The sequence below is a fragment of the Euprymna scolopes genome, chromosome 1 (genome assembly GCF_053919585.1).
Source record: "Euprymna scolopes isolate OS-2025 chromosome 1, ASM5391958v1, whole genome shotgun sequence".
Lineage (NCBI taxonomy): Eukaryota > Metazoa > Mollusca > Cephalopoda > Sepiida > Sepiolidae > Euprymna > Euprymna scolopes.
Window position 1 is genome coordinate 131,426,820 of NC_136482.1, and position 72,089 is coordinate 131,498,908.

Consider the following 72,089-nt stretch of genomic DNA (forward strand, 5'->3'; position numbering starts at 1 on the left):
TTTAAGTAAAAGAGACATTACACTAAGTTTTGCCGATCATCTGAAGCTGATGTTATTGCAGCTAATATCGTAGCAACCGCAACCTTGAACGTTATTAGCGGAAGCAAGTAAATGCTGTAGAAAATGATGGTCTGTTTATATGGGAAACTCTGGGTGCACTTTTAGCTTTTATATTGCAAGAAAACGCATTTCAGACGACACATTGAAATAATCAGGTGGCTATAGCTAACATATTTCGTCGGTGAGAGGGTACATAATGACTGGTCCTGAATTGAATCAATTGCACTAACACCAAACTCTTTTTTCGTGTTTCCCTTTGCGTAAATCTTACTGAAACGATAATCCGGTAATCCAGTGAACACCAAATCTTAAAAATACCCGATGATTAATGAAAGAAAAAATCACGAGGTAAAACGATTTTCATTTTTTTTTTACTTATGAATCGCCACTTATCAAGGCCCGGAGGCCACTCGAGGCTAAGTGTTACTGGGTATACATTAGTCAATGTGATTATAGCGTAGTAAACATAAGCAGTGGGAATTTTGCAAATTGGATTACTTAGGGGGACGCTTCATCAAGAACTTGTTTATGTTGGACTTGAAGATAATCAGATTGAGGTCAGCTGGAAAACAAGCAACCGGAAGAGAGTTCCACAGACGTGCAGTTCTAAGAAAGAAACTTTGTTCATGGAATCTACATTTAGGTTTAGGCATAGATAAAGAGTGGGGGAAACTATTGATAGTGGTTTTGGCTAGACGAGTGTTTTTATGAAAGTTTGGCGAGGGGGCGACCATAGATTAAAGCTCAGATGAGCACTTGCCATGAAAATAACGATAAAGCAGAGACATGCTTGCAACGTCTCTTATGTGGGAAAGAGGTCGCAGGGAAGAGAAAAGGTCATCCCACACTAAACTACGAAGTCTATTTTGAACTCAATGCAGGATAAGCAGCTTCTAGCAGCTCCTGTCCAGATGTGGTAACAGTACTCCATCATTGGTCGTGCCTAGCTCTTATATAGATAGAGAATTGCATCGGGAGTGAGATATCTACTGAAGCGGTAGAAGGATCCGGCCATTTTTTCATCGACTTTGGCAATGGATTTGATATACGTGTTCCATTTCAGGTCAGGAATAAAGGTCAATCCCAGAAGCCTGTCAAAATATGAAGCCTCCCCAAGACGAGAGCCATTCATTTCAATTGATGCCAGAATCGATTTTCTATAATAATAACAACATTCTATAATAATGATAATAACCAACAGGACACGTGGAAATTCCACAGAATGAGAAATATATTTAATTAACAAACATATTTTTTATAAAGGCAGAATTTTTTCTAAATAGCACAAAAAATGTTTTTTTTTATTAAAAATAGATCTCAACCTTCATAAATACTCAGAAAGTAATATTGTGTTACATAGTTCAATAAAAATAATAAAACCATATTGCAAGAAACAATCATTAATTTACTTCTTCAGTTCAGAATCTTTTGGAAAACAATGTTCTTTTTTGGTCCCGGTTCTCTCGAATTCTCTTTTTTACGTAACATTTCATTGACTTCTTTCTTCGGTGAAGAACTGTTGCAGGTCGAAATTACTACGAGTTCCTTTACCACATCATAACAACAATACTACATCAAAAAGAAGTCAGTTTTATATTCTTTTCCAACTTTGCCAGATTTGCCGTTTTAAAAATCAATTTCGGGAAGTTGATCCTTTTCGAAGTTTGGTCTTCCAAAATCGTGTTTGGCCTTTTTCAAATCGTAACGTTCGGAATAACTAAGGCAGGAACAAACAATATTTATACTAAGAAAATGCCGAACCGGATACAAGTTCACAAATACAGACGAAAGAATGAACAACCTAATGCACATGGATGATCTGAAACTGTTTGAGAAAACAACGAAGGAATTAGAGACGCTAATAAACACAACCAGAATCTTCAGCCGTGATATCCGAATGGAATTCAAGATTAAAAAGTGCTTACTGCTGATCAAAAGAAGAAAAATACTGGAGATAACCGAAAACATGGAACTATCTAAGCAAACGGAGATGAGGGCGCTAGATAAACACTATGGCTACAAATATTTGGAAGTTCTAGAAGCAGGCACAATCAAAGAAACAGAAATAAAAGATAAATTGGAAAAGAATACCGCAGAAGCACAATAAACCTCCTAGAAACCAAACTATATAGGAGTTACCTAATAAAAGGTGTAAACCCATGGACAATGTCACTAGTAAGATACTCTGGACCGTTTATAGTTTGGACCAAAGAAGAACTACGGCGTCTCGACCAAAAGATCAGATAACTCATGGCAATGCACTCAAAGGATGATACTGGTCGACTCTATGTGAAAAGAAAAGACGAAGGAAGAGGACTGGTTTATATAGAAGACTGTGTAAATGACACAAAAAAATAATTAGAAAAATACATAATATAGAACACCGAAAGAACAATTACTGTTGCAATAGATATTGAGAAAACAAACAAGACAGAAAAGAAAAGACAAGAAATAAGACGAGAAAATACAAATGTGAAGAGAAACAGCTACACGTACAATTCATAAGGATAACAAAAGATGTGACTAACGAAAACACTCGGAAATGGCCACAAAAAGGAAACCTAAACAAGGAAACTGAATCATTAATAACAACTATACAAGACAACGCAATTAGAACCACTTCAAAGCAAGAATTGACAAGACACAAGGAAACAGCTAAATGCAGACTATGCGGACAAAGAGACGAAATAATAACCACATAATAAGCGAATGCAGCAAAATAGCTCAAAACGAACTTAAACATCAACGATCAAGAGGGGAAAGCAGTACATTGGCAATTACGCAGACAACTGAATCTTGAATACCTAGACAAATGGTATAAGCACAAAACGGCTGCAGTAATTGAAAATGAAAGTCAGAAAATCATACGGGACATGGACATACAAACAGATAAACCTATCCAAGCAAGAAGACCGGATGTCAAAATTGTTCGCAAGAAGGAAAAGTCCTGCCAGATTGTAGATGTTGCGTTCCAGCAGACTGCAGAGTGAAGATCACGGAGACAAAAAAGAGGAGCAAATACACGGAACTGGCCAGGGAACTCCAAAGGGATCTGGAATATGAAGAAAATCAAGATAACACCACTAATTATAGGAGCACTGGGAACAATACCGAAAATCTTTGCAGAAAAGAATGGGAAAGATTGAAAACAGGGAGATGGCTGAGAAGATACAACGTATGACAATAATAAAAACGGCTGTAATATTAAGGAAAATCTTGATAACTGAGACTAACAGAGATGAGTTACAGGCACAAGCCGGACATACACAAACTGCTACAAAGGTAAAACACAAAGGGACATCACATGGAATCATGAAATTCGGAACTGTATAATTGTAAAAATACCTTACGCCCTTGCCTCCTTTTTTGTGTGTATGATATCATAAACTGCCTCCACATCAAATAAGTGAGGATAGTCAAGAAAGACAGAGGAGAGAAAGCACGACAGACTTTTGCTGGGTGAGTGCAAAGAGGTCTGTGACCTTGGAGAGGCTTATTGCCATTCAAATTCCAGAGAGGACCAATGGTCGCTGCAAACGAGAAATAATTGGTGAGCGGCTGGTGCTATAAAGGTTATTGAAAGAGGTGGAGAGCACTGAAAAACTGCATAGAGTTGTTGTCACTCAGACTCCAGAGAACACCACAAAGAGATCTTTAATGATAGCCTGTTTGGCTACTCCTAGTGAGTAAAAAAAAAAAAAAAAAATAATAATAATAATAATAAAAAAAAATCAATAACAAATATTTTTTTGCCTCACTCTTTCTTTTTTTCCACAACCCTCTCTCTCTCTTTCAGTCTGTCTCTCTCTTTCTTTCTCTCTGTCTCTCCCCCTTTCTCTCTCACACACACACACATACACACAGATTTGATGTTGCTACGTTTCTGAATTTTTAAGACGAGGATTAATTATTTGTATTATTTTGGTTCTTCGAAATACTTTCTAATTTTAAGTGTTATTTTCACAATGTTTCCCCTGACTTTGTCCAGATATATCTAGTCGAATTAAGGAATCTTTCTGTCCATCTCGAGAATCCTTCTATCAAATTTGATAATCTACACGAAATTTCGAACGGAAACTTTGTGTAATCCATGGGTCGTAGCATGTAATCATTCAGTCAGCCATGACTGGGTAGAAATGTTAAAAAATTCACAACAGTATTTTGAATATCGTCCGCACTGAGGATTGAACTTTCAACTTCCAGAAGTGTATCGTTTACAACTGAATTTTTGACCAAGTACTCTATACAGTGTGCACGTGAACAACTATTAGATCTATAATGCCACGTTTAAGTAGCGGCTAATATGCAATACCGGTAGCCACGCACATTGTAACCTTTGATTGTTTGTATTTAAATAATAGTTTGAATTTAATTGGCTTAATTTTTTATTTTTTTGTATTTTATTCTCTTCATACACGCACACATATATACATAAATATCCTTCTACACACATAAATATATATTACACACACATACATATACATATCCTTTTACACATATATAAACATATATATATACACACGTATTTATAAATATATATCTATCTATAAATCTACAAAAGTGAAAATGTGTGTGTGTGTGTATGTATGTACCTGTGTACATTTCCCTACCAAACTACTCTGTCAATTTTAGGTCTAGAGACTCGGGGTTTGACATAAGGATTAGTGAGATTTAGAAAAATCTTTTTAATCGGTTTACGGACAGATATTTGGCTATCAAGGGGTCAAAGTTCAACGATTTGACTTTTGAAAACTCTACCAAACTCCTCTGCCAATTTTGGGTCTAAACACTTGAAATTTTTAATGTAAGTTACTTGGACATGGATCAAACTTTTTCATTTGATTTGAGCCCCCCAAAATGAAGGTTAAGAGGTCGAAATTGGGGTCAAAGTTTTAAAACAATTCACCTCTGCGGTCTCTACCAAATTACTCAGACAATTTCTGGTCTAAACATTTGAAATCTTACATAAATGGCATTCAGAGATAGGGCAAGCTTTTTAATCGATTTAGGTAGAAAATTTGAGCTGCCAATGGATCAAATTTCAAAAGATTTGACCTTTGTGGCAAACTATTATTTTGGGTCTAAAAATTTGAAATTTATACATAACGGGTATTTAAACATGCGGCAAACATTTTAATCAGTTTTGGGGTGAAAAAGTCAATTTTGAAAGATTTGACCTCTGCGGATTCTATTAAATTCCTCCGCCTAGTTTGGGTCTAAAGACTTGAAATTTTAGACGTAGGTAACTTAGACATGGGTAAAACATTTTATTTTGATTTGAGACCAAAATAATAAATGTTAAGGGGTCGAATATGAGATTAAATTAAAAACAAAATTGACCTCTGCGGTCTCTACGAAATTTTTGTCTAAACATTTGAAATCTTACATAAAGTGTATTCACACATAGGACCCGAACAAAGCCGTGCTGAACTGCTAGTATATCTATAAAAGTGAAATTGTCAATGTGTGTGTGCACATTTTCCTACCAAACTACTCTGTCAATTTTCAGTCTACAGACTCGAAATTTGACATAAGGCGTATTGATACTTGGAAAAATCTTTTTAATTGGTTTTCGGCCAGAAATTTGGTTGTCAAGGAGTCAAAGTTCAACAATTTAACCTTTATCAAACTCCTCTTCCGCCAATTTTATGTTTGAAGACTTGAAAGTTTGGATGTCGGTTACTTGGACATGGATAAAATATTTTAACTTAATTTGAGACCAAAACAATAAACCTTAAGGGGTCAAAATTGGGGTCAAAGTTTAAAAAATTGACCTCTGCGGTCTCTACCAAATTACTTAGTCAGTTTTTGGTTTAAGCATTTCAAATTTTACATAAAGTGTATATATATAGATATAAATATAAATATATATATATTATATATATATATATATAAATACACATGTATAAATATACATCTATGCACATATAAATATATATACACATATATATGCATATCAATATATATATGTATCCACATATATACACATATATATACATATATATATACATATATATACACATATACATGCACATATAGAGAAATATGCACACTTATGCATAAACTTATATAAATATATATGCAGATATAAAAACATGTACATTTTTACCTATATATATACATATAAATATGCATATATACATATAAATACATATAAATACGTATATATATATATAATCTTGGCTTGACGTAGTTATGAAAACATCGTTAATTCACGACTCGCACAGCAGCTGCCGATAGTATAGCGGTTAGGAGCCTTGACTGTCGTACAGACGGTCGGGTTTCAATACTGGCTTGAGGTAATTGCCTGTCTAGCCGCACTGATAAGCTGTGAAACAGCGAAACAGTACTGTATGTGGATGACTATATATTTATATATATATATATTTATATATATATATATATATACATATATATATAGTGGGTAGCAAAAGTATTTAGTTGATTGGTTTTGTCGTATTTCTCAAACGTATCAAGTTAATTTTAATAAATGAATATTCAATCTTTAAACAGATATCATATGTCTAGAAAAAAAAAACGGAAATGAAGTTGACAAATATTTATTAACAAAAAATTGCTTCCAACGTAATAGATGTACTGAGACGAAAACCACTGTAAAAAAGTAGTAAAGAACGGAAGAGAGGTGTATGCTCAGTTCGTCAAGTCCAAAGTAGTTGAGCAGTTGCTTGGTTCCCACCAGTTTTGGCACATAGCAAATAGAATCCTGAAATGAAGCGTGTGCTCTATCCCAACTATCATCAATGGACCTGAGGTAATCTCGTCAGCATCAGACAAAGCTAAACTCTTTGCCAAGAAGTTTGCAGCTAACTCTACCAAGGCCGCCAACCTCCAATATTTCCTCCAGTATCAGAAAACACTATGTGATATACAGATTTCTGTATGTGATGTTTCCAAGCTAATTAAAAACCTTGATTCCAGTAAAGCAACCGGCGCTGACGGTATTCCAATTATAGTACTCAAAAGACTTCAACCAGAACTAGCGCTCATCCTTACAAAACTGTTTAAACGTTGTCTTAAGGAGAATTGCTTCCCATCACCTTGGAAAATCTCATCAGTATGCCCTGTATTTAAGAATTCAGGTGATCGGTCATCTCCCTCTCAGTACAGGCCAATAAGTCTCCTGTGCGTCATGAGTAAGTTGCTGGAATCTGTGTTAAACAGAGAAGTAATCAGCCATCTCAGCAAAAATAACCTTCTTAGTGACATACAATATGGTTTCCGTTCTGCTAGATCTACAGCAGATGTGCTTACAGTTATATCTCATAGGATTAGTGAATCTCTCGACGGAGGCTACCTTTCTAGGGCAATATCTCTTGACATATCAAAGGCCTTTGATAGAGTATAGCATAAAGGTTTACTTCACAAGATCTCTAGCTAATGTATAGCTGGAAAAGTTTTCTCAATTATTAAATCATTTCTCTCTGATAGGTTCATAAGAGTAATGGTTGATGGGCAGAAATCAGAAGCTCTCAGTATTAATGCTGGAGTCTCTAAGGGGTCCATCCTGGGCCCAACTCTCTTCCTGATCTACATTAATGATCTTCCAAATCACATCCTTACATCATTCGTAGACATTTATGCTTATGGCACAACTATCTATGGTAGCACATCTGACCGTAAACGACCATGTTCTGTTTGAGTCTCTCTCCTCTTATTTTGAGCATGTAGTTCAATAGGGAAAGAGGTGGCTGGTTACTTTTAATGCATCTAAAACCAAGCTTCTATCTTTACATCATCAACGCTCTGCTCCCCATCTGGCATCAATTGAAATGAATGGCTCTCATCTTGGGGAGGCGTCATGTTTTGACAAGCTTCTGGACTTGACCTTTACTCCTGATCTTAAATGGAACACATACATTAAATCCGTTGCCAAGCCACTGGAAAAATGGTGGGATCTTTCTCTCGATCCAGTGATGGATGTCACTGCTAATGCAATTCTCTATCTATATAAGAGCCAGGTACGTCCAAGGATGGAATACTGTTGCCACATTTGGGCAGGAGCTGCTAGAAAGGACATCCTGCCTTTATAGAGTTCAAATAGACTTCGTAGCCTCGCTGCAACCTCTTTCTCGCAGAATAGATGTTGCGAGTTTGTCTCTGCTTTATCGTTATTTTCATGACAAGTGCTCGGCTGAGCTCCAATCTATGGTCCCCCCTCGCCAAACTATCACAAAAGAAACACCCGTCTAGCAGAAAACACTATCACCAATTTCCTCTACTCTTTATCTGTGCCTAAACCTAAACGTAGATTCCATGAGCAAAGCTTCTTTCTTAGAACTGCACGCCTGTGGAATTGTTTTCCTTTTTCCTGTTTTCCAGCTGACTACAATATGGTTGTGTTCTATTCTAACGTAAACAAGTTTTTGATGAGCCATTCTGTATAAGATAACAAATTTACCGCATTTCCATTACTAACGATTTCTATATTGTCCAATTTCTACTGTACACTCTTTAACCCTTATCCTCGAGTGGCCTCTTGGCCTTGATAAGTGGTGAATAATAATAAGTAAGTGAAAAAATTGCCCATATGCATTTAAAACACTGTCCAATTCTTTGCGTTCTTTGTTTTTTTTTTCGGCCACAGGAAAGGTTAGTTATACATTATAACGTACATTATTAATTTTTATGATACACTATCATTTCACAGTTAAATATGGTGTTATGTGCGGAAAAGACAGTGTCACATTAACTAACGATGGATATTTTGAGTAAATCAGAATTTAAATTGGAAATATTAGATCAAAACGAAAATTAGATGTACTTCTTGTCCCCCATCTTTATCACAAATGATAGTTCGCATCAAATTGAGTGACAGCTGTTTAATATGAATATTGATTAAATGTTTCTTACGATTATATCAGCTGACGTCAAATTTTAGCAGCCATGTTGAAATTTTAAATAACTTTTGAATTGGCAATTAAAGTTCCCGCTGTTTTTAAAATGTAAATGTAAAAAAGTTTAATAAATAAAATAACAACTTCCTACTTACATTCAACAAGGATTTCATGAACACAGTAAATTAGTGTTATATCATTTTGTGATTTGATGGCAATTTCAAAACAATTTTGTTCCAAAATTGTCCTTAAATAATAGAATACATTGGGTTCACACTTTATTAACAGTTCTATTCAAATTTAAAAGTGAGTTCTATTCAAATTTAAAAAGTGAACATTAAATACTAAGCTTCATCTTTGCTTTGGAAATTGATTCTTATTCGGGTAGATCTGAGGTATATATATATATATATATATATATATATATATATATATATATATATATATATATATATATATATATAGAAGTGAAAAATAAATTCACAAATACTATTTATTGGTAAATATAGAATGAATCATTTATTTAATAAGGGTATACATACATTTAGTTGGGGATAAAGAGGACTCTTTATACCAAGGTATTTCGAAACCTAATGCTTCTCATCAGAAGAGTAGAGACGGTGCTAGGTAACATAATGGGGATGTGACGTCTAGAGATGGATTCATCAGGAACGTAATAAATAAAATTATTGATGTTGTCAGGGGAAACTATATTGAATTCTAAGATAAAGAAGGATCGTACTATATAAAGTGTAAGTAGTGGTTTCTATCATAGTTTTAAATAATATAAGTAGTTTATGTGTTTAAGACTCAAGGGGAGGTATAGGGGTGGTGGGGTGGTGGTTCTATTTCAGCCGTATGTAAGACGTATAGTATCTATGCAGGGATTTACGCTAAAATGTTTTTATCGACAGAAGTAACCAAGACAACAACAGCACGTATAGACGGTGTATGTTTTCAGGTGAAATGTTATGAAGAAGAATTAAAGCAAAAGGGTGTATACTAAGTAGGATTAATCAAAGTAACGGTTATTGTAGCATTACTTATAAGGCTGCATCGTGATGTTATGAGATTAATGAAAGTTATGGTGTGGATTACGTGGGGTACATACTAAGGTTTTAATTTAGTAGGGTAGGGGGAGTTCCGAAGGTGAGTTAAAGGAGTAAGTTATGAGGTAGGTATGGGTGGGTATTTGTCAGAGTATAATAATAATAATTTTCAGAAGATAACATATAGTGGATAATATGTAGTAATAATCCTAGGTTTGCCCTGTTATTTGGTGTAAATGGGGGGGGGGAATATAAGGCAACGGTATGGAGATCGGGAGTAAAGTTGATAGAAGTGGATAAAGAGACAAAAATAATTAGGGTTTGGACGAATGGCGCGTTGTAATAATAGTAATAATAATTATAAATCGATAAAAAAATAAATAAACTAAAATTTAGTTAATTAGGGGAGAAATAGAGTACATGCATACAAAAGTGAGGCACAAAGGTCTAAAGAATATATAGGTTTATCCAGCAAGATAATATCCCTTTAGGTACAAATCTCTGCGCTAGGACAATGTTTTCAGATGTCAATATTATAGTCCGATGTTTCTCGGATGCAAAGGCCAGTGACATGAGTTATTTATGAACAAGCAAGATATAAACAACAAATTACATTTAGTCTCGTGTTTGATGAGGGTGATTTTTCCCTGTATGGAAATTCGATGAAGTGACTTATTAATGGTAGTGCAAAAGATTTGCAAATTGAAATTGAAAGTTTGTCTTATCAGGAGACATGAAGGATAATAACATTACCTCTGTCCGAAATAAGGATGATGAAGATTGGGTAGTCGGTATTTCCAATGTTAGGGTTAGTGTTTCCGAGTTTGTCGTATATTTTCCTTATTATATGATGTCGTAGGTGTTCCTTGGTGTAACGCTGTTAGATTAAATTCTTTATTCATCCTTGGCGCATGAGGAATACGAAATTATTTACGTAGCGGTTTCAAGCCGAACGGGGAAATTGGATCTAATTGGCTAGTTAGAGAAAGTTCAGAAGCTTACAGTGAAAATGAAGGTCAGAGTCTAGTGAGTAGTAGAGACACAATTGCTGGGTGGAAGCGTAGTTGATGGTATGGGCTAGGGTGCGTGGGGAACTGGGTTGGTTGGCCTTAACGGGCAGTACTGACTTTTAGACAGGAGATGGGGGTATGGGGTATGCGTGTAAGGGGGCGAATTTTATGGAGATGTGAGTCAATTGCCATTGTCGTTAAAGTTTTAGTTAATTTAAATATGAATATTTCTGGGTTGAATGGGTTAGGAGTATTTTTTCTTATTGCATAATTTTATATGTGTTTAAGTATATATTATGAAGTGGTTTAAATTAGTTCTATTTTTGGAGAGGTTTAGTAGGTGGAAGGAACGGAGGAAGTAATCTTCGAATTCTTATTCTTGGTTTGAGGGTTGAGGTCCGGGAAAGGGATGAGAGGGGTTGAAGTTATTTTTTATAATTAAGATTTGGCTTTGAATTGAGGAGGACACAAGTTTGGGTATAATTAGCGCGAATTGCTTATAGGGGTGCTATTTAATATATGATGTTACATGTTAGAGGTGGGTTTAGATTGAAATTTGGTTACAGATAACTGTTTGCAATAATACGAACAACATATTTGTGGCGTGAGTTAAATCCTGCAAGGGGGATAACGTGGGTTTGATGTAAGGTTATATTTATGTTCTATATTTAGAAATTGTATTAATAATTTATATTTAAAAATTAAAGTCTATGTGGCGAGAGCAGGAAAAATGGGGGTGGGGGTACCCGTTTGCTAGGGACAAGGATTCGCAAGTGAGAGTGTTAAGTGACTGCATGGTTAGTCTTCTTCGAGGTAATAGATGTTAGTCCTTGTCTGTGGTGTTTTCCGGTGTTTTTTTTTTTTTTTTTTTTTTGTATTTCCGTATTTGAATTTTCTTTTGTGCCTGCAACTGAAAATTATCTCTGGTTTAGAGTTGAGGATGTTTAATTTATTCAGTGCCGTTATAATCTCAGTTGCCTCTGCGTTGCAAAGCAGGCAGTATTTTGAACCTGGACTGTATGATTTAGCTTTTCTTAAAATTTTTCCATTATATTAGAAGTCTCTGTTATCTTCTTTCAAGCTTCTTACTAAGTTGGATAGGGTTGTTTAAGTCTTAAGGGTATCTCTGTAAAACGATTGCAAGTGGCCTGAGATTGACCTTGGTGTAAAGAGTCCCCTTTATCCCCCCTTATTAAATAATTGATTCATATTTTCCACCCCTATTGTCTCCTATATAAGCTCTATTGAAATTTGTTGAGCTTTATATTATTCCAATAAGTTTCCTTTTATAGAATTGAATTTACTCTCTTCTATCCTTGTTATATATATATATATATATATATATATATATATATATATATATATATATATATATATATAAGCACTAGACTAGACTAGCTGTCGATCCATTGGCTCTTGAAGTGTAAAAGAAAAGATTTTCCAAATAAAAAGTGATTTTGAGATAATATTGTCTTTTATTGTCTTGTAAGTGATGAGTGAAAAAGTAAAACATAGCAGGGTACTAAAGGACTAATGCAAGCACTAATTAAAATTAAGGAGACCCCTAAGAGTACTACTAAAACCAAGTTTCTTACCTTCCCCAAAAGAGAAAATATTTTTTGAAATGAAGACTAAAAATAAGACTCAAGAAGCAACAGAAGCGCTACTAAAAGCAAGCAATGTAGTTATAAACATAATTATAGTCATGAAAAAGTAATTTATTCTTGCATTCGATTATAGTTATATGTTGTGTATTTATGTTTAAATCAGTCCTTTTATCTCGACGAGATTAATTTGAAAGAAAAACAGGTCAAAATAAGTTAAAATGCAAAAACTCACCCATTTAAGTAGAAAAGTAAAAACATATCCCTATACCAAAACAAAAGAACCTTTTTTTGACTGAACTTTTTTGATAAATGATGGTGTTATTAATTTTGAATTAGTTATTATTTTTTAAATAATAATAGGATGTAGTCTTCGTTCGGATGCCATGAACAGAAAGTCACCCTAGGATAAAGTTTAATGAGATGACTAAATTGTCAGTTGAATACAGAAGAATATAAAAAGGTAGAAAGTGATAAATGGAATAAACAAAATTGTATTACACATAAGTAGAGTTTATGACGAATATTTTCAGAGGACATGCTCTAGCTTTCAGGGAAGCTGTCTCATGGGATCTGTTTCACAGGTGGAAGATCTGGAAATACCGTATATACTTGTGTGTAAGTTGATCTTGTGTATATGTCGATGTGCAGTTTAAGACAAAAAAAAAGTATTACCTGTGCATGAGTCGACTGTAGATTCTAAACAAGTTAAATGACCCATCTCATGGCTCTTTCTTGCATAGATAATTTCCGTTTTTGTGAGTTTTTTTTTTTTTGCCAAGGCATATTATAAATTTTTCTCGGCATCCGCGAGCGATAATACGTGCATTTGCGCAAGTGTGGTCTATTCGATTTCTATATATAGAACCAACCCGCTGCACACTTACATGCACCGAACGTAAATGTTACTAACCAGACATTCTGATCAATGACATGCTGCATATTCTAAGCGCAGTTACTGTTTTAAGACAAGATTTGTGTCACGTACCATAATAACGTAAACGCATACATTGCACGAGCCGTAATATACCGTAATAAAGTGAAAGCATGCGTTTCATTAAAATGGTTCATTAAATAGTTTTCATTAAATTGTTCCTATTAACTCTGCCTTTTCACGAAGGCAGAGTTGGGCACCAAGGTCGTTTTTAATGTGGAGAAAGGAATAAAAATTAAGAATTGTCTCAATCGTAAAGGATTCTTATCCACTAACTGAGAACAAAAAATTGAAGAATCAGAACAGGTACTAAACTTTGATCTTAGCACGAAATAAATAGCCAATATTGTCGTTTATAATATTTTTAATAATGAACTTAGAGGAGAGCGACATATCGTAAACACTGCATTTCCTAACCTACTAAAAAGAAACGTCATATCATCACTGAATACATCATATCGAACTTAGTCCTATAGCCACGTCTAGAGCGTAAACATTAGAGAGATATTCCAATTATTATTAAGCCTCCCATTGAAAAACATGAGTACACAAACAAAATGGCGTTTTCGCACTTTAACAACATTTCCAAAGCATTACCTATGTATAAGTCGACACTCCCCCCCCAAAAAAAAATCGGTTTCCAGAAATTCGACTTATATACAAGTATAAACGGTAAGTCCTTTCCTGAAAATTCCGTTTGATGTTAGATACATGGACGAAGAAAGGAAAGATCTTTACAACTGCGATTAATTAAAAAGTAGTTGTTACAAATTTTTCGCACTGTCCGACACACACACACACACACACACACACACACACACACACACACACACACATACATATATACATAGTCAATGTTTGCATAGTTAATATATATATATAGTTAATGTTTGTTTGTTTGTGTGTAATAGAACTGATAATAGTAATAGCATACAAACAAGTTTTAAAAAAGCGGTAAATTTTTCACTAGCGAAATTTTCCTTGGATCCCATTTGAGAAGCAATTATTGATTAGGTCCATAAAATGACTGAAATGGATACAAACATAAAGAAACGAAAGGAAAAAGCGTTCCGATAATCACGAGTGTTAATAAATATATCATCAGATTGTATACACCTATCGAAACCCATAAAACGCGATAGGTCCTGAACTATCATCTAAGCTTCAACTTCTGCCCCATCGACGAAATGTCGCATCCCTTTGCCTGTTCTATAAGTATTTTAATGGTGGATGTTCCGACGAACTACAAGCCCTTGTATCCGCTCTACGTAAATGCCCCTTACGAACCTGACAAGCATTTAAATCCCACCCCTACAAGTAGAGATCCCTAGATGTAAGAAAGCCTTTTACTCTAATAGGTTCTTTCCCGGAACTGCTAGACTTTGGAACTCCCTTTCGGGTTCCTGCTTTTCCCAATTGCACTGACATGCAAAAGTTCAAGTGTAATGTCAACGGATACCTAGCTACTCTTTTTTTTTTTTACACGGTGGTCACCACTTATCAAGGCCCGGAAGCCACTCAGGGATAAGTGTTTACTTAAGGGGGCGGTTCATTAGGAATTTGTTAACGTTGGACTTGAAGACATCCAATTTGTAGGCAGGTGGGAAGCAGGCAGACGGAACAGAGTTCCACAGGCGTGCAGTTCTAAGAAAGAAGCTTTGTTCATGGAATCCACGTTTTGATTTAGGCACAGATAAAGAGTGGGGGAAATTTTTTCACAGTGGATTCAGCTAGACGGATGTTTTTCGTGAAAGATTGGCGAGGGGGGGACCAGAGATTGGAGTTCAGACGAGCACCTGCCATGGAAATAACGATAAAACAAGGATAGGCTCTTCTGTGGGAGAGAGGTTGCAGGGTAGAGAAAAGGGCATCCCCCACTAAGCCACGAAGTCTATTTTGTACTCTGTCAAGGCAGGATAGGCTGTTTTTAGCAGCTCCTGCCCAGATATGGCAACAGTATCCCATCCTTGGACGTACTTGACTTTTATATAGATAGAGAATTGCATCAGTAGTAAGATATCTTCTGGAGCGGTAGAAGGATCCCACCATTTTTCCAGCGACCTTGGCAACAGACTTGATGTACGTGTTCCATTTCAGATCAGGAGTAAAGGACAAACCCAGAAGCTTGTCAAAACACGGGGCTTCTCCTAGACGAGAGCCATCCATTTCAATTGATGCCAGATGGGGATCAGAGCGTTGATGATGTAAAGATAGGAGTTTGGTTTTAGATGCATTAAAGGTAACCAGACACGACTTCCCTCACTGAAGCACGCGCTCGAGACCAGAGGAGAGAGATTCAGAGAGAATTTTGTCATTTACAGCCTTTGATGTGTTGCCGTAGATGGTCGTGTCATCAGCATAGATGTCAAAACTTTCTACATAGTACCCCTGCAACTTATGTCCCCGATAATAGCCTCTTACATCAAAGTGGCATTGTGCCTTGTTTGAGGTGAAATTGTAATAAGAAAGAGCAGGTATTTTCATAAAACGTAAGGTAATTCTGTTTAAATTACAAAACTATGAACATAGTTAAGGGCGTCGTCAACAGAAGAATCGAACTCTGCAATCTGAACTCAAATAAACGGTGGCTATAGACGAAAAATGAAAGCAAAGAAAGCGTCGAAAATATAAAAACAACTGTCCATGTTTTAAGTGTCAAATACCATAAAACATATACGGAATCAGTGGAGTGTACGATACCAACAATTAAACTACCAAACCTAATCCGATGTTTCAACAGTTAGAAAACGTCTAGATCAAACTGCACTAAACAATCCAACTATTGGAAATAAAGACAAAGGGAAACCGAAATATCAGCTTGCCAAATGTTCGATGCGTCTTTTCTAGAAATTGGAATTCTTCCTCTCTCTCTCTCTCTCTCTCTCTCTCTCTCTCTCTCTCTCTTTCTCTCTCTCTCTCAGACACACACACACACACACACATATATTATGTTTTCCTTGTTGTGTTGGCTATATGTTTATTTACGGAGATCATTCACTTGAATGATGGGGTTGATTATCTCATACTCTGTCGTCCCACATCAATATAATTGTCTAAATATTTCTTTATTCTTGAAACAATTACCTATATACGCACATGCGTTTCACCACTTTTGCGCCTCTTCAACGTTACTAAGCCGAGATGCTTTTAAATCTAATCACTGCCATGCTGAAGAGTCATGGAGATAACCAAACGCATGTGCGTCCATGGGTAGCTATATAAAAATATCTATCTATCTATCTATCTATCTATCTCTCTCTCTCTCTCTCTCTCTCTCTCTATATATATATATATATATATATATATATATATATATATATATATATATATATATGTGTGTGTGTGTGTGTGTGTGTGTTTGTGTGTGTGAAGGGGGTGTTATTTAAGTATCCATAAGCATGTTTCGTCATTTACGACACATCAGAGTGATTTAACAATGTAATATACGAAACCAGAATCCGACCCCAGAAACTCTATTGCTGAGCCAATACCTGCTGGTGCTGGAATATATCGCATTTATACAGATGTAATTTGTTGTTTATTTTGTTTGCGATACTTTGAAACTAATTATTTATACGTAGAAGTATTTTACCTTAATGCTAGTTAGAAATAATTTTTTTTATTGATTAATGATGCTACCAGATTGAGAATGCCATATATATTTTTTTAATTTAATTATTTTATTAAAACTGAATGCACCATCGTTTATTTCGCTATGCTTTATTATATATTTTTTATTTATATTTTTGATAAGGAAGTTATCACTTACCAAAGCCGAAAAGCCAATTGAAGATAAGAGTTAACGAGTGTGAGGTTGTCACTAAGGTAACACCGTGATGATAAGTAATGGTGGAAGTTGGGCATGATTTGACTTGAAAACGAACATGTTATATTAAACCTGTAAACATCTTCGCGGTATTTTATTACGCAGAAGTGTAGTTCTAGGAATGAAACTTTGTTCGTGGAAATTTCGCTTACTTTTATGCACAGATAGAGAGGAGAAGACATCACAGTGGTTGTAATTAGACGAGTTCTTGTTGTAAATGTTTTACTGGTGCGAGCATTCCTTAGTTTTATGCTCGAATTATGTTCAAGCAAAATCCTTAAAATGAACAAATGAAAGCCAACTCGTAATGACCTATAAGATGAATATTGCCATAGTATAAAACACAATGAAAAAAACTGACGCTAAAAAGAAATTTGAGAATGTAAAGAGTATGACCAATAGCTTCTTAACCTTTTAGCTGAAATCCAAGTGTAAAAACACAATCACATTTCTTGTTTATCTCTCTTCGATCCCACTCTAATGTAAAGATCAATTTGATAGTTTTTAAGTCTGAACAAACCGAAAAACAGTGGGCGGTCTATTATTTAGAAAGAGCTAAAAGGATCTTGGCTATCATATTTGTTATCCAACACCCACTGCCAATGATTTTATATACATAAATATATGAAAAATTAACATTTATAAAGTTTCAAATAACTTTGTAAACATTGCTAAGTATAACAGCCCTATATTAAGTGTGATATTGTGTTGACTTCAAGATCGAGGTGTGGTGTCTGTTCTTCAGATGCTGCACTTCATTTTCTTGTTCTCTTTCGGTTGAGGAGGGGTCCTTCACGACTGAGACAATTTTTATTTTTGTACCTTTTCTCCACGTTAAAAAACGACCCTGGTGTCTAACTCTGTCCCGTGGGGAGGCATAGTAAATAGGTATATTATTATAGCGAAGAGTAGGATTTGTATTAATTTAGATCAAGGATGATCAAAGACTCCCACTTTCCATCCAAACTTTTGATGGCTTTGTGCATGATTTGAACTAAATATAAATGTTATTAAAAAAATTCAAAGTGTAGTATCTGTTCTGATAATATGCTTAACCTGTTTTGTCCTCGGAAACTGAAGCAGAGATCCTTTTAAACTGAAGCAATTTTAAATTTTACTCCAATCATAGAATTCTTTAAGAAGTGCGGTTTTCTCCATATTAGAACCCGATCTTGTGTTACCATAAATGTTTTGCTGTCCTGTTTATTATTTACTATTTATTTAATATTCATTATTTACTTATTATTTACTATTTATTTATTATTTATTTATTATTTACTATTTAAGTTTTACTATTTATTTATTATTTACTATTTATTTATTATTTACTATTTATTTATCATTTACTATTTATTTATTATTTATTTATTATTTACTATTTATTATTTACTATTTATTTATTATTTACTATTTATTTATTATTTACTATTTATTTATCATTTACTATTTATTTATTATTTAGTATTTATTTACTATTTATTTATTATTTATTTATCATTTACTATTTATTTACTATTTATTTATTATTTATTTATTATTTACTATTTATTTATTATTTATTTATTATTTATTATTTACTATTTATTTATTATTTATTTATCATTTACTATTTATTTATTATTTATTTATAATTTACTATTTATTTACTATTTATTTATTATGTATTTATCATTTACTATTTATTTATTATTTATTAATTATTTACTATTTATTAACTATTTATTATTTATTTATTATTTATTTATTATTTATTTATTATTTACTATTTATTTACTATTTATTTATTTACTATTTATTTGTTATTTATTATTTACTATTTATTTACTATTTATTTTTTATTTATTTATCATTTACTATTTATTTACTATTTATTTATTATTTACTATTTATTTATTATTTACTATTAATTATTTACTATTTATTTATTATTTATTTATTATTTATTTTTTATTTATTTATTATTTACTATTTATTTACTATTTATTTATTATATATTTATTATTTACTATTTATTTGTTATTTCTTTATTATTTATTTGTTATTTATTTATTATTTATTTATTATTTACTATTTATTTATTATTTATTTATTATTTATTTATTATTTACTATTTATTTGTTATTTATTATTTATTTATTATTTATTTATTATTTACTATTTATTATTTACTATTTATTTATTATTTACTATTAATTTATTATTTATTTATTACTTATTTATTATTTACTATTTATTTATTATTTATTTATTATTTATTTATTATTTACTATTTATTTATTATTTACTATTTATTTATTATTTACTATTTATTTATTATTTATTTATTATTTATTTATTTTTTACTATTTATTTATTATTTACTATTTATTTATTATTTATTTATTATGTATTTATAATTTACTATTTGTTTATTATTTATTTATTATTTATTTATAATTTACTATTTATTAATTATTTATTATTTATTTATTTATTATTAACTATTTATTTACTATTTATTTATTATTTACTATTTATTTATTTATTATTTATTTATTATTTACTATTTATTTATTTTTTACTATTTATTTATTATTTATGTATTATTTATTTATTTATTTTTTACTATTTAGTTATTATTTACTATTTATTTATTATTTATTTATTATTTATTTATTATTTACTATTTATTATATACTATTTATTTATTATTTATTTATTATTTATTTATTATTTATTTATTATTTACTATTTATTTATTATTTATTTATTATTTACTATTTATTTCTTATTTATTTATTATTTATTTATTATTTACTATTTATTTATTTATTATCTATTTATTATTTACTATTTATTTATTATTTATTTATTTTTTACTATTTATTTATTATTTATCATTTATTTATTATTTACTATTTATTTATTATTTACTATTTATTTATTATTTAATTATTATTTATTTATTATTTACTATTTATTATTTACTATTTATTTATTATTTATTTACTATTTATTTATTATTTATTTATTATTTATTTACTACTTATTTATTATTTACTATTTATTTACTAATTATTTATTATTTACTATTTATTTATTATTTATTATTTATTTACTATTTATTATTTATTATTTATGATTTATTTACTATTTATTTATTATTTACTATTGTTTTTTTATTCATTATTTACTATTTATTTATTATTTACTATTCATTTATTATTTATTATTTATTATTTATTTATTATTTATTTGTTATTTACTATTTATTTATTATTTATTTATTATTTATTTATTATTTACTATTTATTTATTATTTATTTATTATTTACTATTTATTTACTATTTATTATTTATTTACTATTTATTTATTATTTATTTATTATTTATTTATTAGTTATTTATTATTTACTATGTATTTACTATTTATTATTTACCATTTATTTATTATTTATTTATTATTTACTATTTATTTATTATTTATTTAATGTTTATTTATTATTTACTATTTATTTATTATTTATTTTTTATTTATTTATTATTTACTTTTTATTATTTACTTATTATTTATTTTTATTTATTATTTATTATTTATTTATTATTTATTCATTATTCATTATTTAATTATTATTTATTATTTATTTATTATTTATTTATTATTTATTATTTATTTATTATTTACTATATATTTACTATTTATTTGTTATTTACTATTTATTTATTATTTACTATTTATATACTATTTATTTGTTATTTACTATTTATTTATTATTTATTTATTATTTATTATTTATTTATTATTTATTTATTATTTATAATTTATTTGTTATTTACTATTTATTTATTATTTATTATGTATTTGTTATTTATTATTTATTTGTTATTTACTATTTATTGGTTATTTATTATTTATTTGTTATTTACTATTTATTATTTATTTATTATGTACTATTTATTATTTATTTGTTATTTACTAAACGTTTCTGTTACGTTTGCTTTTACTTGTTTCTATCTTTTTACGATTGCTTTTACTTTAACGTGTCTGTGTGTTCTTATCAATGTTCCTACTTATGTGTGTGTGTGCTCTTACGTATGTTACATGCAGTTCACTGTTATATATGTGTGTGGGTGTGTGTTCTTATCCTTACACCGTTTCTTGCCTTGGAAGGTCTCGAGACATGTATGTGCAAATAACATCATGCGTACATACCTGCTTGCCTTGGCCAGCGGATGATATCTTCTTGGACACTGGTCTGCCATCTCGTTGGGAAGTGGTCACTGCAGACAGATGCATCGATAAACAACAAGATAGATTTGAAGCTTCAGTCTTTTATTTCAAGGCAAACCTATCATCTCACACGCTGGTTGTCGGGAGACCCGAGATTTCCCGTCTGCATTTTCTGCTGCCCAATACCAACTCTCAGCCCATGTGGTCGTCAACCGGAAGCTCACGACCACAATTCCCGTGTCACCCCTAATTTCCGGTGCATTATCTCTAGGTCGATACCTGTCAAAACTAACCTTTTGTGACCCTGCCAACTCGCTGATGGGAAATGAAAATATACTTACATAACTTTCTATTTCTAAAACTACCTATATAGCAATTAAGCTGGGATTCCCAATGCTACACTTGTATCTAACTGCCTCCGTGGAGTAAAAAGTGACATGGAACATAAAACTTTTAAAAAAATATGGACCCCAGTCCTTCGAGCTAGGATCACAGTTTTTTTGTAAATAAAATGTATTTAAGACAATTTGAGATATTTTAACAAGAGTAAGTCATAGAGTAAATGTGGTATTGTAATGACTACATGAAAGAAAATGATGGATGAATGATGAAGTAACATTCAAAATAATAGTGCTTGGAAGAATCGGTTAATATGCTGACTAGGATAACAGTCGAACAACAACCCATTCACTCTCCAGAATTTGTGACTAATTTATAAAATTTATTTTACTTCTTTTATAAATATTTTTTTTTAAATGTAGTATATGTTCTGTCCTCGCCAAAGAGGAGAAAACTTCTAGATTGAGATATTTTTTCAATTCAGAATGTCCCTTTGTATGAAACCAGATTTTCTCCAATTTAAAAACTGATCTTGTCCCCGTGGAGAGGATGTAATTAAAGGATTCTACCCATTAAGCAGAAAGCCCACGCTAGAAAAAATGCATAAATCAACGAAATGTAAGATCTACTTACGATAGCTGAACAATTTGACACAGATGGAAAGCCAAACACGGTCTTCCGTAACACTTCTAAAAAAACATCATCTCCAACGATTCAAGAAAAAAATCTATCTACTACATATTGTATGACAGACCGTTAGTGGCCGTTTTATTATTGTTGTGGTTTTATTATTGTTGTGGTTTTATTATTGTTGTGGTTTTATTATTGTTATGGTTTTATTATTGTTGCGGTTTTATTATTGTTATGGTTTTATTATTGTTGTGGTATTATTATTGTTATGGTTTTATTATTGTTGTGGTTTTATTATTGTTATTGTTTTATTATTGTTGTGGTTTTATTATTGTTGTGGTTTTAATATTCTTGTGGTTTTATTATTGTTATGGTTTTAATATTCTTGTGGTTTTATTATTATTGTGGTTTTATTATTGTTATGGTTTTATTATTGTTGTGGTTTTATTATTGTTGTGGTTTTATTATTGTTATGGTTTTATTATTGTTGTGGTTTTAATATTCTTGTGGTTTTATTATTGTTATGGTTTTATTATTGTTGTGGTTTTATTATTGTTGTGGTTTTATTATTGTTATGGTTTTATTATTGTTATGGTTTTAATATTCTTGTGGTTTTATTATTGTTATGGTTTTATTATTGTTGTGGTTTTATTATTGGTGTGGTTTTATTATTGTTATGGTTTTATTATTGTTATGGTTTTAATATTCTTGTGGTTTTATTATTGTTATGGTTTTATTATTGTTGTGGTTTTATTATTGTTGTGGTTTTAATATTCTTGTGGTTTTATTATTGTTGTGGTTTTATTATTGTTGTGGTTTTATTATTGTTGTGGTTTAAATGTTGAAAGAAAAACGATAAGGCTTGTAAACAGTGGAATAACATATATATTAACAGCAAATACAGAAACATTGAGTGAAAGTCCGCTGAACTGGAAGGACAAAGTAAGGTTACGACTCACTCCTTCTGAGTATAAGGTTCAGACTGCTCGAAGTGACATCAGAAATTGTCCATCGTCAGAATCTGTAGGCGTGCTACCCCCGACAATTATATAAAAAATAACAACGACTCAATTAATCATCACTAATGGGTCAGGCGACCAACGTTCAAGCCTCAATCGAGTCATCCAACGACTTGACATTCTCTTGCTAAACATTCAGAAATATAAGGGTAGGATCAAGGGCAAGTGAAGTAATCCTGGGAATGGAGTCGCACCCTACCCTATACCTCGGTGTAACAGTTAATTTAAAGAAAGCCTTCAAATCGCTCCCGATTATGGTCAGCCACATAGCTTCTTTTTAGCTTTAAAAAGAAGTTGTTAATAAACTCTATGAGTTTGAAAGAAGAGAACTGTTTGAAAGTTCTTATTATAAAAAGATGAATTTCCGCTTTGTGGGGAGCGACATTTCATAACAGTAGAATGCCTTGGATGAGTAAGTCTATACCTAGGTAAGTATTAATTAAAATCAGGCTAAATTCATATCTTATTTGTCAGTATGTGTGTATGTTGTAATAATATAAGTCCTCGTGCATCAGGTCATCCATATTGGATATTGAAGCCGTGTTGACGCTGAATACTCGTAACGCAGTGTGAGATTTGTTGGCCAAGAGAGTGGTTTTGTAAATGAGTTAGGCAATTCCATTTTTTCGCGGCTAAAAAAAAAGCGGGAACTCTCTTTTACAATGTTTGGATCAAGTGTTCTGCACGCATGGAAGTTTGTTTCTGATTGAGTAAATAATAATCGAAAGTTAATGTTTGTTCCAATCAGTTCTCAGCTTAGATCTCAAGCCAATTTATTGAAGATCGTTCATAGCAGTTATTGCGGCAGCTTGATACTACCGTTTTTAGTACAAGATAATAGATAAGCAGCCCGTCAGAATAAAACTATGCATAGTAAATATTGCCAAATACAAAACAAAATGAAACAGGCTGAAAATATAAATGATCTTAAAATAAGCTTTCTGAAAGAACTTGATACTTCTTAAGGAAAAAATGGCGAAAATAACTAATAAAGGTTGACAATTTACGGTATCGGCATGTAATAGGGCTGCCCTGTTTGAGTAGTGAGAGTCCAATATCACTACTTTTTAAAATTATGTTAGCAAACGTGATCGCTTCTGATAATATCGAATGACGAATCAAAATAAAATGGAATCAAGCAAAAACTTAGGCGCCAACACAGTTGTTAGTAAACTGATATATCAGTTTAATTTTACGCATGATGGCCGACTAACTGATTACTAACCTACAAGAACTCATTTGATGATCGAAACGCAAACAATGTACTAGTACCACAAACGCCACTACTACAAGCATCCAGAATTCGATGTCTCCGTTCAGTCTCAAGACACAATGGATACCCCCTTGTAAGCGTAGCATCGCGTGTAATTGTGAGACAAGAGTTGCCAATCTCTAACCACACATCTCCTGAATTAGCACTGCATAAGCCCAGTGGCTAGAAGAGGTTCAGGAAAACTGGAAACAATGTCAACATAAGCGGGAAGTACATACAGCACCGGGAATTCCCAAATAGTCACCCATTTTAACGTTGATTACTTTCGGTGATCTAACGGTACATGTAAATATACAGAATATGCACGCGAAAAGAAAGCATACTCCTACGTTGTAACTAGTACTTTTGCAGTTAAAACGTTACCCCCTCCTCTTTATTTGATAAACATTGGAAAGAAATCAACTCGTCTTCTTACTAAATTTTATATCTATAAAACTTTGATTTTTGTAATATATTGTTTTATTTTTACGTCTATGCACATTTATCCACTACACGTTATTGAAACACGTTCAAGCATGCTGTTTTCCCGAGGCTATCTTTGTCTCTCAACTAGCCTGCATCCGACGAGGAGCATGAATTTATTAACTTACATTGTTTTGTATCCACGTTTGCATTTCTACCGTTACTGCAGGTAATTAATATAGCAGAAGTGGAGACGAATCTTACTGGAAATGTAAGGAAGTAAATTATTTCGATGTCACTTAGGCGTTATGATTTATATTTAGATTGCGATACGTTTTTGTTTCTTACTTTTGTATCTTACTTTTTTATTTGTTGTGTGTCTGCTAGTTAACGATTGCCCCACCGCGAGATGCTAACGGAAACACGTTTGAATTTATTTAATTACTTGAATTTGGCAGGTGCCCGTTTTAATGAGTTAATGAGGTCAAGTTTGACTGCGGGATTTTAATTTTCCCAAGATGTTATAGGAAAAAGACTAACCCACATGCGGCGAGCGACAAATGTTGAATATTTATCTTCCCGAAACCGACCAAATTAAATAGACAGGCGAGCTTCGTTGTTAACTGTGAGATATTACGATTTATATGTGATATAAAAAGTTTTAAAAAGTTGTGAACTGACCGACCGCTTCTCTGAAAGAAGCCTTTTGTAGAAATACAGAAAAAGCGAACACACATACAAACATTTTCGCTTTTATATTTATAGATTCCCCCAAGTGCCATACGAAACTATTAATTGTGTATAAACTTGGACTAGTTGAAGACTCATAAGATAAATATATGATTCGAAGTTAGATTTAGTTGCTGCTAAAATGGTTTTCATGTAAAGGCAGTGGAATAAAGGGCATTGTGTGGGTAAGTGTGTTAGAACTGACACAAAGAATAAATTGCTCTCTGCCCCTGCTGATTCACCAAGTGATTTGAAGCTACACCGACTTTTGCATTGTGTCTGCAATAGAAAAAAGGAGAGTAACAACCCAAAACAAGCGATTGTAGACAAACACCCGACACAACGAAGGCAAATCATGAATTTTTATGATCAATCAATGAAATGTTATATGTGAGGTTAATGAAAAATATTTATTGAGAAAAAAAAAAGATATCTACAATGAAATATTGACTGCCACTGAAACTGCAGAAATTCGACCAGTCGATTCCAATCACCTTTCGAATAAATAAAAGGTTTTCTTATAATACTATCGATGTGCTCCCCCATATGTTAGGAAGGAAAATATGATTAAAATATCACAAAAAAAGGAAAAAAGTTTATCAGCAGAACAAAGGTATAGGTAATTGTTCACCAAGGTAGCTGAAATAGTATTGTTAATAAAGTGTTGCATTAACGGGGATAAAAGACGGGCCAGACAATAAGAAAATCAATATTTATAGTAAGTTTACACACAGTTTTAAAAGCACCTAAGAGTTTACGACAGTCATTGTAGTTTACAGACACTCTTGGGGTTGCAATAATTGTGAACAATTTTTAGTTGAGAACAATTTCCAGTTTGACACAGTTGAACGCAGGTCTTGGTTCAGAGCAGATCGAGATAAACTGACGGCAACTGACAAACTCGACTTCGTAGATGTGGGTGTTAGCGTTGAGGCGGTTGTTTCCCGTGATGGCGTCACACACGCACCCAGAATCTAATCGACATCTACAGAATGTGTTTCAAATATTTTCTTTCGAGTTGTTTTAATTTTTATACTTACGAATTTGTGCGTGTCCCCTCGACAACGGCCAATGACACGGGCAGAAAAGAAGATGAGATAGAAGAATACCATGAAAACACCGTTGTGGTCGGCGTTTGATGTCAAGCGGGAAAATGATGTCCGCATATTCTTTCATCTTATTTAATTCTTTTTTAAAATTCTCTTCTATTCCATTTATATAACCTTCATTCTTCTTTCACCATAAAATCTGTTTTATGGATAATTTCAACGAACATAAACATGCCATGAACCGGCAATATACATGTGTTATTTACTAGTAACAGAATATTGGATATTCATACTATAACGTAGTATATCTTTTTTACAGTGTCAACATTCAGAATCCACAGTCACAAGAAAACAAAGAAATGGAAGGAATTCGACTGACTCGATTTTTCAGTGAAAAAAACCCCAGACATTTATTTACAGGTACTTTCCAGAATACCGCCCTATCTCTTGTTCAAAGATTTTTTCAATAAAAGTTTTAAGACAATATGTTTAACAAGACTCTGCTGTGTCGAACTTGTGGTACTCTGTCTTTGTTCGACCATGTTTAGAACGCGTCTTTCCTGTCGCTCTCGGCCTACGTGTTTAATGTTCTCTTTATAATCGTTTTCTTTCCTTTTTCCTCTCTGTGTTATGTCACCTTGCATACGACTCGGCCATTTGCACACAGCTAGTACTGCCGCCATATGCACGTCCACGCTATGTTACACTACAGCATGAAGTACAAGTGAAAATCGTATTACAATTAAACAAAAACTTTGGATATTCTTACATATAAAAAATAAGTGTCCTAACCAAAAATTAGGTAATATCAAGTAGAATTTTAATTAATTCTCACACTCTGTTGTGGTCGATGTGCTGCTTTTAAATTTGGCCTGGTGTTCGAGGCGTCGAAAACGACGAATGGTTTCTATTCTCGTGTCGAGGAGTTAAGATAACGGAAGCGTCTTAGTTGACTAGTCCTGACTTTGTCATCTTTGTGTTTGATTCAATAACAGAAATTCACATGTGTTCAGAATATTGGCGTCGATTGAATAAGAGTGAATGGAACACAGCAAGGAGAGAGGGAAAATATCACAAGAATATTCTAAATATACAAATAACAATATATTATTGCAATCAGAAGTCGGCGTTACAAACACAAAAATGTTTGTTGGATATTCCGGGTTTACACTTTCTATTATCTCTCGTCGTTCTAATACAGGGTGGAGTGATAAAATCATCGCCCTAGAAAAAATATGATTCCATTTCCGTTTTATGAAAACCGGTTTTCTTTGTTCATCTACTTGTTGACCAGTTGTGTAGAAATCCACAGAGCAATCTGTAAATGACGTAATGTTCAACAAGCGAGATCGGAGATGCACCGCTGTACAACTCATGCTCTCTACCGATCCAAATTATGACAACAGGCCAGCGCACTCAAAATACAAATCCGGACGGTTCAACGCTTGAGGACACAGCTTAACGAAATTTTTGGCCACGATTATGGTCTTTGGTGTGGTTTCAAGTGAAGGCCACATCATACCACCTCACATCTTCGAAAGTCAATATCAAAGTGTACCTGGATGTGCCGAAGAGTGTGGTAATATCCTGGTGCAATCAGGTGGCTGTTGGCGGACAGCAGGACTCGGTGCCGGCCTATGAGTACAAAGAGACCCAAGTTTGGCTTTAGAGAAAGTGCTAGGACTTTTTACCCATTATAAAACTATAGGACTTTATACATTATAAAAGGGATCATTGACATCGCCCGGCCAAAAACAAACATCTTTTATACTTCTAATTTCGCATTGGTCTACTCATCCATTATTCATTCTTTTCTCTCTCTCTCTCTCTCTCTCTCTCTCTCTCTCTCTCTCTCTCTCTCTCTCTCTCTCTCTCTCAGCGTTGGATGAATCTTCATCTCATGTAACTAGGGTGTATATTCCGACTTTTATCGCGAGGATGTTTCAGCTGTCTATATATCGTAGGTATCGGCTCTCAACTCTTAGCCACCGACACTCTTTTCTGTCAACGCAGCCGACTACAACTTGTCAACCCTATGAGACATCTCGCTACATCAGCGATTTAATATTGTTAAAAATAAATAATTCATTCTTTTCGTGAAATTACGATTTTAATTTTCTACTAATACTAGTGGTTTCTAAATTTCGTAGGGACATTTTTTCTGGGCAATCTGTTCTCCAACATAAAGGCCGTTTAGGGGCATAATATTGGCGCAAGCATCAATTTAAAAAATTAAATATCCTGGATTTGCATGTTTTATCCATAGTCATTGGATACTAAACACACTAGATTCACTGAATTTTGAATTTTGATTGTTTCATAATACTTCTTCCTTACATTTTAGACATTTTCTAAAAATAAAGGCCTTAGATTTTAGACAGTTTCTAGAAACAGAATACTGTAGGGGATTTTAATCAAAATTAGAATAATTATTCCAGACGTAAAGTTAAGTGTCATTACATATTGATTTTAATCTTTGTAAGGGATCATTTCGTGATGTCCGGTGTGAATGAAGATCCCACAATAGTACCCCTCTATCTAGTACAAAACTAATAACAATAGTTGATTTATTGCAAGATGTTACAAAGAAAAATTGTTTGTTCTTAGTATAGGGCCCTGTTTCAAATTAATCCTCCAAGCAGGGACAATCAAAATATAGCATATATTAAAGAAACAACTTCACACGTAAGTATGCCAAGTCCATTAATCTCATGGCAATAATGATGATATCACCATGAGAAAATGTCACTTTTGGGGCGTACTCTTACCCAACACATTACAGTGACTATTTTTCTAAAGAAAGATCACATAAATATAAGTCGGACGACATCCGGTACGCATAGCTTTAGGCCCCCGTCTGAATTTCCGGTCGATGTCAAATTGCTCTGAGGAATTGTCAGAAATAAGTTTTAAGTACCGAAAATAACGGGCATGACTTGCAATGAAAATGTCCATGGAGGACGAGGCTTGATACCAAACAGATATAAGCTGAAGATAAAGGGATGGATGCGAGGAATTAGATCAAGTGACTAACTTGACAGACCTCCATACACCGACACTTATTTTATTTTATCTACAAGTCGCGTCACATTCGTTTATTAGGCAGAAAAAGAAAAGAAAGGCAAAGCAGGTTTTTAGGCAGTTGCTTAAGGACTTTCATGCTAGCATTAGGGGGAGGAAGGTCGTATTTGGGACAAGTTTCCCTTCCCCCTCCATGAGAAAATATTTAAGGAACAATATTTAACCCTTATACACACCGGTTATGATAATCCCATATACAACGTATGTATAAGAACGCTGGTTAAAAGAAAGCTACTTTAGTTTAAATGTAAAAACATTAAACTGTTTTTCCAAGATAGTTAACATTCATTCATATATATATATATATATATATATATATATATATATATATATATATATATATATATATATATATATATATATATACACTTGTGCCCGATATTATTCATACCCCTCGGATCTTTGAGATTTCTATAAGAATATTGCTCAAACCAGAAGGTAGACAATATTAAAGGGATTTCAAACAATAAATCAAGCATAAGCATTTAATTTAAACTCAACAAATTAATAAATTATGCAAGTTTGAAACATTATACAAAGAAAAACAATAATGGCACTAGTCCAAAATTATTCATACCTCTCTTACTAATAGTCAATAGCATGCCCTTTATTCTTAATAACTACCTGTAACCGTTTAGAATATTTATCAACAAGGTTTTTACAAGCATCAACACTGATTTTTGACCATTCTTCAATGCAGTAGTTCTCCAAATCCCTCAAATTACTAGGTGTCCGCTTTTTAACCTCAGTTTTCAATATGTGCCAGAGGTTTTCGATAGGGTTCAGGTCGGGACTCTGGCATGCCATTCCAAAACATTAATTTGATTATCCTCAAACCATTTCTTGACTATTTTGGCAGTATGTTTTGGATCATTATCCTGTTGAAGGACCCAGTTAGGTCCTAAATGGAGCTTCTCCGCATCCTGTCTAATGTTTTTCTGGAGTATCTCCAAATATTGCTCCTTCTTCATGGTTCCATCTATCTTGACCAAACTACCTGGACCACTAGCCGAAAAGGAGCCCCAAAACATAAGGCTACCACCACCATGTTTCACCGTGGGTATGGTGTTCTTTGGGTTGTAAGCTTCTCCTTTCTTCCTTCAAACGTAAGAAGCATCCATATGGCCAAACAATTCAATTTTTGTTTCGTCAGTCCACAAAATACTTGAGAAAATGGACTCTGGAGAATTCACATGGGTCCTAGCAAACTTTAGACGTGCTGCAAGGTGTTTTCCGGTGTGCAATGGAGTCCTTCTTGGTCTTCTTCCTTTCAGACCATTTTCATGCAGAGTCCTTTGCAATGTTTGCCTTGATATTTTTATGCCAGAAGACTCCAGATTTTCTAAAATGTCCTTATTAGTGGTGGTTGGATTTGCATTAACACTTCTTACAATATTCCTGGTGGCTCTAGCAGACAGTTTCCTTTTCCTTCCTCTACCAATCAAGTTGTTTGTTGTGTGGTGGCTCTGGAATTTTTTGATGATGCTCTGTACTGTTGCTGTAGGGACCTCAAATTTCTTGGAAATTGACTTGTAACCTAAACCATCCTTATGTGAATTCACAATTTTAGTCCTAAGATCATTACTAAACTCTTTTTTTTTCCCCATTCTAATAATTTTTATTCTTTTATTGGTTTTCAGTTGATATCATTTAAATTTCTGAAAAATGCAAAAAACGAAATGAAATTAATCAAAGGTTGTATAAAAGCACTCTAAATAAGAATCAAACAGAAAACAAACGGTCAGAAACTCGATTAATACTGAAAAAATAAGGGGGTATGATTATTTTTGAACATTGCAGATTTTATAAATAGCTGTATATTTCTTTTATTACAAGTATCCCGAGATTTTAAAATGACGAAAATGATCAGAAGAGGTTTATTAAGAATATGTATCAATATGGACGTAAACAATAAATTCTTACAAAAGTTACACCTAATAAACTCAATTTTCAAGGGGGGTATGAATAATATCGGGCACAAGTGTATATATATATATATATAAGAGCAAATAGTTAATAAAACATGTTAAAACACTTTGAAAAAGAGTTAAAAACATATTTAATCTGAAAAGGAAACACTTAATAAGTGGATAGTCCTTAATCCGCGGAGTTTCGAAGAAATACTTTCCTTCTCATCAGAGGGTAGGAATTGGTAAATGCGGGATCGGATTTATTTTATATATATATATATATATATATATATATATATATATATATATATATATATATATATATATATATTTATGTGTGTGTGTGTGTGTGTGAGTGTGTGTGTGTAAAAGTGAAATTGTCTGTCTGTCTGTTTGTGTGTCTCTGTGTGTAAATTTCCCTACCAAACTACTCTGTCAATTTTCAGTCTACAGACTCGAGATTTTACATAAGGAGTATTAAAATTTGGAAAGATCTTTTTAATTGGTTTTCGGTCAGAAATTTGACTGTGAAAGGGTCAAAGTTCAACGATTTGAACTTTGTAAACTCTACCAAACTCCTCCGCTAATTTTGGGTCTAAACACTTGAAATTTTAGTTGTAGGTCACTTGGACATGGATCAAACTTTTTAATTTGATTTAAGCCGAAAACAATAAACGTTAAGACGTCAAAATTGGGGTCAAAGTTTTAAAAAAACGTACCTCTGAGGTCTCTATCAAATTACTCAGCCAATTTTTGGTCTAAACATTTGAAATTTTACAACAAGTGTATTCAGACAAAGGGAAATATTTTAATTGGTTTTTGGCCCAAAATTTGGCTGCCAGGGTGTCAATGTTTAAAAGATTTGACCTTTGCTGTCTCTAGCAAACCATTCAACCAACTTTGGGTCTAAGCATTTAAATTTTACATAAGGGTATTTAAACATGCAGTAAGTTTTTAATCAGTTTTGGGGCGAAAATTTGGCTGCCAAGAGGTCAAAGTTGAAATAGTTGACCTTTGCAGACTCTACCAAACTCTCCGGCCAATTTTGGGTACAAACACTTGAAATTGTAGATATAGGTAACCTGGAAATGAGTCAAACTGTTTAATATATATATATATATATATATATATATATATATATATATATATATATATATATATATATAAGTTATGAACAGTACATAGGGCCCGAGCAAAGCCGGGCTGAACTGCTAGTATATATATATATATATATATATATATATATATATATATATATATATATATATATATAATTCTTGTAGTGCCTAATTTATGTAATGATTTGAAAAAATCAGGTTTTTTCATAAAGAATTGTTCGGCATCAAGTACTACTAGTTTTATTTTTATTTTAATTTCTATAAACGGAGCCCAAACAAGAATAACTCGCATTTTAATTTTCAATATTTGATTCCGGAGGACGCATGTGTTTGCTAGTGTGTATAACACTACCATTTATGGTAGCACATCTAAGACAGTAAACGACCAAGTTCTCTCCAATTCTCTCTCCTCTGATCTTGAGCATGTAGTACAATGGGGAAAGGAGTGGCTGGATACTTTTAATGCATCTAAAACCAAGCTTCTCTCTTTACATCATCAACATTCTGATCCACATCTGGCATCAATTGAAATGAATGGCTCTCGTCTTCAGGAGGCCTCAAGTTTTGACAAGCTTCTGGGCTTGACCATTACTCCTGATCTTAAATGGAACACGTACATCAAATCTGTTGCCAAGGCCGCTGGAAAAATGGTGGGATCTTTCTATCGATCCAGTAGATATCTCACTGCTGATGCAATTCTCTATCTATATAAGAGCCAGGTACGTCCAAGGATGGAATACTGTTGCCTCATCTGGGCAGGAGCTGCTAGAAAGGACTTGGCCTGCCTTGATAGAGTTCAAAATAGACTTCGTAGCCTCGTAGGAGATGTCCTTTTCTCTTCCTTGCAACCTCTATCTCACAGAAGAGATGTTGCGAGTTTGTCTCTGATGTATCGTTATTTTCATGGAAAGTGTTCGACTGAGCTTCAATCTATGGTCCCCCCTCGCAAAACTTTCACAAGAAACACTCGTTTAGCTGTAAACACTATCAATAATTCCCCCCACTCTTTATCTGTGCCTAAACCTAAACGTAGATTCCATGAACAAAGCTTTTTTATTAGAACTGCACGCCTGTGGAATTGTCTTCCGTTTTCCTGCTTTCCGGCTGACTACAATATGGTTGCCTTCAAGTCTAACGTAAATAAGTTCTTGATGAGCCGTTCCATATAAGTTAACAAATTTAACAAATTTTCATTACTAATGATTATTATATTGTCCAATTTCTACTGTACACTCTTTAACCCTTATCCTTGAGTGGCCTCTTGGCCTTGATAATGAGTTGATACCTATGAAAAAAAAAAGAAAAAGTCCAATGTGAACAAGTTCTAATTGAATCGTCCCCCTAAGTAATCAAAGTTTCAAAATTCCCACTGTTTACTATGCTAAAATCACAATGACTAATGTATACCTATTAACCCTTATCCTCGAGTGACATCTGGGCCTTGATAAGTGGTGACACCCTTGTAAAAAAAAAATAATAAAAATAACATCCGTATCTCTTATGCTGATTTCAATAAATTCTATCCTAATCTTCTTCTGATTTAATAATGTCTCTCAACAGTGAAGTACTGTGTCTTTTGATGTTCATTCAATAAGTATATAAGATTTCCAGTGGATAGCCTATGAAATTAATTAAGATGAACCAATTACATTCGTAACTGTATTATGAATATCGCTCGTAACAAAACTAGCAGTAGAAACACTCAGATATTCGTCGGTGAATCTTTGATTAATTCCACTTTCAAAGTAAGAAAAATTATATATATATATATATATATATATATATATATATATATATATATATATAACTACTTCATTTATTCACATAAATTTAATATACGAAAGTATAGATTTATGCGTAAACTTTAAGTATTTACTTCAAAAGTGCTCAATACGTAGGTAGAGCTAGTTAGTAATTTATAAAATATATATGGCGATTAAGCTACACTGAATATTCTGCGTTTCATCCAACTATAGGATTCGTCAGGCTTATGCGCGAATTCTGTCGTTGCTTCTTGTTTTTATACATGGTGAGGATTTCTAGTTGGCCAATCAGTTGGTTTGTTATTATTATTATTATTATTATTATTATTATTATTATTATTATTATTTCTGCTAGTGTTGGTTTTATTTCTGTCATGGTGTCTACTTTTTTATTGTTTATTTTGTTGTTGTTTACATTGTTTTCATTTAGTATTTTGTTATTATGTGCCTTAATTATCATCTCTAAATTTTCGCAACAACTGTAAGATAACTTCAAGGTATTTTTATTGAAGATATATAAGATAAATAAACAATAAAAAAGTAGACACCATGACAGAAATAAAACCAACACTAGCAGAAATAATAATAATAATAATAATAATAATAATAATAATAATAATAATAATAATAATAACAAACCAACCCCGGACAAGAACAACCATACCATAAATAAAAATACTAATAAAGAACAAGATAAATGCAATTGTAGACACCGCACACTTTGCCCAGTCCAAAATAAATGTCTAACAAAAAGCGTAGTTTATCAAACAGCAATATTTGCGAAAGAAAACCCGAATAACAAGAAATATTACACAGGCATGACTTCCTTAGATTTCCAAACCCGATACTATGACCACAAAAGCACATTCAAAAATAAAAAACACCGTATAAAAACAACACTAGCGAATAAATACTGGGAACTCAAAGAAAGCGGGCATTCGCCGGTAGTCGAATGGAAAATAATGAGACAAGCTACCACATGCAGACATTTAGACGACCCATGTAAATTATGCATCCATGAAAAATTTTCTATCCTGTACTTTAAAGAACCTCAAAATCTATTAAACGGTAGGCGGGAAATAGCAAACAACTGTGTTCACAAAATAAAACTTACTCTAGGATAGCGATACAAAATAGCTTTAAAACTAACAATAACAATAGAAAACAAACAAATAAATAAATAAATAAATAAATTAAATAAACATGATATACATAAACGATCACACACATATATGTATATATATATATATATATCTATGTGTGTGTGTGTGTGTGTGTATGTACATGTGTGTGTACACATAGGTATATTTATATGTATAAAAAAAGAAAAAAGGAGAACGTCTACCTAAAACCACTAACCTAGTTCTAAAACAGATCCTTTGTTTGATAAAATGCATGCCCATTGGCTGATAGGAAGGGGCGCGGTGGATACTAGAAAGCTGATTGGCCAACTAGAAATCCTCAACATATATAAAAACAAGAAGCAACCACAGAATTCGCGCATAAGCCTGACGAATCCTATAGTTGGATGAAACGCAGAATATTCAGTGTAGCTTAATCGCCATATATATTTTATAAATTACTATATATATATATATATATATATATATATATATATATATATATATATATGTGTGTGTGTGTGTGTGTGTGTGTGTGTGCGTGTGTGTGTGTGTGTGTAATAAAGCTCAACGTCCAGTGTGTCTATTTATATGTACACGAATAGGCTCTATATGGTTTCCTATTTACTAAACCGACCACATACAATGCCAGAAAAAGTATCAAGAATCTGCAATTGGTATTATAAATTCACTTCCTTCAATGGGGGTTAGGGGATGGGCGGAGGTCACTTATAAGGGGAACCCTATGCACGTTCACACTGTTTCATACAGAGCTACCAAATTTGGTAGGATAATCCACTATAGGACCCCACGAATGGGGGTGGAGTCCCAGGGAGGTGAGGTCACTTATGAGGAGGAACCCAGACACACCCACACCGTTTCACGTAGGACTACCAAATTTGGCAGTGTAACCCACATTGGAGAGGAGAGCGTTTAGTATGTAGTACACTGCTCACCCCAATAACGGTGGTGGGACCCCAGATAGGTTACTTACAACCTGAAAACCTGTGCACGCTTAGGATATACAAAAAGTATGCAGAAAAATAAATATCAGTTTAAAAGAATTTAAAAGTTATTTACGTTGTTATATGACGTTGCACTCATGTTATTTTATTCTTTCTTTAAAAGCTTTTCCTGTTTGGCAAGCGTAAATCTCATTAAAGACTTACTTGACAACTAAATGTATTTTAGTTCTCTTTGAAGAAGTCTTGAATAATGAAAAAAAAAAACCCTTCTACTTTGTACTTTTCAATATTTCCTTATAATGCCAGAAGACCCAGGGAAAGATTCAGATAGCTCAGACGTATTTTTATCAGATTTGTTCCATATATTTTAGATCCTTGTTTGGTTGCTGAATGTTGAAAATGTACATTAATACGCTCTACTACAATGCCTTCTAAAAAGTTAAGTTAAGAGTACCTAAGCGCAGGAAAAAAAGAACGAGTTGAAGAGACTGACGATAGTGGACCAAGAGAATGAGAGAAGATGCTGAAACACATGCAGCTTTACGAGCCTCAGGAAGTCAAGAAAGAAGCAGAAAGAAGACGAAGATTGAAATGCAGCCAGGTAACTTGCAACTCAAGATGAGGCCAAAACTAGGAGGAGATCAGACAGATTAAGGCATCAAGAATTTAAACTACGTCCTTTTACTACTGAAGATTGAAAAATGGGTGCATTAAATCATAACCATAAATATGCATATAATTGAAAAGAAATTAATCCATGGCATTGCTATGTAGTTATTGCGATGCCAAACAATGGATTCATGAAATCCTAGGTATGTTTTATAGTAATGACCACTTCTTGCTGATCCGCTACAACTATTAAAGATCTCGTTTTGGGTTCAAATTCAGAATCTAAAACACTTTTTGTAAAACATAGCATTACAATAATGCATTTCTGACGACATCCTTTTGTGCAAAGATAGTAAACGAAAGAGGATTTATGCCGACATTAAAAATTCAAGGTCAAATTCATCATAGAATTGAAAGTTTATTGCCATTAAAAGATGAACTTTTCCAACACGTACAAATATATTTCATGTAAAGGCAAGAAAATCAAACAGACGTCTGGCGCAACCTAAACCAGACGAATTACAAATCTACAAGAAATGCTATATGCAAACAATGCAAACATTTTTTAGTTTTAGAGCAGTTATCGAGAAAAGTTTATTAACAGAATTTCGAGTATTCGTGCAGATAAAAAAATCAATGAGCATGTTAGGCGATTCAATTTACCGACATGTAACGAAGTGGAACTTAGAGCTGATTAAAGTTTTGGTAATAGATTTTTCATGCAAGAGATAACATGCTGAATGGTGTATGTGAAACTCACAGATCTTATGACACTCTTCAGTATCCACAACTATTAGTATACACAGAAGATGAATATAATATGGGGATTCCACCGTTTGAAACTACCACAAAACATGTTTCATGTATGGATTTTTATGCATATCGTTTTATCATCGGAGATAATTCCTTCAATCATCTTAATAGAAGTCAAAATCTCTTCCATCAGTTTGCAGTTGATGTGTTTGCAAAGGTTGAAGCAATAACGACTTGTATACATCAAAACTCATCAAGACGAGCTAAGAGTATATTTTTACATACATCTCAATGATCATGTAAATAACGATAGGCAAGAAAGAAAAGATATGGATTTTACCTTCTTGCTTACCACAATATATGTATGAAAAGACCCAAGATGCAATGACTTATGTCAGAAACTATACCTTTTTATCACATTCACTTCAAATCCAAAGTGAGTAGAAAGAAATTCGAGATGAACTTCTCCATACATACATCAATCGACAAGATATATTGACCAGAGTAAGAAATGTTTTAGAAACCACAATAATGTCTGGCTGTGGAAAAGGAAAATATGTTTTTATCCCTCGAATTCCTTTAATACATTACAACATACCCTTTGAGTTCAAACGCCTTCGGTTTCCCATACATTTGTCTTTTGCAATGTCTATCAATAATCACAAGGTCAGACACTACAAGTTGCTGGTTTGCATTTAGAAGAGGATTGTTTTTCACACGGACAGCTATATGTCGATATTTCTAGAATAGGGAGTAGGAACAACCTTTTCATATTCACCCATAATGGAAAACTAGAAATATTGTCTATAAGTAAAGTTTTTAAGAGATTAATAGACTAATTATTGTACATTGTTCGTAAGTCGTTTATGACTCAGCCTTTGAATCAAGGAAAAACGATTTTATAAACGAGATTCTCGAAAGTGTAACCGAATTTCGAGATTATCCTTGTGGAAAACTTCCCAAATTATTTTATGAGGTTTTGTTTAGTTAGGATTGATCTCATTTTTTAATAATACGCAATCTGGGTATATTTCTTCTCGCCGTAACTAAAATATGTGAATCCTAGATATGTGAATTATTATTATTTTTTATTGGAATTCATTATTGAGATGAGTATTATTTAATAATTTTATTTATTGCGGACTATTATCTTCATCTTTTTCTTAGTTGTTTCACGACGTTTCTGCCAACTATTCCTCTGGCCTTCATCAGGTTGTAACCGCGACGGGATAGGAACTCTGAATCTCCTGACTGCATCCACTGCAATTACTGTCTTCTGTAATTGTTATCGTCTCACCATGTTTTGGCCAAGTAAGCCTCTTTGAAACCGCTATCTTCAGACAATTCTCACCTGGAACCGTAGAGATTCAACGTCTCTATCAACTGCACCTAAAAATAGTTTAACTCATAAAAATCCTAAAGCAAATACGTTAGAAAAATAACTGCTATTGCGTTTAGTTACAGTTACAGTGAGAAATAGGAATTAATTAATAAATAGTTTTAATTTCTTCGTTTTTTTGTTAGCAAATCAGCTACTTATGAGATGCTACCTTTATTACTATTAGTAACAGTTCTTATTGTACGATTTTTGGTATGTTCCATTTATTAAAAAGTTGCATTTTATTACGTGTTGATAGTTAAGTAGTTTGCTTTTCTTAACATAGTTTCAACGACTGAGTAATTTTAACGTCTTTAAACTGACAATTACAGAATATATAAAAGACTTTAAAATTGTTTAAACCGTAAACATATTTTTGTTTTTGTCTGAAAACAATTCCAACTAGCAATGAAAAATACGAATAAAAATCACAAATAAATAATTACGTAAAATGCCGATGTGAAAAAAGCAAAACGTATTTGCAGTTTTGTTTTTATTTGGATATTTTAAACGCGAAAAATTCTTAATTAAAAAACGCTTTAATTGCCTTGTTTTTATTTATCTACGCATGCACAGAAATTTTACAAACCGGAAGATATAAACCGGATGGACGGTTTCAACGCCAAAGCCAGACGATTTGCTATTCTTCCCTATGCATATTTTTACGGTAATTGTGAATATGTCGTTCTCATTTTCATCTTTTTTTAAAATTCTTCCTCCTATTTTCTTTTTTGAAAATCAAAATGCCACCGTTTGCCCCTGATGAGGATGGCGAAAGACGTCTCGGGTCTAAAAGACCTCCCTTCTCCGTCATATATATATATATATATATATATATATATATATATATATATATATACACACCGTATATTTAGGCGTATAAAACGACTGTCAGATAAGAAGAGGTACACAATTGGAGCAAATTTTTATAAATGTACTATATATCGGTTGTATAAAACGATTGCTAAATAACGAAACAATATATGTTTAGTCTACGCTAGAAATTGCAACACCCGGTATCTTATGAAATATTGGTTTTTAAAGATGATTTTTTAGCTTTAAGGGTCGTTTTATACGCCGAAATATACGGTATATATATGAAGGGAAGGTTAAAACATATTTCATGTTTTATAACTCAACTAATTGCACTTCATGTTTCATTTATACGATATTTTTCTTATTTTTTCCGACAATCTTTTGGTTCCTTTTTCTTATTCGATAAAGCGATTTTATTCCCAAAATATTAAGGACGTCTATCATACCGGTTATATCAAACGGTAAGTCCACATTTACTCGTTTATATTTGTGTTTGTTTTTAAAAATAGATAGATATACAGTGAATGAAAAAAGTTTTCAAGACCTTCGTCCGTTCGTTTGTTTGTTTTATTCATACGTCACATAACTTCAATTCCCGATTTCCTGCATTGCTGTAATGTTCACACACACACACACACACACACACACACACACACACACACACACACACACACACACACACACACGTGCGCATATATATGTGTCACTGGCAATAATTATCACTTCATACACTGTTGGAAACGTTTGTAGACACATCTGTATGCATGTTTCAAGGAAATAGCAGAATAAGTCGTCTATCTTAGTGCAATGCAATATTCCAAAGTCGCTGAATACTATTTGACTGTTTGCTTTTTATGTCCACTAAATTGGTATTAATAGAAATCCCTTCGTACTTCCTGGTAGTCTAGGAGTTGAATTCCAGTCCACGAAATCAAGATTGAGTTTGTTTCTGGGTTCGAGTAACGGTAATTATTCTTACACTGATGAGAAGGCAAGTTCGAAATACATGTGTCTATAAGTTTAAAACTAATTATTACTATTTATTAAATATACTTGTTTACACAATAACCCTTATCCCCGGGTGGCTTCCGGGCCTTGATAAGTGGTGACTACCTTGTAATATATATATATATATATATATATATATATATATATATATATATATATATATATGGAGAGAGAGGGGGGTTGATAGATAGATAGATATACCTAATTGTAACCGTACCTCTCTTGTTGCTTGGTTATAAATCTGTGTGTATTCATCTTTGTCTGTATATCTAAATAAACTATGCATATGTTTGCTTTTCTTTCAGGTAAATGGCAGAAAACTAATAATATTGACTAATTAGTTCCAACATTCCATATGGAAGGCACCTGTTCATAAAAATACGAACATAAAAACATCAAAGAACACGACCGAGATGGTGGCACCTGATTAAGATAGGGCGTCGGTCAGATGTAAAAATAAACAGGAAACGATTTAATTCCTTGATAGTTACTACGATGCCCATTCCAACAAATTCTCAACCACTATTAAAAATTCATTCATGGTATAACGTAGTAATCATTTGCTCCAAGATAACAAATGTCTGCAATCTGGTATCGCTTGCAATTCTTATGACTTTCAGAATTCGTTTTGCTAAAAAGTAAAATAGTCTTTAAACATTCCACTCATATGCAATATTCGTTCTCATAAAGATAATAATGAAGTGTATACGTACATACATTATATATATATATATATATATATATATATATATATATATATATATATATATATATTTGTGTGTGTGTGTGTCTTTTTAACGCACAACAGTAATGTATGTTCCGAAACAATGTTCTCATCGGCAGAGAAGAGATTTTTTGGACATAAGCATCATCACTTATCAAGGCCAAGAGGTCACTCGAAGATAAGGATTAAAGAGTGTACAGTAGAAATTGGACAATATAGTAATCGTTAGTAATGGAAATTCGGTAAATTTGTCAAGAACTTGTTTACGTTAGACTTGAAGACAATCAAATTGTAGTCAGCTGGAAAGCAGGAAAACGGAAGACAATTTCATAGGCGTGCAGTTCTAAGAAAGAAGCTTTGCTCATAGAATCTACGTTTAGGTTTAGGCACAGATAAAGAGTGGGGAAAATTAGTGATAGTTTTTTCTGCTAGACGGGTGTTTCTTGTGAAAATGTGGCGAGGCGGGGCCATAAATTGGAGCTCAGCCGAGCACTTGCCATGAAAATAACGATAAAGTAGAGACAAACTCGCAACATCTCTTCTGTGAGAAAGGGGTTGCAGGAAAGAGAAAAGAACATCCCCTACGAGGCTACGAACTCTATCAAGGCAGGATAAGTCCTTTCTAGCAGCTCCTGCCCATGAGTAAGGTTATCATCTTTTTTACTTAATGATTTGGCAATCAAATAAAGTTTAACTCTGACTTGTCATCAATTATTTCTTATATATTTATGTATATCGATTTTACTAAATATGTACGATCAAATTATTCCCGATCATTGTACGACTGACTGCTCCTGCTGTTTGTCAGAAAGAAACAACGTGTAAAGTTGCTTGAATCAGCAGCAGCCGAATCAGACATTTAGTCGCGCCGGGTTTTGATCGTACATAAGAGGGTTTACTAAAATTGTACGACAAATTATGTACGACAATTTGCTCCTGGTGCTGTTTTGCTATTAAAGAAACTTTTACACGGGCTTAATACTGGATTTTGTCAGCGCAAAATATCGTAAACAATAAAATGATTTTATTCACAGATTTCAATCGAGAGGTAATTTTTGAAAAATATATTTTTAGATATAAAAAGTATTCACACATTTTGTTGAATATTATTTTTTCCAATTTTCTTTTCCACTTTTATTCCGTGTTTTTTTTTTCGTTAAAAATCAAGTTCATTTTTAGATTAGCTGTGTTTTGGTTTTATTTTTATATTTTTAAAAATATTTTCTGTAAAACCAGAAAGTAAAACTATTTATGTGTTGCGAGATATTTTAAATTTTGTTATAAATTTTCGTTTCAAAGTTTTAGAATATAATTTGCGTTAAAATAAATCAAAATTAAAGAAAAAAGTCACTTCAGTTTATTTAAGATTTAGTTTGAAGCTTTTTACTCCAGTTTAATTAAAAAAAAAAAACTACCAGTAGTTGATAATATAAATTAAAAAAATATTTGAGAAAACTTTAAAAAATTATTTCCTTTGCTTTTTTTTTAGTCAATGTGCACTGCTTGTCCAACCTGCAAAGGGTGTTTATTCCGAAAGCCGTTCTTAACATGGGGAGGTTAGAGATATTTATTCCGAAAGACGTTCTTAACATGGGGAGGTTGGGGGTGGTAATTCCGAAACGCATTTTCTTATTTTCAATGTCCTCACGACTTTCGGAATAAACACCCTTTGCAGGTTGGACAAGAAGCGCATATTGACCCCTATTTTTTTTTTTTTTGAGAAATGTATCAGAGTCGCGTTATCGTAAAATGGAACTTTGTGGAATATTATTTAAAAAAAAAGATAAAAAATAAAAATAATTTTTAAAATAATAGTTATTTACTTGTCTCCCCACAAGTGCAGTTAGACACTAATGTTTTAAATGTGGGGAAAACTAGTTATTGAGAGAGTATCCTCTACGAATGAATTCCATCTCTTTTCAGGGAGATCTTATTAAACGAAATCATCATCATCATCATCATCATCATCATCATCATCATCATCATCATCATCATCATCATTTATAAATTTCTCTTAGCGATCTTCAAATGCATCTTTTCCAAACTCGAAAAATGCCTGCAACTTAGATCTGACTATTACTCAACGCGTTATCTGTTGCTAAATGAATCAATGAAGAAGGTCGGAGGTTATATCTACCGAAACGTTTCTTACCTATTTCCAAAATAACAATCATTCTCGTTTTTTATATAAAATGTTAACGCTTTTGGAATTATATTTATTTAATACTATTTCTTTTCATGCTTTTTCTATGTTATACAGTTTTGGTTTTATACATAATTCACTTGTATTTTTTTCTACAGAAAGTAACACCCTACCAAGAGTTTATACTCAAGCAGAAAACTATGTGAGCAGTGTTTTGACATAAGTATTGGATTTCTTCACAAGTTACAATAACAATGTGTATGAAATTTTTGAAAAACAAAGTTATTTTTTGTGGTTTTTGAGTTTTCCTGTTGAGGCGGTGCAGGGGATCCGGGGAGTGCTTTTTCAAAACCAGAAATGTACTTTATAGTAATTGTGACCCTACGTGTGGCTCCCTCGTCAAATCGCCGATTCCCAACGTCGTGTACCGTGGATTTTTCGTTCGACTATTCCTGTATTCCTCTTATGGCCGAATCGTCCTTTTCCCGTTGGCGACTGTCGATGAGAACACATGCGGTTCACAAAATAGAAATATGAACAAAGAAAGGAAAAACACAAACGCTAATGTTCACATATAAATTGACGATTGGACTTGTGAGTATGTGTGTGTGTGTGTGTGTGTGTGTGTCTTTCTCCCCGTCCTATTTATGTTACATACATTACTCTATCTTTGTTTCACAGTCAACTCTAAAATTGTCCACGACTCTATTTCAGAGTCAACTCTATAACTGTTCAACTGTAGTCGCTATCAACTCCCATCCGTCGTCTAGCTCATCTAGATCACAACTGTCACTGTCCAACTTCCATCCGCCCTCGAGTGCATCTAGATCTCAACTGCCTGTCTTCGTCTCTCAAGTCGCCCTGGGTACCAGAAGCTGCCCTTTCCTGTTTTATCAGTAGGCTTCTATTGTTATTGTTTGCTATTCCCTATCTATTGTTGATTGTAGGATATTTCCGATTTCTTTGTTTATTGTAAACTATTTCCTATCTATTGTTGATTGTAGGATATTTCCGATTTCTTTGTTTATTGTAAACTATTTCCTATCTATTGTTGATTGTAGGATATTTCCGATTTCTTTTTTTATTCGAAGCTATTTCCTATCTATTGTTGATTGTAGGATATTTCCGATTTCTTTTTTTATTCTAAGCTATTTCCTATCTATTGTTGATTGTAGGATATTTCCGATTTCTTTATTTATTCTAAGCTATTTCCTATCTATTGTTGATTGTAGGATATTTCCGATTTCTTTACTTATTCTAAGCTATTTCCTATCTATAGTTAATTGTAGGATATTTCCGATTTCTTTATTTATTCTAAGCTATTTCCTATCTATTGTTAATTGTAGGATATTTCCGATTTCTTTATTTATTCTAAGCTATTTCCTATCCATTGTTGATTGTAGGATATTTCCGATTTCTTTATGTATTCTAAGCAATTTCCTATCTATTGTTGATTGTAGGATATTTCCGATTTCTTTATTTATTCTAAGCAATTTCCTATCTATTGTAGATTGTAGGATATTATCGATTTCTTTATTTATTCTAAGCTATTTCCTATCAATTGTTAATTGTAGGATATTTCCGATTTCTTTATTTATTCGAAGCTATTTCCTATCTATTGTTCTTGTAGGATATTTCCGATTCCTTTTTTTATTCGAAGCTATACCCTATCTATGTTGATTGTAGGATATTTCCGATTGCTTTATTTATTATAAGCTATTTCCTATCTATTGTTTATTGTAGGATATTTCCGATTTCTTTATTTATTCTAAGCTATTTCCTTTCGTTAATTGTAGAATATTTCCGATCTCTTTATTTATTCTAAGCTATTTCCTATCTATTGTTGATTGTAGGATATTTCCGATTTCTTTTTTATTCTAAGCTATTTCCTATCTATTGTTGATTGTAGGATATTTCCGATTTCTTTATTTATTCTAAGCTATTTCCTATCTATTGTTGATTGTAGGATATTTCTGATTTCTTTTTTATTCTAAGCTATTTCCTATCTATTGTTGATTGTAGGATATTTCCGATTTCTTTGTTTATTGTAAACTATTTCCTATCTATTGTTGATTGTAGGATATTTCCGATTTCTTTGTTTATTGTAAACTATTTCCTATCTATTGTTGATTGTAGGATATTTCCGATTTCTTTTTTTATTCGAAGCTATTTCCTATCTATTGTTGATTGTAGGATATTTCCGATTTCTTTATTTATTCTAAGCTATTTCCTATCTATAGTTAATTGTAGGATATTTCCGATTTCTTCATTTATTCTAAGCTATTTCCTATCTATTGTTGATTGTAGGATATTTCCGATTTCTTTATTTATTCTAAGCTATTTCCTATCCATTGTTGATTGTAGGATATTTCCGATTTCTTTATTTATTCTAAGCAATTTCCTATCTATTGTTGATTGTAGGATATTTCCGATTTCTTTATTTATTCTAAGCAATTTCCTATCTATTGTAGATTGTAGGATATTATCGATTTCTTTATTTATTCTAAGCTATTTCCTATCAATTGTTAATTGTAGGATATTTCCGATTTCTTTATTTATTCGAAGCTATTTCCTATCTATTGTTGATTGTAGGATATTTCCGATTCCTTTTTTTATTCTAAGCTATTTCCTATCTATTGTTGATTGTAGGATATTTCCGATTGCTTTATTTATTATAAGCTATTTCCTATCTATTGTTTATTGAAGGATATTTCCGATTTCTTTATTTATTCTAAGCTATTTCCTTTCGTTAATTGTAGAATATTTCCGATCTCTTTATTTATTCTAAGCTATTTCCTATCTATTGTTGATTGTAGGATATTTCCGATTTCTTTTTTATTCTAAGCTATTTCCTATCTATTGTTGATTGTAGGATATTTCCGATTTCTTTATTTATTCTAAGCTATTTCCTATCTATTGTTGATTGTAGGATATTTCTGATTTCTTTTTTATTCTAAGCTATTTCCTATCTATTGTTGATTGTAGGATATTTCCGATTTCTTTTTTTATTCGAAGCTATTTCCTATCTATTGTTGATTGTAGGATATTTCCGATTTCTTCCTTTATTCTAAGCTATTTCCAATCTATTGTTGACATAAGATATTTCCGATTTCTTTTTTTATTCGAAGCTATTTCCTATCTATTGTTGATTGTAGGATATTTCTTATTTCTTTATTTATTCTAAGCTATTTCCTTTCTATTGTTGATTGTAGGATATTTCCGATTTCTATTTTTATTCTAAGCTATTTCCAATCTATTGTTGATTGTAGGATATTTCCGATTTCTTTATATATTCTATTTCCTATCTATGTTGATTGTAGGATATTTCCCATTTCTTTATTTATTCTAAGCTATTTCCTATCTATTGTTAATTGTAGGATATTTCCGATTTCTTTTTTTATTCTAAGCTATTTCCTATCTATTGTTGATTGTAGGATATTTCCGATTTATTTTTTTATTCTAAGCTATTTCCTATCTATTGTTGATTGTAGGATATTTCCGATTTCTTTATTTATTCTAAGCTATTTCATATCTATTGTTGATTGTAGGATATTTCCGATTTCTTTATTTGTTCTAAGCTATTTCCTAACTATTGTTGATTGTAGGAGATTTCCGATTTCTTTTTTTATTCTAAGCTATTTCCTATCTATTGTTGATTGCAGGATATTTCCGATTTCTTTTTTTATTCGAAGCTATTTTCTATCTATTGTTGATTGTAGGATATTTCCGATTTCTTTATTTATTCTAAGATATTTCCTATCTATTGTTAATTGTAGGATATTTGCGATTTCTTTATTTATTCTAAGCTATTTCCTATCTACTGTTGATTGTAGGATATTTCCGATTTCTTTATGTATTCTAAGCTATTTCCTATCTATTGTTGATTGTAGGATATTTCCGATTTCTTAATATATTCTAAGCTATTTCCTATCTATTGTTGATTGTAGGATATTTCCGATTTCTTTATTTATTCTAAGCTATTTCCTATCTATTGTTGATTGTAGGATATTTCCGATTTCTTTTTTTATTAGAAGCTATTTCCTCTCCATTGTTGATTGTAGGATATTTCCGATTTCTTTATTTATTCTAAGCTATTTCCTATCTATTGATGATTGTTGGATATTTCCGATTTCTTTATTTATTCTAAGCTATTTCCTATTATTGTTGATTGTAGGATATTTCCGATTTCTTTTTTTATTCGAAGCTATTTCCTATCTATTGTTGATTGTAGGATATTTCCGATTTCTTTATTTATTCTAAGCTATTTCCTATCGTTAATTGTAGGATATTTCAGATCTCTTTATTTATTCTAAGCTATGTCCTATCTATTGTTGGTTGTAGGATATTTCTGATTTCTTTTTTATTCTAAGCTATTTCCTATCTATTGTTGATTGTAGGATATTTCCGATTTCTTTTTTTATTCTAAGCTATTTCCTATCTATTGTTGATTGTAGGATATTTCCGATTTCTTTATTGATTCTAAGCTATTTCCTATCTATTGTTGACATAAGATATTTCCGATTTCTTTTTTTATTCGAAGCTATTTCCTATCTATTGTTGATTGTAGGATATTTCCGATTTCTTTATTTATTCTAAGCTATTTCCTTTCTATTGTTGATTGTAGGATATTTCCGATTTCTTTTTTTATTCTAAGCTATTTCCAATCTATTGTTGATTGAAGGATATTTCCGATTTCTTTATATATTCTATTTCCTATCTATGTTGATTGTAGGATATTTCCCATTTCTTTATTTATTCTAAGCTATTTCCTATCTATTGTTGATTGTAGGATATTTCCGATTTCTTTTTTTATTCTAAGCTATTTCCTATCTATTGTTGATTGTAGGATATTTCCGATTTCTTTATTTATTCTAAGCTATTTCCCATCTATTGTTGATTGTAGGATATTTCCCATTTCTTTATTTATTCTAAGCTATTTCCTATCTATTGTTGATTGTAGGATATTTCCGATTTCTTTATTTGTTCTAAGCTATTTCCTAACTATTGTTGATTGTAGGATATTTCCGATTTCTTTTTTTATTCTAAGCTATTTCCTATCTATTGTTGATTGCAGGATATTTCCGATTTCTTTTTTTATTCGAAGCTATTTTCTATCTATTGTTGATTGTAGGATATTTCCGATTTCTTTATTTATTCTAAGCTATTTCCTATCTATTGTTAATTGTAGGATATTTGCGATTTCTTTATTTATTCTAAGCTATTTCCTATCTACTGTTGATTGTAGGATATTTCCGATTTCTTTATGTATTCTAAGCTATTTCCTATCTATTGTTGATTGTAGGATATTTCCGATTTCTTTTTTTATAAGAAGCTATTTCCTCTCCATTGTTGATTGTAGGATATTTCCGACTTCTTTATTTATTCTAAGCTATTTCCTATCTATTGATGATTGTTGGATATTTCCGATTTCTTTATTTATTCTGAGCTATTTCCTATTATTGTTGATTGTAGGATATTTCCGATTTCTTTTTTTATTCGCAGCTATTTCCTATCTATTGTTGATTGTAGGATATTTCCGATTTCTTTATTTATTCTAAGCTATTTCCTATCGTTAATTGTAGGATATTTCAGATCTCTTTATTTATTCTAAGCTATTTCCTATCTATTGTTGATTGTAGGATATTTCTGATTTCTTTTTTATTCGAAGCTATTTCCTATCTATTGTTGATTGTAGGATATTTCCGATTTATTTTTTTATTCTAAGGTATTTCCTATCTATTGTTGATTGTAGGATATTTCCGATTTCTTTTTTATTCTAAGCTATTTCCTATCTATTGTTGATTGCAGGATATTTCCGATTTCTTTGTTTATTAGACGCTATTTCCTATCTATTGTTGATTGTAAGATATTTCCGATTTCTTTATTTATTCTATTTCCTATCTATTGTTGATTGTAGGATATTTCCGATTTCTTTATTTATTCTAAGCCATTTCCTATCTATTGTTAATTGTAGGATATTTTCGATTTCTTTTTTTATTCTAAGCTATTTCCTATCTATTGTTGATTGTAGGATATTTCCGATTTCTTTATTTATTCTAAGCTATTTCCTATCTATTGTTGATCGTAGGATATTTCCGATTTCTTTATTTATTCTAAGCTATTTCCTATCTATTGTTGATTGTAGGATATTTCCGACTTCTTTTTTTATTCGAAGCTATCTCCTATCCATTGTTGATTGTAGGATATTTCCGATTTCTTTATTTATTCTAATCTATGTCCTATTTATTGTTGACATAAGATATTTCCGATTTCTTTTTTTATTCGAAGCTATTTCCTATCTATTGTTGATTGTAGGATATTTCCGATTTCTTTATTTATTCTAAGCTATTTCCTATCTATTGTTGATTGTAGGATATTTCCGATTTCTTTTTTTATTCTAAGCTATTTCCAATCTATTGTTGATTGTAGGATATTTCCGATTTCTTTATATATTCTTTTTCCTATCTATTGTTGATTGTAGGATATTTCCGATTTTTTTTTATTCTAAGCTATTTCCTATCTATTGTTATTTGTAGGATATTTCCGATTTCTTTTTTTATCCGAAGCTATTTCCTATCTATTGTTGATTGTAGGATATTTCCGATTTCTTTGTTTATTCTAAGCTATTTCCTATCTATTTTTGATTGTAGGATATTTCCGATTTCTTTTTTATTCTAAGCTATGTTCTATCTTTATTTGATTGTAGGAACTTTCCGATTTCTTTTTTTATTCTAAGCTATTTCATATCTATTGTTGATTGTAGGATTTTTCCGATTTCTTTATTTGTTCTAAGCTATTTCCTATCTATTGATGATTGTAGGATATTTCCGATTTCTTTTTTTATTCTAAGCTATTTTCTAGCTATTGTTGATTGCAGGATATTTCCGATTTCTTTTTTTATTCGCAGCTATTTTCTATCTATTGTTGATTGTAGGATATTTCCGATTTCTTTATTTATTCTAAGATATTTCCTATCTGTTGTTAATTGTAGGATATTTCCGATTTCTTTATTTATTCTAAGCTATTTCCTATCTATTGTTGATTGTAGGATATTTCCGATTTCTTTATTTATTCTAAGCTATTTCTTATCTATTGTTGATTGTAGGATATTTCCGATTTCTTTATTTATTCTAAGCTATTTCCTATCGATTGTTGATTGTAGGATATTTCCGATTTCTGTATTTATTCTAAGCTATTTACTATCTATTGTTGATTTTAGGATATTTTCGATTTCTTTTTTATTCTAAGCTATTTCCTATCTATTGTTGATTGTAGGATATTTCTGATTTCTTTTTTATTCTAAGCTATTTCCTATCTATTGTTGATTGTAGGATATTTCCGATTTCTTTATTTATTCTAAGCTATTTCCTATCTATTGTTGATTGTAGGATATTTCCGATTTCTTTTTTATTCTAAGCTATTTCCTATCTATTGTTGATTGTAGGATATTTCCGATTTCTTTATTTATTCTAAGCTATTTCCTATCAATTGTTAATTGTAGGATATTTCCGATTTCTCTATTTATTCGAAGCTATTTCCTATCTATTGTGAATTGTAGGATATTTCCGATTCCTTTTTTTATTCGAAGCTATTTCCTATCTATTGTTGATTGCAGGATATTTCCGATTTCTTTATTGATTGTAAGCTATTTCCTTTCGTTAATTGTAGGATATTTCCGATCTCTTTATTTATTCTAAGCTATTTCCTATCTATTGTTGATTGTAGGATATTTCCGATTTCTTTTTTATTCTAAGCTATTTCCTATCTATTGTTGATTGTAGGATATTTCCGATTTCTTTATTTATTCTAAGCTATTTCCTATCTATTGTTGATTGTAGGATATTTCTGATTTCTTTTTTATTCTTAGCTATGTCCTATCTATTGTTGATTGTAGGATATGTCCGATTTCTTTTTTTATTCGAAGCTATTTCCTATCTATTGTTGATTGTAGGATATTTCCGATTTCTTCATTTATTCTAAGCTATTTTCTATTTATTGTTGACATAAGATATTTCCGATTTCTTTATTTATTCTAAGCTATTTCCTATCTATTGTTGATTGTAGGATATTTCCGATTTCTGTATTTATTCTAAGCTATTTCCTATCTATTGTTGATTGTAGGATATTTCCGATTTCTTTTTTATTCTAAGCTATTTCCTGTCTATTGCTGATCTTAGGATATTTCAGATTTCTTTATTTATTCTAGCTATTTCCTATCTATTGTTGATTGTAGTATATTTCCGATTTCTTTATTTATTCTTAGCTATTTCCTATCTATTGTTGATTGTAGGATATTTCCGATTCCTTTTTTTATTCCAAGCTATTTCCTATCTATTGTTGATTGTAGGATATTTCCGACTTCTTTTTTTATTCGAAGCTATCTGCTATCCATTGTTGATTGTAGGATATTTCCGATTTCTTTAGTTATTCTAAGCTATTTCTTATCTATTGTTGATTGTAATATATTTCCGATTTCTTTATTTATTCTAAGCTATTTCCTATCTATTGTTGATTGTAAGATATTCCGATTTCTTTTTTTATTCTAAGCTATTTCCTATCTATTGTTGATTGTAGGATATTTCCGATTCCTTTTTTTATTCGAAGCTATTTCCTATCTATTGTTGATTGTAGGATATTTCCGATTTCTTTATTTATTGTAAGCTATTTCCTTTCGTTAAATGTAGGATATTTCCGGTCTCTTTATTTATTCTAAGCTATTTCCTATCTATTGTGTATTGTAGGATATTTCCGATTTCTTTTTTTTTCTAAGCTATTTCCTATCTATTGTTGATTGTAGGATATTTCCGATCTCTTTATTTATTCTAAGCTATTTCCTATCTATTGTTGATTGTAGGATATTTCCGATTTCTTTTTTTATTCGAAGCTTTTTCCTATCTATTGTTGATTGAAGATATTTCCGATTTCTTCATTTATTCTAAGCTATTTCCTATTTATTGTTGACATGAGATATTTCCGATTTCTTTTTTTATGCGAAGCTATTTCCTATCTATTGTTGATTGTAGGATATTTCCGATTTCTTTTTTTTATTCTAAGCTATTTCCTATCTATTGTTGATTGTAGGATATTTCCGATTTCTTTTTTTATTCTAAGCTATTTCCAATCTATTGTTGATTGTAGGATATTTCCGATTTCTTTATATATTCTATTTCCTATCTATTGTTGATTGTAGGATATTTCCGATTTCTTCATTTATTCTAAGCTATTTCCTATCTATTGTTAATTGTAGGATATTTCCGATTTCTTTTTTTATCCGAAGCTATTTCCTATCTATTGTTGATTGTAGGATATTTCCGATTTCTTCTTTTATTCTAAGCTATTTCCTATCTATTGTTGTTTGTAGTATATTTCCGATTTCTTTATTTATTCTAATCTATTTCCTATCTATTGTTGATTGTAGGATATTTCCGATTTCTTTGTTTATTCTAAGCTATTTCCTATCTATTTTTGATTGTAGGATATTTCCGATTTCTTTTTTATTCTAAGCTATTTTCTATCTTTGTTTGATTGTAGGATATTTCCGATTTCTTTATTTATTCTAAGCTATTTCATATCTATTGTTGATTGTAGGATTTTTCCGATTTCTTTATTTGTTCTAAGCTATTTCCTATCTATTGATGATTGTAGGATATTTCCGATTTCTTTTTTTATTCTAAGCTATTTTCTAGTTATTGTTGATTGCAGGATATTTCCGATTTCTTTTTTTATTCGCAGCTATTTTCTATCTATTGTTGATTGTAGGATATTTCCGATTTCTTTATTTATTCTAAGATATTTCCTATCTGTTGTTAATTGTAGGATATTTCCGATTTCTTTATTTATTCTAAGCTATTTCCTATCTATTGTTGATTGTAGGATATTTCCGATTTCGTTATTTATTCTAAGCTATTTCCTATCTATTGTTGATTGTAGGATATTTCCGATTTCTTTATTTATTCTAAGCTATTTCCTATCGATTGTTGATTGTAGGATATTTCCGATTTCTGTATTTATTCTAAGCTATTTACTATCCATTGTTGATTTTAGGATATTTTCGATTTCTTTATTTATTCTAAGCTATTTCCTATCAATTGTTAATTGTAGGATATTTCCGATTTCTCTATTTATTCGAAGCTATTTCCTATCTATTGTTAATTGTAGGATATTTCCGATTCCTTTTTTTATTCGAAGCTATTTCCTATCTATTGTTGATTGTAGGATATTTCCGATTTCTTTATTTATTGTAAGCTATTTCCTTTCGTTAATTGTAGGATATTTCCGATCTCTTTATTTATTCTAAGCTATTTCCTATCTATTGTTGATTGTAGGATATTTCCGATTTCTTTTTTATTCTAAGCTATTTCCTATCTATTGTTGATTGTAGGATATTTCCGATTTCTTTATTTATTCTAAGCTATTTCCTATCAATTGTAAATTGTAGGATATTTCCGATTTCTCTATTTATTCGAAGCTATTTCCTATCTATTGTGGATTGTAGGATATTTCCGATTCCTTTTTTTTTCTATCTTTGTTTGATTGTAGGAACTTTCCGATTTCTTTATTTATTCTAAGCTATTTCATATCTATTGTTGGTTGTAGGATTTTTCCGATTTCTTTATTTGTTCTAAGCTATTTCCTATCTATTGATGATTGTAGGATATTTCCGATTTCTTTTTTTATTCTAAGCTATTTTCTAGCTATTGTTGATTGCAGGATATTTCCGATTTCTTTTTTTATTCGCAGCTATTTTCTATCTATTGTTGATTGTAGGAACTTTCCGATTTCTTTATTTATTCTAAGATATTTCCTATCCGTTGTTAATTGTAGGATATTTCCGATTTCTTTATTTATTCTAAGCTATTTCCTATCTATGGTTGATTGTAGGATATTTCCGATTTCTTTATTTATTCTAAGCTATTTCCTATCTATTGTTGATTGTAGGATATTTCCGATTTCTTTATTTATTCTAAGCTATTTTCTATCTATTGTTGATTGTAGGATATTTCCGATTCCTTTTTTTATTCGAAGCTATTTCCTATCTATTGTTGATTGTAGGATATTTCCGATTTCTTTATTTATTGTAAGCTATTTCCTTTCGTTAAATGTAGGATATTTCCGATCTCTTTATTTATTCTAAGCTATTTCCTATCTATTGTTGATTGTAGGATATTTCCGATTTCTTTTTTTTTTCTAAGCTATTTCCTATCTATTGTTGATTGTAGGATATTTCCGATCTCTTTATTTATTCTAAGCTATTTCCTATCTATTGTTGATTGTAGGATATTTCTGATTTCTTTTTTATTCTAAGCTATTTCCTATCTATTGTTGATTGTAGGATATTTCCGATTTCTTTTTTTATTCGAAGCTTTTTCCTATCTATTGTTGATTGTAGGATATTTCCGATTTCTTCATTTCTTCTAAGCTATTTCCTATTTATTGTTGACATGAGATATTTCCGATTTCTTTTTTTATGCGAAGCTATTTCCTATCTATTGTTGATTGTAGGATATTTCCGATTTCTTTTTTTTATTCTAAGCTATTTCCTATCTATTGTTGATTGTAGGATATTTCCGATTTCTTTTTTTATTCTAAGCTATTTCCAATCTATTGTTGATTGTAGGATATTTCCGATTCTTTTATATATTCTATTTCCTATCTATTGTTGATTGTAGGATATTTCCGATTTCTTCATTTATTCTAAGCTATTTCCTATCTATTGTTAATTGTAGGATATTTCCGATTTCTTTTTTTATCCGAAGCTATTTCCTATCTATTGTTGATTGTAGGATATTTCCGATTTCTTTTTTTATTCTAAGCTATTTCCTATCTATTGTTGTTTGTAGTATATTTCCGATTTCTTTATTTATTCTAAGCTTTTTCCTATCTATTGTTCATTGTAGGATATTTCCGATTTCTTTATTTATTCTAAGCTATTTCCTATCTATTGTTGATTGTGGGATATTTCCGATTTCTTTATTTATTCTAAGCTATTTCCTATCTATTGTTGATTGTAGGATATTTCCGATTTCTTTTCTATTAAAAGCTATGTCCTATCTATTGTTGATTGTAGGATATTTCCGTTTTTTTTTAATTCTAAGCTATTTCCTATCTATTGTTGATTGTAGGATATTTCCGATTTCTTTATATATTCTAAGCTATTTCCTATCTATTGGGTATAGTAGGATATTTCCGATTTCTTTATTTATTCTAAGCTATTTCCTATCTATTGTTGATTGTAGGATATTTCCGATTTCTTTATTTATTCTAAGCTATTTCCTATCGTTAATTGTAGGATATTTCAGATCTCTTTATTTATTCTAAGCTATTTCCTATCTATTGTTGATTGTAGGATATTTCCGACTTCTTTTTTTATTCGAAGCTATCTCCTATCCATTGTTGATTGTAGGATATTTCCGATTTCTTTATTTATTCTAAGCTATGTCCTATTTATTGTTGACATAAGATATTTCCGATTTCTTTTTTTATTCGAAGCTATTTCCTATCTATTGTTGATTGTAGGATATTTCCGATTTCTTTATTTATTCTAAGCTATTTCCTATCTATTGTTGATTGTAGGATATTTCCGATTTCTTTATTTATTCTAAGCTATTTCCTATCAATTGTAAATTGTAGGATATTTCCGATTTCTCTATTTATTCGAAGCTATTTCCTATCTATTGTGGATTGTAGGATATTTCCGATTCCTTTTTTTATTCGAAGCTATTTCCTATCTATTGTTGATTGTAGGATATTTCCGATTTCTTTATTTATTGTAAGCTATTTCCTTTCGTTAATTGTAGGATATTTCCGATCTCTTTATTTATTCTAAGCTATTTCCTATCTATTGTTGATTGTAGGATATTTCCGATTTCTTTTTTATTCTAAGCTATTTCCTATCTATTGTTGATTGTAGGATATTTCCGATTTTTTTTATTTATTCTAAGCTATTTCCTATCTATTGTTGATTGTAGGATATTTCTGATTTCTTTTTTATTCTTAGCTATGTCCTTTCTATTGTTTATTGTAGGATATGTCCGATTTCTTTTTTTATTCGAAGCTATTTCCTATCTATTGTTGATTGTAGGATATTTCCGATTTCTTAATTTATTCTAAGCTATTTCCTATTTATTGTTGACATAAGATATTTCACATTTCTTTATTTATTCTTAGCTATTTCCTATCTATTGTTGATTGTAGGATATTTCCGATTTCTTTTTTTATTCTAAGCTATTTCCTATCGATTGTTGATTGTAGGATATTTCGATTTCTTTATATTCGAAGCTATTTCCTATCTATTGTTGATTGTAGGATATTTCCGATTTCTTTTTTATTCTAAGCTATTTCCTGTCTATTGCTGATCTTAGGATATTTCAGATTTCTATATTTATTCTAGCTATTTCCTATCTATTGTTGATTGTAGTATATTTCCGATTTCTTTATTTATTCTAAGCTATTTCCTATCTATTGTTTATTTTAGGATATTTCCGATTCCTTTTTTTATTCTAAGCTATTTCCTATCTATTGTTGATTGTAGGATATTTCCGATTTCTTTATTTATTCTAAGCTATTTCCTATCGTTAATTGTAGGATATTTCAGATCTCTTTATTTATTCTAAGCTATTTCCTATCTATTGTTGATTGTAGGATATTTCCGACTTCTTTTTTTATTCGAAGCTATCTCCTATCCATTGTTGATTGTAGGATATTTCCGATTTCTTTATTTATTCAAAGCTATGTCCTATTTATTGTTGACATAAGATATTTCCGATCTCTTTATTTATTCGAAGCTATTTCCTATCTATTGTTGATTGTAGGATATTTCCGATTTCTTTATTTATTCTAAGCTATTTCCTATCTATTGTTGTTTGTAGGATATTTCCGATTTCTTTTTTTATTCTAAGCTATTTCCCATCTATTGTTGATTGTAGGATATTTCCGATTTCTTTATATATTCTTTTTCCTATCTATTGTTGATTGTAGGATATTTCCGATTTCTTTTTTTATTCTAAGCTATTTCCTATCTATTGTTAATTGTAGGATATTTCCGATTTCTTTTTTTATCCGAAGCTATTTCCTATCTATTGTTGATTGTAGGATATTTCCGATTTCTTTGTTTATTCTAAGCTATTTCCTATCTATTTTTGATTGTAGGATATTTCCGATTTCTTTTTTATTCTAAGCTATTTTCTATCTTTGTTTGATTGTAGGAACTTTCCGATTTCTTTATTTATTCTAAGCTATTTCATATCTATTGTTGATTGTAGGATTTTTCCGATTTCTTTATTTGTTCTAAGCTATTTCCTATCTATTGATGATTGTAGGATATTTCCGATTTCTTTTTTTATTCTAAGCTATTTTCTAGCTATTGTTGACTGCAGGATATTTCCGATTTCTTTTTTTATTCGCAGCTATTTTCTATCTATTGTTGATTGTAGGATATTTCCGATTTCTTTATTTATTCTAAGATATTTCCTATCTGTTGTTAATTGTAGGATATTTCCGATTTCTTTATTTATTCTAAGCTATTTCCTATCTATGGTTGATTGTAGGATATTTCCGATTTCTTTATTTATTCTAAGCTATTTACTATCTATTGTTGATTTTAGGATATTTTCGATTTCTTTATTTATTCTAAGCTATTTCCTATCAATTGTTAATTGTAGGATATTTCCGATTTCTCTATTTATTCGAAGCTATTTCCTATCTATTGTGAATTGTAAGATATTTCCGATTCCTTTTTTTATTCGAAGCTATTTCCTATCTATTGTTGATTGTAGGATATTTCCGATTTCTTTTTTTATTGTAAGCTATTTCCTTTCGTTAATTGTAGGATATTACCGATCTCTTTATTTATTCTAAGCTATTTCCTATCTATTGTTGATTGTAGGATATTTCCGATTTCTTTTTTATTCTAAGCTATTTCCTATCTATTGTTGATTGTAAGATATTTCCGATTTCTTTATTTATTCTAAGCTATTTCCTATCTATTGTTGATTGTAGGATATTTCTGATTTCTTTTTTATTCTTAGCTATGTCCTATCTATTGTTGATTGTAGGATATGTCCGATTTCTTTTTTTATTCGAAGCTATTTCCTATCTATTGTTGATTGTAGGATATTTCCGATTTCTTCATTTATTCTAAGCTATTTCCTATTTATTGTTGACATAAGATATTTCCGATTTCTTTATTTATTCTAAGCTATTTCCTATCTATTGTTGATTGTAGGATATTTCCGATTTCTTTTTTTATTCTAAGCTATTTCCTATCGATTGTTGATTGTAGGATATTTCGATTTCTTTATATTCGAAGCTATTTCCTATCTATTGTTGATTGTAGGATATTTCCGATTTCTTTTTTATTCTAAGCTATTTCCTGTCTATTGCTGATCTTAGGATATTTCAGATTTCTATATTTATTCTAGCTATTTCCTATCTATTGTTGATTGTAGTATATTTCCGATTTCTTTATTTATTCTAAGCTATTTCCTATCTATTGTTTATTTTAGGATATTTCCGATTCCTTTTTTTATTCTAAGCTATTTCCTATCTATTGTTGATTGTAGGATATTTCCGATTTCTTTATTTATTCTAAGCTATTTCCTATCGTTAATTGTAGGATATTTCAGATCTCTTTATTTATTCTAAGCTATTTCCTATCTATTGTTGATTGTAGGATATTTCCGACTTCTTTTTTTATTCGAAGCTATCTCCTATCCATTGTTGATTGTAGGATATTTCCGATTTCTTTATTTATTCAAAGCTATGTCCTATTTATTGTTGACATAAGATATTTCCGATCTCTTTATTTATTCGAAGCTATTTCCTATCTATTGTTGATTGTAGGATATTTCCGATTTCTTTATTTATTCTAAGCTATTTCCTATCTATTGTTGTTTGTAGGATATTTCCGATTTCTTTTTTTATTCTAAGCTATTTCCCATCTATTGTTGATTGTAGGATATTTCCGATTTCTTTATATATTCTTTTTCCTATCTATTGTTGATTGTAGGATATTTCCGATTTCTTTTTTTATTCTAAGCTATTTCCTATCTATTGTTAATTGTAGGATATTTCCGATTTCTTTTTTTATCCGAAGCTATTTCCTATCTATTGTTGATTGTAGGATATTTCCGATTTCTTTGTTTATTCTAAGCTATTTCCTATCTATTTTTGATTGTAGGATATTTCCGATTTCTTTTTTATTCTAAGCTATTTTCTATCTTTGTTTGATTGTAGGAACTTTCCGATTTCTTTATTTATTCTAAGCTATTTCATATCTATTGTTGATTGTAGGATTTTTCCGATTTCTTTATTTGTTCTAAGCTATTTCCTATCTATTGATGATTGTAGGATATTTCCGATTTCTTTTTTTATTCTAAGCTATTTTCTAGCTATTGTTGACTGCAGGATATTTCCGATTTCTTTTTTTATTCGCAGCTATTTTCTATCTATTGTTGATTGTAGGATATTTCCGATTTCTTTATTTATTCTAAGATATTTCCTATCTGTTGTTAATTGTAGGATATTTCCGATTTCTTTATTTATTCTAAGCTATTTCCTATCTATGGTTGATTGTAGGATATTTCCGATTTCTTTATTTATTCTAAGCTATTTACTATCTATTGTTGATTTTAGGATATTTTCGATTTCTTTATTTATTCTAAGCTATTTCCTATCAATTGTTAATTGTAGGATATTTCCGATTTCTCTATTTATTCGAAGCTATTTCCTATCTATTGTGAATTGTAAGATATTTCCGATTCCTTTTTTTATTCGAAGCTATTTCCTATCTATTGTTGATTGTAGGATATTTCCGATTTCTTTTTTTATTGTAAGCTATTTCCTTTCGTTAATTGTAGGATATTACCGATCTCTTTATTTATTCTAAGCTATTTCCTATCTATTGTTGATTGTAGGATATTTCCGATTTCTTTTTTATTCTAAGCTATTTCCTATCTATTGTTGATTGTAAGATATTTCCGATTTCTTTATTTATTCTAAGCTATTTCCTATCTATTGTTGATTGTAGGATATTTCTGATTTCTTTTTTATTCTTAGCTATGTCCTATCTATTGTTGATTGTAGGATATGTCCGATTTCTTTTTTTATTCGAAGCTATTTCCTATCTATTGTTGATTGTAGGATATTTCCGATTTCTTCATTTATTCTAAGCTATTTCCTATTTATTGTTGACATAAGATATTTCCGATTTCTTTATTTATTCTAAGCTATTTCCTATCTATTGTTGATTGTAGGATATTTCCGATTTCTTTTTTTATTCTAAGCTATTTCCTATCTATTGTTGATTGTAGGATATTTCGATTTCTTTCTATTCGAAGCTATTTCCTATCTATTGTTGATTGTAGGATATTTCCGATTTCTTTATTTATTGTAAGCTATTTCCTTTCGTTAAATGTAGGATATTTCCGATCTCTTTATTTATTCTAAGCTATTTCCTATCTATTGTTGATTGTAGGATATTTCCGATTTCTTTTTTTTTCTAAGCTATTTCCTATCTATTGTTGATTGTAGGATATTTCCGATCTCTTTATTTATTCTAAGCTATTTCCTATCTATTGTTGATTGTAGGATATTTCTGATTTCTTTTTTATTCTAAGCTATTTCTATCTATTGTTGATTGTAGGATATTTCCGATTTCTTTTTTTATTCGAAGCTTTTTCCTATCTATTGTTGATTGTAGGATATTTCCGATTTCTTCATTTCTTCTAAGCTATTTCCTATTTATTGTTGACATGAGATATTTCCGATTTCTTTTTTTATGCGAAGCTATTTCCTATCTATTGTTGATTGTAGGATATTTCCGATTTCTTTTTTTTATTCTAAGCTATTTCCTATCTATTGTTGATTGTAGGATATTTCCGATTTCTTTTTTTATTCTAAGCTATTTCCAATCTATTGTTGATTGTAGGATATTTCCGATTCTTTTATATATTCTTTTTCCTATCTATTGTTGATTGTAGGATATTTCCGATTTCTTCATTTATTCTAAGCTATTTCCTATCTGTTGTTAATTGTAGGATATTTCCGATTTCTTTTTTTATCCGAAGCTATTTCCTATCTATTGTTGATTGTAGGATATTTCCGATTTCTTTTTTTATTCTAAGCTATTTCCTATCTATTGTTGTTTGTAGGATATTTCCGATTTCTTTATTTATTCTAAGCTTTTTCCTATCTATTGTTCATTGTAGGATATTTCCGATTTCTTTATTTATTCTAAGCTATTTCCTATCTATTGTTGATTGTGGGATATTTCCGATTTCTTTATTTATTCTAAGCTATTTCCTATCTATTGTTGATTGTAGGATATTTCCGATTTCTGTTCTATTAAAAGCTATTTCCTATCTATTGTTGATTGTAGGATATTTCCGATTTTTTTTAATTCTAAGCTATTTCCTATCTATTGTTGATTGTAGGATATTTCCGATTTCTTTATATATTCTAAGCTATTTCCTATCTATTGGGTATAGTAGGATATTTCCGATTTCTTTATTTATTCTAAGCTATTTCCTATCTATTGTTGATTGTAGGATATTTCCGATTTCTTTATTTTTTCTAAGCTATTTCCTATCGTTAATTGTAGGATATTTCAGATCTCTTTATTTATTCTAAGCTATTTCCTATCTATTGTTGATTGTAGGATATTTCCGACTTCTTTTTTTATTCGAAGCTATCTCCTATCCATTGTTGATTGTAGGATATTTCCGATTTCTTTATTTATTCTAAGCTATGTCCTATGTATTGTTGACATAAGATATTTCCGATTTCTTTTTTTATTCGAAGCTATTTCCTATCTATTGTTGATTGTAGGATATTTCCGATTTCTTTATTTATTCTAAGCTATTTCCTATCTATTGTTGATTGTAGGATATTTCCGATTCCTTTTTTTATTCTAAGCTATTTCCAATCTATTGTTGATTGTAGGATATTTCCGATTTCTTTATATATTCTTTTTCCTATCTATTGTTGATTGTAGGATCTTTCCGATTTCTTTTTTTATTCTAAGCTATTTCCTATCTATTGTTAATTGTAGGATATTTCCGATTTCTTTTTTTATCCGAAGCTATTTCCTATCTATTGTTGATTGTAGGATATTTCCGATTTCTTTATTTGTTCTAAGCTATTTCCTATCTATTGATGATTGTAGGATATTTCCGATTTCTTTTTTTATTCTAAGCTATTTTCTAGCTATTGTTGATTGCAGGATATTTCCGATTTCTTTTTTTATTCGCAGCTATTTTCTATCTATTGTTGATTGTAGGAACTTTCCGATTTCTTTATTTATTCTAAGATATTTCCTATCCGTTGTTAATTGTAGGATATATCCGATTTCTTTATTTATTCTAAGCTATTTCCTATCTATGGTTGATTGTAGGATATTTCCGATTTCTTTATTTATTCTAAGCTATTTCCTATCTATTGTTGATTGTAGGATATTTCCGATTTCTTTATTTATTCTAAGCTATTTTCTATCGATTGTTGATTGTAGGATATTTCCGATTTCTGTATTTATTCTAAGCTATTTACTATCTATTGTTGATTTTAGGATATTTTCGATTTCTTTTTTATTCTAAGCTATTTCCTATCTATTGTTGATTGTAGGATATTTCCGATTTCTTTATTTATTCTAAGCTATTTCCTATCTATTGTTGATTGTGGGATATTTCCGATTTCTTCATTTATTCTAAGCTATTTCCTATCTATTGTTGATTGTAGGATATTTCCGATTTCTTTATTTATTCTAAGCTATTTCCTATCTATTGTTGATTGTAGGATATTTCCGATTTCTTTATTTATTCTAAGCTATTTCCTATCAATTGTAAATTGTAGGATATTTCCGATTTCTCTATTTATTCGAAGCTATTTCCTATCTATTGTGGATTGTAGGATATTTCCGATTCCTTTTTTTATTCGAAGCTATTTCCTATCTATTGTTGATTGTAGGATATTTCCGATCTCTTTATTTATTCTAAGCTATTTCCTATCTATTGTTGATTGTAGGATATTTCCGATTTCTTTTTTATTCTAAGCTATTTCCTATCTATTGTTGATTGTAGGATATTTCCGATTTCTTTATTTATTCGCAGCTATTTCCTATCTATTGTTGATTGTAGGATATTTCTGATTTCTTTTTTATTCTTAGCTATGTCCTTTCTATTGTTGATTGTAGGATATGTCCGATTTCTTTTTTTATTCGAAGCTATTTCCTATCTATTGTTGATTGTAGGATATTTCCGATTTCTTCATTTATTCTAAGCTTTATCCTATTTATTGTTGACATAAGATATTTCCGATTTCTTTATTTATTCTAAGCTATTTCCTATCTATTGTTGATTGTAGGATATTTCCGATTTCTTTGTTTATTCTAAGCTATTTCCTATCGATTGTTGATTGTAGGATATTTCGATTTCTTTCTATTCGAAGCTATTTCCTATCTATTGTTGATTGTAGGATATTTCCGATTTTTTTTAATTCTAAGCTATTTCCTATCTATTGTTGATTGTAGGATATTTCCGATTTCTTTTTTATTCTAAGCTATTTCCTGTCTATTGCTGATCTTAGGATATTTCAGATTTCTATATTTATTCTAGCTATTTCCTATCTATTGTTGATTGTAGTATATTTCCGATTTCTTTATTTATTCTAAGCTATTTCCTATCTATTGTTTATTGTAGGATATTTCCGATTCCTTTTTTTATTCTAAGCTATTTCCTATCTATTGTTGATTGTAGGATATTTCCGATTTCTTTATTTATTCTAAGCTATTTCCTATCGTTAATTGTAGGATATTTCAGATCTCTTTATTTATTCTAAGCTATTTCCTATCTATTGTTGATTGTAGGATATTTCCAACTTCTTTTTTTATTCGAAGCTATCTCCTATCCATTGTTGGTTGTAGGATATTTCCGATTTCTTTATTTATTCTAAGCTATGTCCTATTTATTGTTGACATAAGATATTTCCGATTTCTTTTTTTATTCGAAGCTATTTCCTATCTATTGTTGATTGTAGGATATTTCCGATTTCTTTATTTATTCTAAGCTATTTCCTATCTATTGTTGTTTGTAGGATATTTCCGATTTCTTTTTTTATTCTAAGCTATTTCCCATCTATTGTTGATTGTAGGATATTTCCGATTTCTTTATATATTCTTTTTCCTATCTATTGTTGATTGTAGGATATTTCCGATTCCTTTTTTTATTCTAAGCTATTTCCTATCTATTGTTGATTGTAGGATATTTCCGATTTCTTTATTTATTCTAAGCTATTTCCTATCGTTAATTGTAGGATATTTCAGATCTCTTTATTTATTCTAAGCTATTTCCTATCTATTGATGATTGTAGGATATTTCCGACTTCTTTTTTTATTCGAAGCTATCTCCTATCCATTGTTGATTGTAGGATATTTCCGATTTCTTTATTTATTCTAAGCTATGTCCTATTTATTGTTGACATAAGATATTTCCGATTTCTTTTTTTATTCGAAGCTATTTCCTATCTATTGTTGATTGTAGGATATTTCCGATTTCTTTATTTATTCTAAGCTATTTCCTATCTATTGTTGATTGTAGGATATTTCCGATTTCTTTTTTTATTCAAAGCTATTTCCAATCTATTGTTGATTGTAGGATATTTCCGATTTCTTTATATATTCTTTTTCCTATCTATTGTTGATTGTAGGATATTTCCGATTTCTTTTTTTATTCTAAGCTATTTCCTATCTATTGTTAATTGTAGGATATTTCCGATTTCTTTTTTTATCCGAAGCTATTTCCTATCTATTGTTGATTGTAGGATATTTCCGATTTCTTTGTTTATTCTAAGCTATTTCCTATCTATTTTTGATTGTAGGATATTTCCGATTTCTTTTTTATTCTAAGCTATTTTCTATCTTTGTTTGATTGTAGGAACTTTCCGATTTCTTTATTTATTCTAAGCTATTTCATATCTATTGTTGATTGTAGGATTTTTCCGATTTCTTTATTTATTCTAAGCTATTTCCTATCTATTGATGATTGTAGGATATTTCCGATTTCTTTTTTTATTCTAAGCAATTTTCTAGCTATTGTTGATTGCAGGATATTTCCGATTTCTTTTTTTATTCGCAGCTATTTTCTATCTATTTTTGATTGTAGGATATTTCCGATTTCTTTATTTATTCTAAGATATTTCCTATCTGTTGTTAATTGTAGGATATTTCCGATTTCTTTATTTATTCTAAGCTATTTCCTATCTATGGTTGATTGTAGGATATTTCCGATTTCTTTATTTATTCTAAGCTATTTCCTATCTATTGTTGATTGTCGGATATTTCCGATTTCTTTATTTATTCTAAGCTATTTCCTATCTATTGTTGATTGTAGGATATTTCCGATTTCTTTATTTATTCTAAGCTATTTCCTATCTATTGTTGATTGTAGGATATTTCCGATTTCTTTATTTATTCTAAGCTATTTCCTATCAATTGTTAATTGTAGGATATTTCCGATTTCTCTTTTTATTCGAAGCTATTTCCTATCTATTGTGGATTGTAGGATATTTCCGATTCCTTTTTTTATTCGAAGCTATTTCCTATCTATTGTTGATTGTAGGATATTTCCGATTTCTTTATTTATTGTAAGCTATTTCCTTTCGTTAATTGTAGGATATTTCCGATCTCTTTTTTTATTCTAAGCTATTTCCTATCTATTGTTGATTGTAGGATATTTCCGATTTCTTTTTTATTCTAAGCTATTTCCTATCTATTGTTGATTGTTAGATATTTCCGATTTCTTTATTTATTCTAAGCTATTTCTTATCTATTGTTGATTGTAGGATATTTCTGATTTCTTTTTTATTCTTAGGTATGTCCTATCTATTGTTGATTGTAGGATATTTCCGATTTCTTTTTTTATTCGAAGCTATTTCCTATCTATTGTTGATTGTAGGATATTTCCGATTTCTTCATTTATTCTAAGCTATTTCCTATTTATTGTTGACATAAGATATTTCCGATTTCTTTATTTATTCTAAGCTATTTCCTATCTATTGTTGATTGTAGGATATTTCCGATTTCTTTTTTTATTCTAAGCTATTTCCTATCGATTGTTGATTGTAGGATATTTCGATTTCTTTCTATTCGAAGCTATTTCCTATCTATTGTTGATTGTAGGATATTTCCGATTTTTTTTAATTCTAAGCTATTTCCTATCTATTGTTGATTGTAGGATATTTCCGATTTCTTTTTTATTCTAAGCTATTTCCTGTCTATTGCTGATCTTAGGATATTTCAGATTTCTTTATTTATTCTAGCTATTTCCTATCTATTGTTGATTGTAGGATATTTCCGATTTCTTTATTTATTCTAAGCTATTTCCTATCTATTGTTGATTGTAGGATATTTCCGATTCCTTTTTTTATTCTAAGCTATTTCCTATCTATTGTTGATTGTAGGATATTTCCGACTTCTTTTTTTATTCGAAGCTATCTCCTATCCATTGTTGATTGTAGGATATTTCCGATTTCTTTATTTATTCTAAGCTATTTCCTATCTATTGTTGATTGTAAGATATTCCGATGTCTTTTTTTATTCTAAGCTATTTCCTATCTATTGTTGATTGTAGGATATTTCCGATTCCTTTTTTTATTCGAAGCTATTTCCTATCTATTGTTGATTGTACGATATTTCCGATTTCTTTATTTATTGTAAGCTATTTCCTTTCGTTAAGTGTAGGATATTTCCGATCTCTTTATTTATTCTAAGCTATTTCCTATCTATTGTTGATTGTAGGATATTTCCGATTTCTTTTTTTTTCTAAGCTATTTCCTATCTATTGTTGATTGTAGGATATTTCCGATCTCTTTATTTATTCTAAGCTATTTTCTATCTATTGTTGATTGTAGGATATTTCTGATTTCTTTTTTATTCTAAGCTATTTCCTATCTATTGTTGATTGTAGGATATTTCCGATTTCTTTTTTTATTCGAAGCTTTTTCCTATCTATTGTTGATTGTAGGATATTTCCGATTTCTTCATTTATTCTAAGCTATTTCCTATTTATTGTTGACATGAGATATTTCCGATTTCTTTTTTTATGCGAAGCTATTTCCTATCTATTGTTGATTGTAGGATATTTCCGATTTCTTTTTTTTATTCTAAGCTATTTCCTATCTATTGTTGATTGTAGGATATTTCCGATTTCTTTTTTTATTCTAAGCTATTTCCAATCTATTGTTGATTGTAGGATATTTCCGATTTCTTTATATATTCTATTTCCTATCTATTGTTGATTGTAGGATATTTCCGATTTCTTCATTTATTCTAAGCTATTTCCTATCTATTGTTAATTGTAGGATATTTCCGATTTCTTTTTTTATCCGAAGCTATTTCCTATCTATTGTTGATTGTAGGATATTTCCGATTTCTTTTTTTATTCTAAGCTATTTCCTATCTATTGTTGTTTGTAGGATATTACCGATTTCTTTATTTATTCTAAGCTTTTTCCTATCTATTGTTCATTGTAGGATATTTCCGATTTCTTTATTTATTCTAAGCTATTTCCTATCTATTGTTGATTGTAGGATATTTCCGATTTCTTTATTTATTGTAAGCTATTTCCTTTCGTTAATTGTAGGATATTTCCGATCTCTTTTTTTATTCTAAGCTATTTCCTATCTTATGTTGATTGTAGGATATTTCCGATTTCTTTTTTATTCTAAGCTATTTCCTATCTATTGTTGATTGTAGGATATTTCCGATTTCTTTATTTATTCTAAGCTATTTCCTATCGTTAATTGTAGGATATTTCAGATCTCTTTATTTATTCTAAGCTATTTCCTATCTATTGTTGATTGTAGGATATTTCTGATTTCTTTATTTATTCTAAGCTATATCTTGTCTTTTGTTGATTGTAGGATATTTCCCATTTCTTTATTTATTCTAAGCTATTTCTTATCTATTGTTGATTGTAGGATATTTCCGATTTCTTTTTTTATTCTAAGCAATTTCCTATCTATTATTGATTGTAGGATATTTCCGATTTCTTTATTGTTTCTAAGCTATTTCGTATCTATTGTTGATTGTAGGATATTTCCGTTTGCATTATTTATTCTAAGCTTTTTCCTATCTATTGTTAATTGTAGGATATTTCTGATTTCTTTTTTATTCGAAGCTATTTCCTGTCTATTGTTGATTGTAGGATATTTCCGATTTCTTTATTTATTCTAAGCTATGTCCTATCTATTGTTGATTGTAGGATATTTCCGATTTCTTTTTTATTCGAAGCTATTTCCTATCTAGTTAGAATTGTAGGATATTTCCGATTTCTTTTTTTTATCCGAAGCTATTTCCTATCTATTGTTGATTGTAGGATATTTCCGATTTCTTTGTTTATTCTAAGCTATTTCCTATCTATTGTTGATTGTAGGATATTTCCGATTTCTTTTTTATTCTAAGCTATTTTCTATCTTTGTTTGATTGTAGGAACTTTCCGATTTCTTTATTTATTCTAAGCTATTTCATATCTATTGTTGATTGTAGGATTTTTTCTGATTTCTTTATTTGTTCTAAGCTATTTCCTATCTATTGATGATTGTAGGATATTTCCGATTTCTTTTTTTATTCTAAGCTATTTTCTAGCTATTGTTGATTGCAGGATATTTCCGATTTCTTTTTTTATTCGCAGCTATTTTCTATCTATTGTTGATTGTAGGATATTTCCGATTTCTTTATTTATTCTAAGATATTTCCTATCTGTTGTTAATTGTAGGATATTTCCGATTTCTTTATTTATTCTAAGCTATTTCCTATCTATTGTTGATTGTAGGATATTTCCGATTTCTTTATTTATTCTAAGCTATTTCCTATCTATTGTTGATTGTAGGATATTTCCGATTTCTTTATTTATTCTAAGCTATTTCCTATCGATTGTTGATTGTAGAATATTTCCGATTTCTGTATTTATTCTAAGCTATTTACTATCTATTGTTGATTTTAGGATATTTTCGATTTCTTTTTTATTCTAAGCTATTTCCTATCTATTGTTGATTGTAGGATATTTCCGATTTCTTTATTTATTCTAAGCTGTTTCCTATCTATTGTTGATTGTCGGATATTTCCGATTTCTTTATTTATTCTAAGCTATTTCCTATCTATTGTTGATTGTAGGATATTTCCGATTTCTTTATTTATTCTAAGCTATTTTCTATCTATTGTTGATTGTAGGATATTTCCGATTTCTTTATTTATTCTAAGCTATTTCCTATCTATTGTTGATTGTAGGATATTTCCGATTTCTCTATTTATTCGAAGCTATTTCCTATCTATTGTGGATTGTAGGATATTTCCGATTCCTTTTTTTATTCGAAGCTATTTCCTATCTATTGTTGATTGTAGGATATTTCCGATTTCTTTATTTATTGTAAGCTATTTCCTTTCGTTAATTGTAGGATATTTCCGATCTCTTTATTTATTCTAAGCTATTTCCTATCTATTGTTGATTGTAGGATATTTCCGATTTCTTTTTTATTCTAAGCTATTTTCTATCTATTGTTGATTGTAGGATATTTCCGATTTCTTTATTTATTCTAAACTATTTCCTATCTATTGTTGATTGTAGGATATTTCTGATTTCTTTTTTATTCTTAGCTATGTCCTATCTATTGTTGATTGTAGGATATGTCCGATTTCTGTTTTTATTCGGATCTATTTCCTATCTATTGTTGATTGTGGGATATTTCCGATTTCTTAATTTATTCTAAGCTATTTCCTATTTATTGTTGACATAAGATATTTCCGATTTCTTTATTTATTCTAAGCTATTTCCTATCTATTGTTGATTGTAGGATATTTCAAATTTCTTTATTTATTCTAAGCTATTTCCTATCGATTGTTGATTGTAGGATATTTCGATTTCTTTCTATTCGAAGCTATTTCCTATCTATTGTTGATTGTAGGATATTTCCGATTTTTTTTAATTCTAAGCTATTTCTTATCTATTGTTGATTGTAGGATATTTCCGATTTCTTTTTTATTCTAAGCTATTTCCTGTCTATTGCTGATCTTAGGATATTTCAGATTTCTTTATTTATTCTAGCTATTTCCTATCTATTGTTAATTGTAGGATATTTCCGATTTCTTTATTTATTCTAAGCTATTTCCTATCTATTGTTGATTGTAGGATATTTCCGATTCCTTTTTTTATTCTAAGCTATTTCCTATCTATTGTTGATTGTAGGATATTTCCGATTTCTTTATTTATTCTAAGCTATTTCCTATCGTTAATTGTAGGATATTTCAGATCTCTTTATTTATTCTAAGCTATTTCCTATCTATTGTTGATTGTAGGATATTTCCGACTTCTTTTTTTATTCGAAGCTATCTCCTATCCATTGTTGATTGTAGGATATTTCCGATTTCTTTATTTATTCTAAGCTATGTCCTATTTATTGTTGACATAAGATATTTCCGATTTCTTTTTTTATTCGAAGCTATTTCCTATCTATTGTTGATTGTAGGATTTTTCCGATTTCTTTATTTATTCTAAGCTATTTCCTATCTATTGTTGATTGTAGGATATTTCCGATTTCTTTTTTTATTCTAAGCTATTTCCAATCTATTGTTGATTGTAGGATATTTCCGATTTCTTTATATATTCTTTTTCCTATCTATTGTTGATTGTAGGATATTTCCGATTTCTTTTTTTATTCTAAGCTATT